The sequence below is a fragment of the Macrobrachium rosenbergii genome, chromosome 32 (assembly GCF_040412425.1).
Source record: "Macrobrachium rosenbergii isolate ZJJX-2024 chromosome 32, ASM4041242v1, whole genome shotgun sequence".
NCBI classification, from domain to species: Eukaryota; Metazoa; Arthropoda; class Malacostraca; order Decapoda; family Palaemonidae; genus Macrobrachium; species Macrobrachium rosenbergii.
Genome location: NC_089772.1, coordinates 936,961 through 991,960, shown reverse-complemented (window position 1 = coordinate 991,960; position 55,000 = coordinate 936,961). Strand labels below are relative to the sequence as shown.

The window sequence follows — 55,000 nt, the reverse complement described above, 5'->3', positions numbered from 1 at the left end:
TCTGAAATGAGAGATACACAAATTATGCGCCAGTAATGAAAACAGACAAAAGAATAATGAATTTCAAGCTGCACTGAGGGTGCCAAGGGGCTTCGATAAATTAATAATGGCTTAGCACTGCTGATACTCGAGTAGCACGGACATTTGACAAGAGATTCGGTGATTACTGGCACTCAAATTAAGCAAATTTTACGAGGATAAGCGTGACTGATTGGACGTCTTTACAGAGCACTTTACCGTAAGGCAGGTTTGGTTCCAACGCAGAAGGCGGTCCTTGGATGACTTGCGATTTCCGAGTGCGAGTGCAATCTTCCACGTGGTAGGATGCAGGGGCTTCAACGTAAAGGGCAAGACGTGGGAACTTCACGAAACACCACGCAAATGGAGTGGGTCACCGGTCAGGCCAGCATCAAAGGGAACACATGGTTGGCGGTTGGAGTGCACGAAGGAAAAGTATACTTTGAAAGGCCACGTGGTTAGGAGCTAAGGGCATCGTTGGGCCAGGGCATGGCGGTGGTTTGGGGTGTCGTCTCTACACCCGGTCGTCTAACGTGCGTCTGAGAGCGAGCCTTGGTCTGTTTGTCGCTTTTATCCCCTCTCCTCTGGGGCAGGGGGCACGTCCAGCACATAGGGAGTTGATCATGTTCAGCTGATGCTCGCAGGGGGGGTTTGCCTGTAAAGGACAGCCAGACAGATTCACTTTTGCCTCGAAGAAAGGCCCTACTTAAAGGGAGTGGCCTACAATCGGTTGTAATGCCCTGTATTCTGACCGTGCGAAGTCGATAGACAGATATGTCTATCGATCGATCGGCAGGCAAGAAACAAAAGAAAAGGGAGCAATTTTCTTTTAACTGTGTACAACAGTATAATATGCAGATAAAAAAGGCCCATAAAACACTATTTGAACGTTTCAACCATATATATCGAACACTTCCTTCTGTGCCCCTATCCACCAGTAAAATATGGACACATGATGTGTTACAAGTGTATATATGCAAAGCATATGTAGGCATGGCAGTATACATACACTTGTAACGTATCATTCTCCCCATATTTTACCAGTGGACAGGGGCACAGAAGGAAGTGTTCGATATAAATGGTTGCAACGTTCAAATAATGTTTACCGGGCCTTTTTTATCTTCATATTATACTGTTGTATACAGTCAAAGATATTCACATATATAGGCTATATCATATATATATATATATATATATATATATATATATATATATATATATATATATATATATATATATAATATATATATACACAATATATATACACATATATATATACACAATATATATATATATATATATATATATATATATATATATATATATATATATATATATATATATATATATATATATATATATAATATATATATATATATATATATATATATATATATATATATATATATATATATATATATATATATATATATATATATATATATATATATATATATATATATATATATATATATATATACAATATATATATATATATATATATATATATACACACAATATATATATATATATATATATATATATATATTTATCATTGCAAAGTTTTTCATAACAAAAATTCATTGATATATGCTATCAATATAATGTTTTCTCTATAACCTATAAAAAATAGTAGGCTATATGCTGTCACAGCGAATTTTTTTCGTAATAAATAAATTATAAAAATAAATGCCCTAATGAGGTAGGTTAGGCCAGGACATGGTATTCTAGGAAAGGTTTGTTCTCATCGTTTCACACTCACCCTAAAGTTTTCCTCATAACCTATAAAAGTATAAGCTATCAATATAAATTTTCTATATACCTACATACGCTACCACTGTTGTACATGTTTTCCGTTCAGATATTGGAGACGCAAATAAACAAACAACTGAGAGGTTAAAGTAAACAAACGCTGGACAACCAAGCCTACATAACTCACGAGTCAGACGACAACTCACTGCAATAAAATCAAGCCTTGTTTTCTTATATGATTATTAATATTATGAAAAATAGTAATCACTAACTAGAATATCACTAATAAAAGAAAACAAATCCCTTACTTACATATGGGCGTTCTGGTGTCGTTGCTTTCCCAGCAGGCTTCGTGACAATTCTCGTTCGCTTCGTCACTCTCTTGTAACAAACTTACGAGACGCAATCGTTCAAATTTCTTCCTAACAAGAGTGGTACTTCTCTTGCTTATGGCAATGGAATTGCGTGTATGCACTGCACGGTACGAAAATCCGAAAAGGAAATGCGTCACAAAGCACTAGGATATCACTTCCCTTGAACCACAAACATTTACTACACACAAATCGGCATGGTTTATTGTTTGGAACTGTTACCTACTTATATAATTTCGTATTTCCCAAAATACGCAGTAAAAATATGTCAAGAAGCATAAAATATTATATGTATACTAGTTGGCAGGGTACACCCGTGATAACGAGTTCAAAATATCGAGATACATAGATATATATTTACTTTTTTATATTTCTTTTAAAGAACGAACAAGCTCTTATCGTAGAAAAAGGGTAGTTTTAATAGGATACTGAAGTACGTTTCTTTCTGTCTACTATCCAGAATTGGCAAATCATACAAACATTGTACAACAATTTGTCGCACAATGTCGCTCACAGGGCGATATCGAGATACATAGATACATATTTACTCAGATATTATTTTTTTTGAGAGAGAGCTAGTTTTTAAAGTAGATAATGTGTATTTTAGTAGGAAAGTAAAGTACATTTCTCACTTCCACCTAAAAAGTCATACAGAATGTTTACGAAAAATTTTTCGCTCAATGAACAAAAATGTAAAAAAAAAACATTAAAAAAAATTTTTTTTTAGCAATGATATTTTAGGACATGTTTATTTAGACACATACCAGTCCAAAACTGTAAAAAACTAAAAATCGATAATTCCTCGAAATTCGGCGATCGCACCGATCGCCCCTTAGAATAGTCCGAAATACCATAACGGCACATAAAACCATCATGTACATGGGCGCCTACTTGTGCAGTATTACTCTTCAGAGGAAATATCTCTGCAGACTTTATTGCCACAAACTTATTTTTATTATTTCTCCTCTTTATATCAGTATTAGTCAATTAATTATTTGTACTTCTGCAGAGTGATTCCGAAGCTCACATGTCCCCTTATTCTGACGAACGCCCTCACAAATTGAATATCAATAAATATGGCCAACTTATGAAATGTACTTTAGCCTATACTTTTTATACATATAGCAGGAAGACCTGTATAACTGTTCAACTTGTTAATAAGCAACCACGCAAAACATTTCCTATAAAACCTCTATGTATGAGAGCTTATTCATCTTCTATGTATAATAACTACATATATATAAGTACTCATAGTATACCTACAGTATATCTACGAGGAAGATTCCTACAAAAACTTCACCATCAGCAAAGTAATATTCATCCAAAAGACTTGTAGGTGAGAACTGAATCCTTAGACTCAGAGACTAGCGAGGCATTTCGACCCTCTCACAGGATGAGAATATTTTCCGTGTTCAAGAACTAAGATATTGTCATGACGCTTGGTCACCTACGGATTCAAAATAAATGCGATCTCATGTCACCCCAGATCATTAGCAAAGACGGAATGAGAGCAGCCACCAAAAATCATATGCAATATAAAAACCATAAATCAGACTTCGAGCTTCAGACTACAAACTTCAGACTGTGCAGTCAAAATATTATCCAGACATTGAGGAGTAAAAACCATCACCTAATAAAGAAAACCCTACCTGTCATATATATATAGGATGCCAAGATATCGCGTCGGCAAAAGTATTAACGTCACTTGAACACAGATGATCTGAGCGTCAGACTCTCATAAAACCATAATATGGCATCGTGCCCGTTTAGGACTGAACTGAAGACCTTTAAAAAATCACTAAATGGTTTATGACCTATTAGAAGAAATACTTCACAGCTATTTAAAATTTAGTATTTCACAAAACGTTATTATAACCTTGACTTCTGCATCAATTACAGCAAAAATGCACCAAGTTGACCATTGTTTACGTGGATGCGCCTAACAGTGTTACTTGTAACAAAACAGATGCAGAAGTAGTCAGGAAAATGGTTTCTGATAAGGTGGTAAATATTTGACTAGAGGAACAAATTCCTTTTAAGTGTATCAGAACTCTCTTGTGGTTGAAACCTTTTCTAAAAAAAAGAGATTGAACACCATCCTTTGTTAATTCTATGTAATGGTTTTCTACGAATGAGAAAAATCCTTCAGTAATAAAAAGTTATCCCCAAGTACTATTGAACACCATTAACTGTGGCTGGGTCAGGGAAAACCACAATGACTTACTTTAACTACTCAAACCAACTATTGAGACAACATGTCTTACATTTAGAGAGCCTAAATGCTAACTGGACTTCCTGAAACTTCGTAAAAACAATACTAACTTAAAAATCAGATGTTACTTCTTAGCACTGGGAGGGGGAACTAAATCATTCATTTTAACATAAGATCTGGGCAAAACGAGATATCATGCTAGCGAACGTGAAATGTGTATATCTCAACACCGCCCTGGTATTCATAAAGAGGAATAGTGATACTAATCCGATATGCATGTAAAGGTCCCTCCGCTTGCTCAACTATATTTTAATATTCATCTATTCCTCACACCGCCGGACTGTGGCGCAATGTATTACTGCCCTAAACAATTCTCTTGGTGTTTTGATACTACCGCAGCATTTTTGCATTTATTTATTTATTAGCTGTTAATTTACTTTTTCTTTTCTAATAGCAAATCTCCTTTTATTTCCTGAGCATGTCTCTCTTCAGTGAACATCAAATTTTTGGAATCCCACCCTCGTTGTGGTCCCTGTGGGCTTGTTTCATGTGAATAGGGTTCATGTTCTGAATAATAATGATAATAACGTCCTCATAATGGAACAAGAAAAAATGTCTTACAGTTTTCCGCAGAATAGGCTCGCCACAAGGGAAATAATGAAAAATGATAAGGTTTACAAGAATTTTATATTCCCACTGAAATAAATATTAGGCCAATGAAACCCAAAAGGGAAGGAAGTAAGTGAAGTCGTTCACAGTACAGGCCAGACAACCTCATCTTCCAGGTCATTCAGGCTTCGTGCGATGATATGATCAAGGCAGATTTTTAACAGATATTTGTTCAAACTTTTTTTTTTTTTTTGCTGATTACATAATGAAACCTTCAGGATGTTGAACACATGTCAGAGAAAAAGTGGCAGTTATCGAAATTTATTCAGAGGATGAGAAATTTTGAACGCCAAAGCAGCACTCTCATCATTTTGCCAAAGAAATTTCAGGACCTCGTTCGCTATGCTGCAACGACAGTCCATGTCGCAGAGAACAGGTTTGCATCTCCTTTGCTGAAGAAGAGCAAGTTCATCTTATTGGCCGCAGATGTTGTTGACGGGGGAAGGCTCGTTCCACAGTACCTGTCGCTGCTGTCTGAAGGATAAGTGACGTCACCTGCTCCATTTACAACGACGATGTTCACTGCGCAGTCCACCGACATAGCCATTGAGGTGAAGTCGAGCTGAATCCGGGTGTCGATTGGAGACTGCCATAAAGGAAGATATATGTGTGCATATATATGTATATATAATGCATGTATATAATATATAGACACACATGTATATGTGTGTGTATACATAGATACACACACATATATATATATGTGCGTGTATGTATACTTAATATAAAATAGTAAAATCTACCTACACTGCAAGTCACCTTTTTAGACTTTCACATGCTAAGCAAATGATTGTTTGAACTGAGAAGTGAAGGAATCTTACGGAACAATTCCATTGAAGTGGCTCCATAAATGAAAGAGGGTTAATATGGAGTCCAGGGAGATGAGAGGTAAAATTTCACGAATATTTGGTGGCTTGACACCCAACGTTGCCATCACACCCGGCTGGAACTCACCCTTATCCAGAATTCACAAGCTTTCCTCTGCCAGGTATAATTGGGCAGTGCTGGAGCAGCTATTGTGCCATTGGCTCCGACGGCAGTTGCATTGATCAGCTGTAAACATTTCAAGGAATGAAAACTGTCGTGAGTCCTTCATGAATGAGTTCTCTCAGTCAAATCAAAAAGTCTTATTTTAACTGGAGTACTTGAAAAGTTGTCTGCCCCAAAACTACGCAATATATATTTTAAATAATGATCCAACTGAGAGTTACTAACTGCATCGTTATTATAGTTATTTTTTTAATGTACTTCGAGGAACCAATTCGCTAAATTCTTAAAGAAGAAAACATGTATCCAAGTCTTTCTATCTAAAAAATTATAGCACAAATCAATTGAAAATACAGTACTGAAGAAAAAGCTAAGACAATATTATTCTAAATGTGAAAAACGAAAACTGCAAGACAGCCATAAGTCGTACCTAGGCTATAGCTGGTTCGCTTAAGGTAGATTCTTGAGCCTACGAGACGTTTGTTTGGCGGGCTCTGATTGGCTGGTACCGGAGGTAGGCGTCTGGCTCACTGTCTCATTTTTACGTCTGTAGCTCAGAAAACTAGCAATATGTTTATATTTCTTTATTTGTGTCACGTTTTGCACAAGATAGGAAAGTTTTGGTCATACCATAGGATTCGGTTTTAATCATGTTTTCCTGAAATTAATAAGATAAAACACAAAGGAATTACAACACGTAATAGTGAAGAGAGAAGCATTTAATCCTTTATACCTGTTTTACTTATCGGATTTTACATCATTCATGCAATCAAGATAAAATAAAGCTTGTGTTTTCATACAATAAATCCACCCTGAATACACCAGCCAGATTTTTAGATGCGTGTCATATGTGAAGAGTAGTGTACTGAAGAATATGTCTTATTATGTTGCATCCGTCTTGACTCAGTTTGGCAGTAGTGCCAACAAACGTGGTCTGCAAACAGCGAGAACTTTGAGGCACTGTTTAAAGTTGTCAATTAGTGATACGAGAAGTTTGCAGTTTCGACAACATTTACTGTATTATTATGTCATTACATTTTCTGTAATTAAATGCACAGAATTCCCATTATGACTGTCGAACATTTTCACTCAAGTATCATATATGTCTGTATGTCTGGACATATCTGATAAGAAAAAAAATAATCAGATGGATGCATTCAATTTAGTCTAGGTGAGAAATTTTCGTAGAAACTGTAGGCTACATGATAAATAACAGGCCTACATAATGATGAGTGCATTTATTATGGCCGCTTGTTTCTCTGGTCAATAACATCAAAAGCTTATGGTTTTCATAAGTTCATTCAATGAACGAAAGCACATTTTTTATTTCTTACCATAAAATCTGTTGGCGGTCTAAATTGAAGCCAGCACATCCAGATGCATCCATCAGATTATTTTTTTTTTATCAGATATGTCCAGACATACAGGCATATATGATATTGGAGTGAAAGTGTTCGAGAGTCATAATGGGAATTCTATGCATTTATTTATGGAAATTGTAATGACATAATAATGCGGCAAATATTGTCGAAACTGCAATCTTCTCATATCGCTAATTGGCAACTGTCAACGGCTTGGCAAACTGAGTCAAGAACGGATGCAACATAATAAGACATATTCTTCATTTTCTCTTCATATATGACACCCATCTAAAATCTGAAAGCACCAGCGTATTCAGGGTGAATTTATTGTATGAAAACACAAGTTTTGTTTTATCTTGATTGCATGAGTGATGCAAAATCCGATGATAAGTAAAAACAGGTATAAAGAATTAAATGCCTTCTTCACTTTACCGCGAATTCCTTTGTGTTTTATCTTATTGATTTCAGGAAATCATGATTTAGTTGTGTGTCAATTAATGGAATCCCATGACCAAAACTTTCCTATCTTGTTCAAAACGTGAGATAAATGAAGAAATATAAACATGTTGCTAGTTTTCTGAGCGGCAGACGTAAAAATGAGACAGTGAGCGAGCCGCCAACCTCCAGGTACCAGCCAATCAGAGCCCACCAAACAAACGTCTCGTAGGCGTAAGAATCTACCTTAAGTGAACCAGTTATAGTATGAGGAGGGAGAGAGAGAGAGAGAGAAATGACTAATTCACTATGAAAAACAGATCGGTGATACTAAAATAAGAATCACTATACTTTATCATTCCGCTGTACCAGAGAGAAAAAGTGAGAGAGACGAAAATTATATGCCTTGGAAGGCTAACTATAATTCTGCAAAGTTGTAGATGAACCAAGAGACACTACGAGCAGCAGTTCATAATGCATCACCATCTTGACTGTGAGGTCAGTCCTGAATAATGTGCTTCGTCAGTAACTGCTGTTTCCTTTTAAAACGAGGAAAGACTGCGTCTCATGAGCGAGTTTTCTGAGATCTTGTAGCAACTGACCACCAAAGTTTATGTTAACGCAGCTACAAGAGCGCTTTTTAAGCAGGTATTCTTAATTTTCTCATTTGCTAAACCTGCGTCAGTGTAGTGTAATAGGTTAGCAGGGGGTTGCTGCGTTTCCTAGTTCATGTTTGAATCCTGATGTGGATTCAGAGGTTTCCAGGGCGCAACGCACCCAAAAAGAAGGCAGGTATTCCAGAAGTATACTTGTTAAATTTGGCAGCATGATGCAACTAGTGGCCAGAACCGTTTAAGTGCTCGTGGGAAACCGCCTGAAACTCACCTTATGACAGTTGCTCGCTTTGCTGACGATTGTGATGTTGAATCCGATGCTGTTTTCTTCGGGCGTTGGTCACGAACTCGGCGTCGAAATTCGCGGACGGAAGCTTCCTCGTCCCGTACTTTAGGCCTGTCAGACTGCGGCGAGAGCAAGCGTGGTAACGGTTTGGATGGATTTGAATGACTGCACATGAAGCCTTAACTGGCGTTCCAAAACAATGGTTATCAATGGCAAAAAGTACATTACGTTATTTATTAAAGTACCATGCAATGAAAAAGAAAACAAGTAAAAAATGCGCCGAAGTTTCCTTCGGCGCAATCGAGTTTTCTGTACAGCATATAATGCTGTATGAGCTGCGGCCCATGAAACTTTCAGCCACGGCCCGGTGGTGGCCTGTCCTATAGCGTTGCCAGAAGCACGGTCATGTCTACATAAAATAAGATAAAAACTATCGAGGCTAGACGGCTGCTGTTTGGTGCGTTGGATGATTGGAGGGTGGATGATCAACAGACTAATTTGCAGCCCTCTAGCCCTAGAAGTTTTTAAGATCTGAGGGCGGGCCAAAAAAGTGCGGACGGACGTACAAAGCCATCTCAATAGTTTTCTTTTACAGAACACTAACAATGATCTAGATGTTACAGTCATTTAAATAAATAAAAAAAACAGGAAATTTCGATTGAAATGTAGAGACGGCTTAGGAGGATCTAGCTATAAGGCTCTATGCAATGGGTGTTCCGAAGTATTTAGAAGAAGAAGCCACTCTGGCAGCAAGATTGAGGAAATTCCTGTCTCATCAATCCTAACTCATCTTTTAAATATGCAAAAAACAAAAAAAAAAAACTCCATTTCACTTAGGAAAAGAAAGGAATTAATATGTCAGTTTAAATCGTCTGCTTTAAGTTGAAGGTCAGAGAGGCTGGTGAAACTTCCACATTTTCCACAACGTAGTTCTGATTGCCGTGAAGATTTTTAAGTTTTTTTTTTAACTATTACAGTTCCCTATGCGTTTGACATTTAAACAGGTAATCAATTTTCAATAGTATTGTTGATATTTTTCGAAGGTGTGCAATGTCATATCTGTAGGGACTTTTCCTTTTCCATATTATAACATGCACATGTCAGTTCTCCTCCTACTGACTTCTCTCACCACTGCATGCATAGGAATGTTACACGGAAATTACATACCTAACGTGCAATGTTGTCGCCATAAAAACTTTCAACCACTCTTCACAAATCATCATCTGGTTGCACATTCCCTACACAATGATCACAAACTGTCTATCACAAGCTCTCTTTAGGCCCATGCTCACCAACCATATCTTCACTCTCAAACTGCGCGCGCAGCAGATTCACAATTTTACTCTTTCTCGACAGGCCCCAAACTTTCCTCCTCAGTTATTCTCTTTCTATCTCTTCCCCAGTCAGAAACCTGAATATCCTCATGCCAGTTATATTAAGCGATCGCCTTCCTCTGAAAATCTTAGTCATACTCCTCCCCATACAAAGGAATAAGCGTAAGCGTACACACAAACACAATTACACACAAAATACCAACATTAGGCCTATATATATTTCCACTTATAAGCCTTCTGTACTCAGAATGGTAACCTCCGTCTTCACCTGTGACCTCAACTCAGAGCAATCCTTTTGATACAATGTAAAATTATGTATTATATATAATATATATATAGTATATATATATATATATATATATATATATATATATATATATATATATATATATATATATATATATATACATAAATACACAAATATACACAATACATATACAGTATGTTGCATCGTGCTTACCCCATACAAATGGAAAAAACAAGCAGGTTAAAAGAAGAAGAGGATATATATGATATTAAATGAGACAACTGAGAAACAGAAAATAAATTTAGCATATGGCAACAGCAATGGAGGACGGCCCTCCGTAACTAGACCAAGGAAAAGTACGTACGTCATGCAGATAAGAGGGGGCCACAACGAAACACGATCCATTCTGTCTAGGCTGAATGTATTCAGGGTTATTTGCGCCCATTTTGGAGACGTCTGTGGGGATAACCATTTGTTTACTAAATGATGCATTTGGTTGGATGATTAGGCTGTGAAAACTGGCATCAAACAACCACACTAGAAATGTGTATAAGGATTGGCAAGTAAATTATATAGAAAATGTGTACGATTTATCTTATGAATTTTTTTTAGAGAGTAAGAAATATTTTAAATGCAACATTTGCTTTTCCTGCAACATTTCTTGCAAATACTTTATAATGCTGATATACTGTCGTGAATAGCGCTCTATATTTCACTAGTAGATTTGTTGATCCTTTTCTGTTGTTTTGTAAGTGTAAGAATTCAATGATAAATTTTTGCAAACATTAAATGAATGTCATCTATTTCGTTTTCTTATGGAAAAATCTTGTCATTTTTGCCAGTTCACTGACCATCTATGGCCTGCTGAGTGACGACTTACCGATGAGACTGAAAGTGCGCAGGATTCACCGTTGGGGTATTTACCCAGACCAAAGTTTGGAGAAGTCCATTCGATTGCACCAGGTCCCAACTCTGCAACGCTGCAAGCGTCGCCCGTGCCCGTCGCAGTTGATGTCGTGCTGGCACTGGTGGAAGTACTGGTGCTGGTTGTTGTGCTGACTGAAGCACTTGTCGACGTTGTTTCTGGCCTGTTGAAATTACGAGAGATCAGTCCTTTGAGTAATATATGAAGCACATTTCGCTGTAACTTCCCTCTTGCTACACTCTCTGAGAAGTGATGCTATCCTGGTTTCCCAAAAGAAATTCTGGGATGAGGCACTGTTGTTCAAAGGGCATATTTGCTTATAACCTCCAACAGCTTTTGGTAGTAACCCATCTAGTGGAGAGAGAAGATACAACACACCCTTCTCAATCATGAACTCACGTCCACCAGAGGTTGAGAGATTCCCAGGCACCCATCCAGCAATAATTTTGACTCAACCCTTGGACAGATTACCGCAACAGTCAGTCCATGTATACCCTCTGTTCAGTAAAGTGACAACTGTTAGCATCTGCCAAATCACCAGAAAGAAAAACCCTGTAGCAGACACTGCATCCAGGATAGAAATGAACAGGGTTCTCAACTGCAGTTGAACATCGAAGAACTCGCTGATGCCAGGCAAAATCTAAAACAAGGTCTAAAACAAGAGACTGTGGTACCATCACAGCAAGTCTGAAATAGGAAGACATCTTTGGTGACACGGGGCGAACCTTCCTCTGCAATACCAGTATGAGCTGCCTGCAGCCCCTTGTGCCAAGATCTCTAAACAAGGAAAGTGTTCAGCCTCATCCCAGCCACTTGGCAAAGGAGTGAACATAGATTACAAGCCACACCACGACGCATGCATCCGTCAGTTCACGAGAACAAAATATTGTAAGTTGCCAGTGAACCTTGTTGGCCCCGGCAGTGCTCTTAGAGCAAATGTCAAGGATTCCCAATATCTCTGTGAGGCTGTGTGGCTGATGTACATCAACCACACATGACATTACACGCACAGCCCAAGAGCGAGAGCCTATGCCAGCTGAAGGCTAGCTTAATTTAAAGCAAATGACAAATATCATGCTATTTTCACCTATATCCACATTTAAAGGGCCATATCCAAGAAACGTCTTTCATTAATGATGTATTCTATTGACACTAAGGAAGGGTTAAGATAATAAAACAACTTCTTGTATCTAAGCAACATAAAAAACAGCTTAAGAGTATTAAAACAAGCATCTAGATGAATCAAGGTAACGGTTGAACTCTGAAGTCAAATATGATTTAATCTTGTTTTTCATTTTCTCCATGCATAAAATTTCAGATTAATCCTCATAACACACACACACACACATATATACACTATATATATATATATATATATATATATATATTTATATATATATATTGAAAAGAAGTAGAAAATTTCACAAGTAGGCATTTCATCAACTTTTTACTGTCACTAGACGAAAGGAAAAGGAAGGAAATTAGCAAACTTTTTCATGACGGAAACCAAAATTGTTATTAAAAGTTCAAATGATGATCAGTCACCTAAAAATCCAAGAGCTTATCGGGTGGAAGAAATGGAAAATGAATAAGATTTTAGTAACTGGGAGCTGAGAAACGAAGAATTTCGAACAAAAATCCTGGAAGAGTAGTCTGCAGACTTCAGTGTGGGAAGCATCAATTGAGGTTTTCCTCAGGAACTTAATTTAAATAATAAAAATAAAAAATCTTACTGGCACGAAGGAACGGGTTCGAAGGTCACATTAGCAGACCATCCAGAATAGAAGTTTGTTCCTGTTCGGAAGAAGAGGATCATCTGATTGCTCGGGGAAGTGAATACTGTACCGGCAGCAATGTCTTGATCACAGTAGCTGCAAATATTAGACAAAAGCAGATATATCAGTTTATTATCTACCAAAATAATGTAAGTAAATTATCTTTCCAAAGGTCGGTGAAGTTCTAGTGCGCGCTAGTGCATTATCCACTTCCAAATAAATAGAGATATTTAAGCACCAAGGCCAAGGATACTTGATCATTTGAAATTATCTTCATCGTTGGCACAATCATTATAAGAACATAAATAATTTTTCAAAGTGTCGGTTAGACCCAATAATGCGGCCAAAATGCTCAAGAATCGTTTACAGCAAACTTTTGAGTCCTTACACTTCTCCGACAGTAAGACTACCGGTCCTTATTTCAAGGGAATCGAAATAGCAGCAGCTGTTTCCAGCACAATAATCGTCTCTTCCGTAAAGTCTAAAGGAATTGAACTTTATCTTCACAGTGGTACACACAGGCGCCTGGATCCATTTCACACACTTTATACCTGTAAATTCAAAACAGAAAAGATAATAAAAGGAGGAGAGAATACTTCGTACTGCTAATGCTAACATTACTTCTGCAGTTCTTGAATTGATTTTTATTTCAAGATTCGTGAACCAAAGCAGAAAATAATGTGCTTATAAATAGTATGCATTTTCAGGCCTCTCTCTTTCATCCTGTTTTATGTTATGGTGGATGTATGTGCTCATTCTCCTTTCATGAAGGCGGTTCTTTGGGGTCTGAGTGACTAGAGGCTCTAGGCAGAAAATCCAAGCACCGTAGACAACTCAATTAGTGGAAGAAGCATAGTGCATTTCTGACTAGCGATGCCCAAAGGAAAGGCAGTGGACAGCTACATGTACTGTAAGCTTTCATTTCTTTGCCCAGGAGAGAGACAGGAATTCTTAGTCCTTTTATGAATGCCAGTGGTAGTAGTAGTCACTTTCCGTGGTGTTCTTGTCAGAAAAGGTTTTACACCAGGAATGCTTTTCTTAACGATGACTTGTTAGAAAATAAAAAGAATCGCCTTGAGCTGAAGTAAGTCATAAAACTAGTCATTGCTCACTTTTACTGAAGTACAATGGGAATGGCAAGGCAGTCAGTCTATGTTTCAGCTTACGACACTGCATCCTTGGACTTCTAGTAATTGGGAAAGAGGGAGGACTGAAGAGAAGGTCCACTCTTTTATAACTGAGAAGGAGGAATCAAGTCATCTTCTGTCAGACTGCCTTCTGGGCATATAATTCAATGGTTACCCAGTTTAAAAGTAATCATAGTCTTTAGCCTATTTGAATTTATTGATTTGCATGATATCAGCAATGGTGGTCACCAGGCATACTTATCGTCAACATTTCCAGTGGAAAGACAGAACTGCCCAAGAGAAGGAAGGGAAGGGTAAAGTTGAGCAACGGGCAACCAGGCCACTGCATGCCAAACATTCTCTGACCTTCGGATCCGACAGTAGGAAATAGCCGGCCATAGCAGTCCTCAGAAAGCGTGTACAGATTTCAGTCTCTCCGATGAACATATATAATTCTGTAACTGAAGAGCCTTGGCCATCAACTGCTAAACAGTCAAACATTAATACAAAACATCCAAGGTATCGGACAATTATTTGTGAAATGATCAAACTTCGTGAGAGGGACTCAGAATGAAAGGCTGAGGGGAACGAGCTCTCATGCCGAACCCGAAGGCAATTAACGTTAGGTTCAAAAGGTTCCTGTTTCAGGAAATGGTAAAGACAAGGACTACCGATCCTGAGTTCGAGGGAAAGCGCAGATGATACATCGGACATGAGACCACCTGATGCCGCGTTGGAGGTGCCTGAGAAACAGCATGCTGCCGTATAATGTAAACTTACCTGATGAGTAATGATTGGGGTAGTTGGGAGATGTTACTGTCCCCGGTGCAGTGACATTTGCTGAGCAACCTGAGAGAAGACTATCTGCAACGCAAAAGAAAATAACTAGGATCAAGGACAAAGCTCTCGTCCAAAACTGTAGTTTGAGCAAGTATGAGTTCTAGCCATTCTTCCAGTCAGTGAATCACCTAGAGAATGCACGTTTTTCCTTCATATAATCCACTATTCTTACATCCTGAAGTCTGTTATCCAGAATGCATTGATTTTAAATAAATAAAGCTACTCTCTCAGAATGACTGGATATATTACATTTAATAATGTGCTTGGTATGGGCTATGTTTTCAATAAGCCCTTTGTTTTTGTCATATTAAGGCCAATCAATTCAAGGATGAAACATACTTACAAAATAACTTTATATAAGATTTACCATAATAAAAACTGATATTTTGGGATGTGGTATTTCAGATCTAGAAGAAAATTCTATTAACCCCAAGAACTGCAGAATCTCATTCGTTTCTGTCAAAGGAGCTATCAAGTATTCTCTACCAAAGACCAGAAATCACCCTCTTACCGTAGTAGCCTTGAATGACGGTCTCACAGTGAGTGCCACTTGTTCCGCTGCGACAAACACAGGAACAGTTCTTTCCTACATAGCCATCGTTCTGGCAGGTTCGTGGTTATGCCGCAGTTTTTGCATCCATTTTGCTGATTGGTAAAGTGGAAAGGACAAGGAAGGATAGCACTAGATTATTGAATCTCCTCACTATTGTTTTGTCCAATGTCTCAGTTATAAAGCACCTTGTATATACTGAATGTGACGCCAATTGTAACCACCTTCACTATTCGTACTGCAACAGGTAAATCATACTAGCTTCAACTTACTAATGCAAGGATACATCGTGTTGGCCAGTAGCTTGTCATAGTGGCTCAGCCCATATCTGTTGCCAATGAGTTCTTGCGCCAACGGATTCTTAGTTACTATTGTGTTTTTGCCGTTCACAGAAAAGTACTGTTCCAACGGCAAGACAAAGCCGACGGTACTGCGAATTATACGGACTCAAAAAAATGTATTGCATAAATTCTTGTGACAAGTAGATTGACTGGAGCAGAAACATTCAGATTTCTTTTTAAAGCTTCCAGGGTTGGTTCCAGCGACTGCGACCACCAGAAAAGACAGAGCAGAAAAATGCCGAAATTCGGAGAATGATTTTGTTTACTAGAACATTCTATGCCCTAAATACTGCACGAACACTGAAAGTTCAGTTAGTGACCGAAGGCAAGGATATGAAGTGTAATGCATATGCATTTGTTTCCAGCATAATCTAATTCACAAAACTGTTACGCAACCTTATTTCGTAATTGCAGGTAAATTATTGGTGTTTGTACTATAAGAATTCCCTTGGGTATAACAAAGAAATGATAAAAGGCGTGTAATTTAGACCTACTGTACGCCAGACATAGAATGTATATAAATATTCATATCATTTTATATTCTTCAGAATTTTTCATCTATACATGTAAACTATATAAATACCGATTAAGCATCAGTTTCCGCGTAACTACATGGACTCAATAATGAAGGCACAGATCACAAATAAAAATGAAAACGCGAAGATTATATTTTCAAAAGTCCAACTCATTTTTCACCATCTGAAAAGAAGTACAGGCTCCTGGACCTGGTGAAATGTTCTCTGACTTCAAAGTTAGCCTTTCGTGCATAGACAGCTATTAAGTGTACGGAGAAGTTTTTATGCATTGGAATTTATCACTAACAAAAAAAAGTCTGTAACAATTCCCTTTCAACTCGCTCCTTCTGATTCTTCTATTCAGTTTGATGATAAGGAAATCCAGCTTCGAATATCGGCCATAAGAGAGGTTGCATAATTACATTAGACGGGCCTCGATCCTCTTATTCTGAACTATACAAATAAATGAACTCAATAGTTGCGGTTGTCTCTGAGTGAAAAACGTCGAGATAAAAGGAATAAAAATTAAAGATTACCTTAAGACGTTAACAAACCCGAAGAGAAAGGAATCAGATGAAAATCTATAAACTGGGGCTCTGTAGTAAGCTTTAAGAAAGGTGTCAGTCAACTTACATTCGAACCATAGTGCATATCTGATGAGAAATCGTATGGCAGAGAGTAGTTGTCAACACTTTTCAGGAAGTTTCCCTCCTTGCCGGGTTGTACGTTTGCGAGAATGATGGTCACGTAGCCATCCCTGTCGGAACGTGACTGTTCGTGGAGAAATCCCATGGCGTGGCCCACCTCGTGAGCAAACAGTCCCCAGCTGAAAGTAAATGAGAGATGACAATAACATTAGGGACCCATAGAGCAACTGTTGAAGGAACAGACAGCATGATTTGTGGATACATAACAAAGAAATACCAATTGAAAAAAAAAGCTCAAGTATATTCTTCAAGTTCAAACAACTTAAATTAAAATGTAATACGTAATGTTCTGAGAACGAGGTTCTCATGTTAAAACAGCGTATCATTGTTCAATGGATATGCAAATGAAGGGTTGCATGTCCCGTTGGTATTTTGCACAGGGAACCCTTCTGCTGGGTACCAAAGACTCACCGAAGAGCATCCAGTTCCGATGGACAAATCCTGGGGTGATGGCTGCATCCCGACGTATGACCAGCACCCAGAGCCTTTGATAAAGTTCAAGTAACTGCTTGGAGGAGTCCCTGTGATCAACTGGAAGTCAATACAAGTATGCTCCTTCCAGTGAGCCAGACCAGCCTCTACTGCTGTGGTACTCACAGCCGCTGGAACAATGTAGAAGAAAAATAGCAAATGATTCTCATTATTTTGTTGAGGCGAGAAGGTAAACGAATCCTGTGATATTCTGGACGAAGAGAGGGTTTCAAGGATCGTTTCTTTGTAAAAGGACAAATATGAAATGAATGACTTCAAGTGTTATAAGGACTATAGCATTACTTAATACTGTATATCTGGGAAGGTGTTGAGTAAGGATAGAATAGAATATAGGAGTTAGGCCGAAGGCCAAGTGCTGGGGCCTATGACGTCATTCAGGCCTGAAACAGAAATTGTCAGTAAAAAGGTTTGAAAAAGGTACAGAAAAATAAATGAAGGGGGTTGTTCCTAGGAGTCGAAGGGACGCTGCAAAGAACCTTAAGGAATGCTTACAGGGAGTAAAGTTTTAACTAAGAGAGTAACAGCTAAAGAAGTTGCAATGCGAGAGCTGTGCGGCACTAGACGAAGGAAAGGGTGTGGATCAAGAGTTTGTAATAAAACAGAAGTTAGAGAGGTTTCTGAGCAAAAGGGAAATGGAAAAATATTACAGTAGACTTGACAGAAATGCCGAGGCATATGTTGACTTGCTGTGCAGAATACGACTTCGCAAAAGCAGTCAGCATCTGTCATGAATCAAGGGACGATAGATCTCGTAGACGGGCTGGTCTCAGACGAGGAAATTTTGTTTCCATGGCTGCTTGGTACTTTTAAGGATATTTTTACCAGTCTGAAAACGATATATTTTCATCTGATTCCTATATCTTAGGGTTTTTGGAAGATAAAAAAAGAAAAGAGAGTTGTAGAAGCAAACCTGGAAGGGGAATTTGAGCGAGAGTGAGGTTTTGAGGGTCAGTGGAAACAAGAATGTTAGGCCAGCAACTGTTGAGATGGACAGTGAAGGAATAGCAGCTGATTCATTCTCAAGCTGATTCATTCTGGGATTTAAGGTGAAAGCACCAGATGACAACTATGTCAAAGAAGACCGCCAGAGTTCTCCAGAAAGTCTGGAATGTAGCTGGAAATATGAAATGGTAGTAAGGGCAGCCCTCTTTTACAGAAATTAATTGTTTATACTGAAAGCCATTGGGTGACATATATTGAATCTTGATGATATTAATTTATAGTGTCTGAGGGGTAGGAGGAAGGGTGAGAAATGAATCAGTTCGAGGAAGATGAGGTCAAATGGTGAAAAACAGCATCTGAGTATTTGAAGGGGGTGACAATGTGCAAAGAGGGGAAGGCGGTAGGGTTGGTAAAAAGAGTGTTTCAAGGAAGTCCTGGCCGGAGGAGCAGAAGACTGCTGGAAAGTGGCTGCATGAACAGGATTAAGCACTGCCAAGTAAGGAGCTTAATTAATTTCTAGGAAGCATAAGAATGTATGAAATAGGGATCAGCATTAATAAATGTATGGTGTAGGATCACTGTAAGACTGATTAATGCACAGGATTTGGCTATACACATTATTTTTAATCCTTTCTTCTTCTTTGCTCTTTGCTTACCTTTTTTTCACTTATTCTATTTTGTGAACATATACTAGGTTGGCATTCGAATGCCTTTCAGCTTGTTCTACTAAGAAAAATGTACATTGATAAAGATAATAATAACAGTAAAAATATAATAATAATATTGATTTGCGAATGATCGATGCATTATTAGCACTAATAAGAGAGGCATTCTTGTTCATGTGGTTATCCTGTCGTTGCAGATCTCTGAACATTCGATAAAATGCAAGTGGTCATTCACTCACTGTCTCCAAACTGGTACGGCACAACTGGAGTTCCGTTTGGTCCATTTGGCCACCTCGAGGAAAGGGATGGTATGGCCTTCCTCTCCAGAAACTGCCTTCTCTGCTCAGGAGACAGCAAGATGTCGCTTTCAAACAGCTCTTCGCCGTTGACGTGAGTGGGGTTGACGTTCTCAAATCCACCGAGCTGTTGGGGTGGGTTCATAAAGTATATCGCGTTCCTTTCTCCAAACAAAAGACTGCAGCATTAGAGTAAAAATACTTAAACAGATGGCAATAGGTTACCAAAACTCCAAACATAAGAAAATGTAAGTTCTTGGTATTTGAAATGAAAACTAAACAAAGGTTTTGGTTTCTCTAAAATAACAGTACAAACATTTACGAAAAAGCTGGATGTTTATCATGATATGAAACCTTAATCTTGACTAATATTGATCCTATTAATCTTGACTGTTTAGCATCACAGAGTCGTCAACTTAACGAACGGAAAGAGAAAAGTCACCGGAGGGCACTTACGTCTTCTTTCATCGGGATGGGAACAGCATCGGCGTTGCTTGGAGGGGTGAACATAGGAGGGTCTTTTGCCTGGGGATGAAATCAGTTCCTGAGAACATGACATTGGAGAAAGGAGGCAGCGATTGAGACGTATATATAGAAAACAGTTACACTGAAGTGAAAGCCAGAGGAGTAGTAAGCTCGTTGTTACGAAAGCTAGTCAGAACTCAGAGGTATTTCTATGATAACCCGACATTCACAGCACCCATTGAGGGGTGGTGCTCTCTTGGCATTACTAACTTAGGCTGTTTGCAGCGTACCTTCGGCCCCTAGCTGCACCAACGTTTTAGCATTTTACTTTGCCTCCATCCCCACTTCCTTTCGTCCAACTTGCTGTCCAACCACGCCAACTCCATCTTTTCACTCTCTTAATCACTGAATGGCTGAAAGTGCTTCAATTCTTTCTTGGCTTTATGGCCACATTTTTGTAAATCAACTAATCATTCATGTCAACTCAAGATGCTGGATTCTAAACCTGAGCAATAGAGGGCCCTGTGACACATAACTAAGCGTTCAAAAACTTCGTCACAGTAATGTTTGAATGATATATGGTTTATGAATGTTCCCCCGTCAAGCCAGGCACTGAAGCGGTCCTTTCGGCCAAACAGCGCTCAAGACAGTGAAAAGAGCGGGTTGGAACGGTGGGACAGCATGGTCAGGAGGACCAGGAAACGACGAAAATGAGGCCCAAGGACCTAGAGGTGGAACTGGGAGAAAACTCCTGCACAATTGCATTAAGAATACCAGTCAGAGAGGGTTGGACAGCAACATTGGGGAAAGTCACACTAATGTTGAAAGGCTGAAGGATATAAAAAAGCTGGTGACACGTTGTCTTTTCAGCTCCTCGGCCCTACAAAGTCAGGAACTGTCTGCTGAGCCATGTAAGGGATGCTGGTTTCTTAAATTCATGGCAAGACATTTTTCTTAAATTTTCTTCTCTTATTTTTTGCCTTTCAAATCTAAAATGTGTTCCGCTGAAAAGCGACCACAGAATGCATGACCTTTCAGCCCTGGTCCCTTGAAGATTTCGGCAATGGAGAATGAGCGAGAATCAAAGGAGCAAAATCATTTGCATGAACACTCACCGGAAACTGACGCTTCCCTGGATGGTCATCCTGTTGGTGAAACAAGTCAGTTCAGTGAATTTCTCTCGTTATTGTACTCTAAGTTCTCTGATATTTGCATAAATGATCAACGTTTGAATCTTAAATCTGAATAATTAGCATAAGTGTTTTCACCTTTAGTGTGAGATTAAGAAATAACTACTGTAAATACATGAACGTTAATACAATCAATGGTTATTTCTTCAGTGGTTCTATCGCATTTGAGTAAATTAGCAGCTTGAGACTTTAGTAACAGTATATTCCGAGTGACATCACCGAATTTTGACTGAGCAACGTTTCCTTTCATTTTTACTACCAGAATGATAGGTTTCTCTGTCGTTGTCTCCTGAAATTAAAGGCAGTTATTGAGATTTACAGTTGTCTTCAATATATATATATATATATATATAGAGTATATATATATATATATATATATATATATATATATACATATATATATATATATATATGTATATAAATGTATATATATATATTCATATACATATCTATACATGTATGTGTGTGTGTGTGTGAGTGTGTACCTCATCAAACTTTTCCTCTGCTGACAGGGGATGGCTCCAAGAAATGATAAGACATCCACTGCCACATTCATGTTCTAACTGCTGAACTGTAGGTGAACCCTTTTTGCTGGGATCTTTCACAGCATAAGCTACTCCATACACCTACCCAGAATTGCTATCAGCAGCGCATCAGACCCCTAGGCACACTGCACCATTCACCTGTATCTTGCATACACCATCTCGGTCACTGGAAATAGAAACCCTTTCTTTCCAGTGCCTCGGTCACTTCGTCTGCCTAGATTTCCTTTGGTCTACCTCTACTCCTTCCTCTTAACACTTCCAAGTAACTCATTCCTTTCACCAGTCTATGTCTCCCCATTCTTCCCATGTGATACAATAAGATATTAATTCACATCAACTGTTTCAACATTTGTCTTTTTAATTGTATTCAGCATCCACACTTCACTCCTATAAAGTACAGTCGGCTCAACAAAGCTCAATACGTATACTGTATTATTAATGGCAGCTGGAGTTGAAAATGATCCAAGTTGGGAAGCAAGGACATGGGCACATCCTGCTGAAAACCACAGCATCTCAGTTGACCTAATCAAGGAAATATAAGCCTAATACTCTGTAGACTGTTGTGGGTCACACACAAGGTGGATACAGACATGACTATCACCCTCATCACAGTAATTTGACCTGCGCTATTGGTGTAATTGCAACCTCAACACCATTTCAAGACGAACTTATAAATAAAAACAGTATTAGTCTAGAACAATGACATTTTTATGGAACACTCACCTATTAATGCGCTAATATTTGGTATGTCCTCGCCTCCATGATTCTTTTTACACAATTTGCTACGCTTTGGTATCAATTCTATCAGTTATTACGAATCAACCCTTCATCAAAGGGACTGCTAATTTTTTCTCGTCACACTTTCAAAGGGCTGCCAGAACTCAAGTGGAAGACGGATTCATCAGTGAACAACACACTTTTCCACTCATTTAAATGCCATTCTTTATGCATATTAACATACGCAAAATTAAACCCAGCTGTTTTTCACAGTCTAGAGCCTCGATGGCCAGGTCGGTTAAAGCAGCAGCTCGGACTTCTTAGAGGTCTGTGTCGCGGGTTCAAATCTGCAGCTGACCGGTCAGAGAGGCGGGCACATTGCTGTCCGTATAGACACCTCGGGATTATGTATGTAATCAACGGATAGGTTTGCTTAAAGCAAATGGGTGTTACAGACTAATACACATACAAACAAAGCCACTCCAACATCTTCTAAAACCATAACAGACACCTCACATGTCTCGACTGTCGACCTAACTGCGCAACGACTCCTCGCTGCTGGGAGAAAGGGCACTGGTGGCTGGTACAATACTTGTACATACGCTACCAAAGTCTAAGCAATGACAGGCAGGGCAGCCGATCGAGACTACAGTCTACCCCAAAAGCCAAATCAAAGTCCTTCAAAAAGAAGGCATCGTGCTTACCCCATACAAATGGGAAAACAAGCATTTTAAAAGAAGAAGTTTTTCACAGTCTCTTAAATCCAACCTGCTTTTTCAAATAATACTAAATGGTATGAACTGAGGGTCTACGATGGAGATGAGGATTTTCCTCCTTAAGCTGCTTGAATGTAATGGGTAAATTTGCTTCAACCTCTCTTTTCTAGGGGTTGGGGGGACTTGCCTTCCCCACTGTGTCTGCACCTTGATGCCTCTATAGTGTGTCGAGTATGTCTCCGCCCTCCCGGTCAGTGTTGCCAGATCTACAGATTAATCTGAAATTACAGGTTTTGTAGCATGTTTCAGATTTTCAGATTTTCCCTCTTGAATAGGCAAAATCTACAGATTTGTACCATTCTCATCTCTAATTCCTAAAACTGACCTGCGAAACCGTAGAATCTTTTTTAAATAATTGAAAATTATGGTACCCTATGGTCTCATGCATACATAATTCCAGACTTACACGTAAACATCTTAGGAGGGCAGTTGGCATTTCAGGAGGAGTAGCAAGCAATTTTGCTGTTTATGCCTTGGTGCTGCTTATGGTAGTGGCCAGAATGAACAATACAATGCATTAACACTTTATATTACGAATGTTGCCCTGGGTGCCATGCTTACAAATCTGGAATCTATTTTACAGAGACTAACCAACCATATAACCAAATTATATCTGTTATCTATAGACTTTGTTTTGCCGGCTTTCAGAAACTTAAACAGACAAAATTTAATGCAATCTGAGTCATCACAGATAAGCATTTCACAAATTTCTGTTGTTTCAGCTGGTAAAACAGTTTTGGAATGCCATCTCAGTAAGACATGTTGATTAGACACCACTACAGAAAATAAGAATCACGGAAACTGAGAGCTTCAAACTTTTGGAGGAAATGTATCTTGGTATCGAAGTGAGGACTGAACAAAAATTAAAACATCTTAGCTAAACATTTTGGATTTCTTTTATGAAAGCAGCCCTCAGATTTACAAAAGCCTTCTTTTTGACTTAGGTGTAATTGGATTAAGAATTACCTTCCTTGATTTATCTGGTGTCTTCTTTTAGCTATTAAGTAAAGTCTGATCTTCAGATTATTGGCAAAGAGTCAAGGTTGCTTAGTAATTTCCTTCAAAGGTATGACGTTAACCCTGGTATGACACCATAACTACTCTGGAGTAAAGTAACATCACTTAGGCAAATCTTTGTTACGTTTACCCCACTGAAAATATAAAGTTGACAGAATTTTTTCTGCTACATATAGTATTAAAATAAATAAGGAAGTAGGTTATCTACTGAAACACGATGAAAAATAAGTAAAAAGGTTATCTACTGAAACACTTACAAGTTTGTTCCATTACTTGTAGTGACTTGGAGAAATACCATAAATTATTTGGATGTGTCCAGAATATAAAAATAATGTTGAATGAATGTTCTTTAATTTGTCCGAAATTTCTTCCTAATTATGTGCAAATGCACAAAAATAGCATTTTATGAGTAAACACCGGATCGTGTGGTTTATTGAAAGATTTTATTTTGTAACTAAAGATTTCTATAGATTTTTTTAAAGAAGACGTTCAGATTTAAGAAAAAAAAATTGTCTGTCAACACTGATCACAGTACTTGCTCTTGAGAAGGTTAATGCTGGCGTCACACTTTGGTGATTCAAGACCGCGACTGTTGTAATTTGCTCATTACGACGCGATTATACTCTAGGTACGACCAAATCAGCATGATTCGTAACTGCGTCTCCGAGTTTGGCGACGTCCATCTAGTGATGGCGTATGTGCAAGGCTGCACAAAACCTACGCGGTCGAGCCACAACGACTGTCAATAGTCGCCATGTCATGCCGCATGACGCAACTGTAATGTCATCACAAGTGACGAGACGGCATTGGCATTGGATTATGTCAGACGTAACTAGCAATGTCAACATGAGCCATCCAGTACGACGTACGCCACGTACTTGGCAACCCCACAGCATGTGCAGTAGGGATGTACAGTAGTGTATTTTGGCTCCTCCTTTGGCGGGGATGTGCAGTAGTGTATTTTGGCTCCCTTTTTTTTCCTTTTTATTATTGTTCACACAATGGTAAAAAGAAAAAAGTTCTTCTTGCAACTGTTCTCTAATAATGCTACTGTAAATTCGTTTTGTACATTTTCAAGGTTATTGTGAAAAGGCATTTTCACGACACATGACGCTGCTGTTGTGTGTGTTGGCACGGGATGTAACTAAGTTGGGCATAAATCGTCATGAATCGTCGTGCCTTCATGGATGTCGCCATCATGTAAAAACTGTTAAATGTGGGCCTGGCCTGAATCATCAGTGATGGGTGTGTACGACTACACACGCTCGTAATCTCATCTCAATGTGCGCACTGCTGTCGTAAATGTTCATTATGTATGACGTCGTGGTGTTGTAATCAGCTGATTTTTCTTTTTTTTGAGGCCCGAGGCCTGTGGCTGATGCCGATCAGTGGCCAACAGTGTTGTAACGAGCAAATTACGACGGTCGTGGTCTGGAATCGCCAATGTGTGATGTTGGCATAAGTGTTGCTCAAGGCTTTTCACATCTGTTTGTCGTTAAATTTCACCGCATTTTATACCTAATACCTGGATCACACATTGGCGATTCAAGACGGGGACCATCGTAATGGCTGGGTTTGGCAACCAATCGGCATCAGTCACGGGCCTTGGGACACAAACAAGAAAAAATAAATAAGTAAATAAATAAATAAATAAAATCAGCTGATTAGGACACCACGACGTCATATGCAATGAACCATTTATGACAGCACTTCGCAGATCGAGATGTGATTATGTAAGTCCGCAGTTGTACGAGTAAGTCGCCGATGATTTAGGCCATGCCCACATTTAACGGTTCTTACAGGACGGCGACTTCCATGAAGGCATGATGATTCATGAAGATTTAATCATGGTGTGCTTACGTCACACGCCGACATACACAAGGGCCCCGTCATGTGTCGTGATCATGGATGCCACCATATATAAAGTGCCAGGTGAACTAGGCACTCATCATTCTCGTTGCAGCCACAGACAGAGGAAGAAGAAGATGGGGGACATGGATTTGCAGAACCTCATACCTGACAACATGCATGGTCCAGAATTAGTAGAATGTATTTTGGATGATTATGATGCAATGTTGCAGTTAAGAGTTATTAAGTGCCTGGAAGAACGAAAACGCAAGAAGCAAAGAAAACCAAGAAGATGCTGGGTCTGGCCCTACTTGCAAAGAAGACAAGAGAAAGGATACCATGACAACCTGATGAAAGAATTGACAACTGAAACTCCAGGGCTGTACTAGAATTTACAGGATTACAGATGAGCTTTCCAATCAAATTGTGGAACGGGTCACGCCCTACATAAAGAATATTCTCACATTCTGGAGAAGACCCACTTAGCCAGGCCTGCATGTTCCAACTACCCTATGTTTCCTTGCAACTGGAGAATCCTACAAGAGTCTGTCCTACCAATTCCGAGTAGCTCCCAACACGATCAGCAGTATTGTTGCCTGAGACTTGTAGGGCCATTGTGGCTGCTTATGGAGATGAGGTCATTGCAGATATGCAGCACCCAAGAGCAATGGAAGGGGGTAGCCCGTGGATTTGAGCAATGGTGGAATTTCCCACACACCCTTGGAGCAATAGACGGGAAACATCTGCCTCCGGAAACAGCCCGTGCCGGAACTCATTATTTTAATTATAAGAAGTTTAACTCTGTAATTCTATTACCAGTTGTTGACGCTTAGTACAACTTCGTGTGGATGTAGGTGCCATAGGGTCCGAGTCTGATGGTGATGTCTTTGCCAAGACACAGCTCACCCAAATGCTTGATCGACTTGAAGCCAACCTGTCTGTCTCTGAAAGATTGCCAAACGAAGCTGAGGATAAACCCCCAGTCGACTATTTCTTCACTGGAAATGACGCCTTCACTCTTAAGAAGTATATGATGAAACCCTGCACGAAATCTGACAATACCTGAACGCATCTACAATTATCGACTAAGCAGGGCAAGACGTGCAGTGGGGAATGCCTTTGGGATCCTACCAAGCAGGTAGATATTGTTCACAATTATTATTACTGTTTCTATTTGGTCTGCTTGTTTAAATACGCATTTAATATGAAATGAAATACCTTTTGTATACCAACTAATTCTGATAACTAAATCAATATTTTTCATTTGTCTCGCACAGATTCAGCGTTTCACGCCCCCCTTCTTTGTCATGATGGCGTCGAGTCCAAGGTTTTGGCCGCTTGTATGTTGCACAACTTAAATTTGACAGGAAACCCTCATGCCAGAAGTGAGGGAGATCAAGAGGACTCGTGACACTTGAGGTCGTGCCTGGTAACTGGGGTGTCTGAACAGCGTTTATTAAGCCTGACTCTCCCAAACCGGCAGACAGCAACCATGACTGGCAAGGGTTCCGTTCATTGGCAGGATTCAGTGGTATAAGAAGACAATAGAAAATGCCTTTTCATACTTCAGAAAAACATGTTGAAACATTTTGTAACTTTCCTAAATAAAAGTTAAAATTCAAAAGTATCTATATCATTACCAAATATATTTTCTTTTAAGTTGTATTCAGTGTCATATTTATCTATATGAGAAATACTCAATGTATATCAAGAATACTGAGTGAAATATATATTTTACTCAAAATAGAAAATCCCTTTTCATTTCTTATATACTTCAGAACATTCTAACAAACTGTATTTGATTGCAGTCAACTCACTGACTCATTTGTATAGAAAATCATGCTTAAAAACTATGTAATAGTTAAAATTCAGAAATATTTATATTATTACAAAATATATTTTATTGTATGTTGTATTCTGTGTCATATTTTAACGCTATGGAGAGACATAAGTCACTGGCATACACATTAGTAGTTGTGGAAGTTGCAATACCTTCAGCAGACTTGGTTATATTCTACTTCAGGCAGGCACACACACGAATGAGAACTGTCAAATCACTGTTGAGAAGCACACTACTGCGCATCAGTTCTCCACTGCGCAGGCTGTGGGTTGCCAAGTATATGGTGTTCGTCGTACTGGATGGTGAATGTTGACATTGCTAGTTACGTCTACCGTAATCAAAATGCCGACCTTCTTTCGACAGTCGAGACACCATTATGACTTAGTTGTGTCATGACATGGAGTCCACTAGTGGACCCAGGGCGGGGTGTGGGGAGCACCTGGGCACGTGCCCCCCATGAAAAATAATGACAAAATAATAATATTGAAGATTTAGATAACAACATGGATAAGAAATATAAAAATGGAAAAATAAAAAATCGAATATATATATATATATATATATATATATATATATATATATATATATATATATATATATATATATATATATATATATATATATATATATATATTGTCAAGGGTTTACGATTCCCCATCCTATTTAGCTGTGATCTAGTTAGCTTAGGGATAAATTTTTGTCTTAGCGTTGTCGGGCGCCAATATGGCGGGTTGTAGCCATGAGAATATTTGAACCAGAAAAAGCCGTTAGCCCCAGTAGTTAGCGTAGGCTTTCCTTCACTCCCCCCCGCCCCTTCCACTCCCCTAAAATAGCCTGATCCTGGGAAACAATAGACACTCCCTTTTTCACCCCCATCACGTGATGGGGGAGCATTTAGGTGTGGGGAAAGTCAAATAGGCTTATTAGGCTAAGGGTCAGACAGGACTTTTAACCTGTAAGGACTTAGTCTTAAGGCCCTTTTTCCTCTGCTTTTTGCTGGCGTATGACTCCTTGCAGGACGGATCTAGCTACCCATCGAAAACAAGATTCCTCCCCAGCTTCAGCGAGGAGAAACTCCGGTGCCCTCGTCAGGAATGCACGTGCTGGCTCCATCTTTCCCTCACGCTGGTGGGACGATCTTCGACGGACAACCACAACGATCGTTTGGGCGCCCACAGTGGTCATACAAGGTTCGTGCGTTGCAAGTAGTCAATAGCCACCCCTTTTCCCTTCTACTTAAAAACCCCTAAAATTTCCCATTTCTTTGAACTTTAACTCCTTCCTCCACAAAGCAACCCTTCTTTGTTAAGAGTCCTGCCCAGCCTCCCATATCTCGCCATTAATGTGCCTTGAATTTCAGTAAAGATCCCGTGCTAAGTATCCAATTATCCCTCTCCCAGTGCAATTTAAGGGCAATTTAGGCTAAGAAATACAAGTGTTAATTTTCTCTTTGTGCGAGTGTGTGCTTGTGTTAAAAGCCCAATCCATTACGATTCCCATACTGTGCTTACGTGATCTCCTTATAATTATCTGCTGGGCTATGTAGTGGTTAATATTTAATTGTGTAAAGTATCCCCATTTATAAGGGGGATTCCATTTCCTTCTGTGTGCCTCTGTTGTTAATCCGGGACCTCTCTTTCAGGAGAGACAAGCTGCCCTATCGCACTCCGTGCCCCATTATTTAGCCTGCCACCCCACAATCCTGAATATTCCTGGTCGCAGTCGATACCAAGTCCGTTGTGGCCCGAAAATGTTTATATGAATTATTTTCCCATCCTGGAGTTCCATCATTTGCATCATCTAACTGAGACTATTTCGTGTAATCGGGGCATGACTAACTATTATTATTATCATTGGACTGATTGTATCGAAATTGGGTCCCCTTATTACTCAGCTTGTGAGCTGCCAATCATTACATTATTGTTCCATGTATCTAATTAATGAGTCTGCCCATCAGTTATCATGTTGTTTTGTTGTCTCCTTGTTTCCTTGCTAAATCTATGTAAATAAACTCCTGTAAATTGTAAAAGAATTCTAATTTCCAAATGGCGACCTTCTCATTCACTTGTAATCCAGGGAAAATCTGAGGTAAGTTTTCAAATAACTTTTCCTTTTGCTCATAAGCTGGGCTTTCTTGGTTTCGTGGCAGCATCAATATAAACCTTGTTTCAATTTCTCCCCAACCAAGACGTCCAGTTTATGACAATATATATATATATATATATATATATATATATATATATATATATATATATATATATATATATATATATATTATAAATATTCTGCTGTTCGACCTCTCTGCAGTATTTTAGTAGAAATATAATAAAAAAAAAGCCAAAAGAAAGACAAAGCCAGGGAAAAGCTTTCTCTGTGGAAAGTAGAGAGGGAAGCAGGGTAGCTGTTGTGTTCAAAATTAACCGTTCCTAACAGCTTATAAGTTAGTATTAGAGACCTATCCAACAGGAATGTTTTCACCAGGCCACCTTTAGTGAGGGTGTCCTGTGCTGTGTATCGGCGAGTTTTTGTCATTTTTTCAGACCGCCCCCAGGCTACGAACAAACGGCTGTTTACAACAACAAAGCCAGGGCCCATGTCCTCGACCCAAGGTCAGTCAGACAGAGAGAAACCGGCAGTCCTAGAGAGCACACTTGTTTGTGCCCCTGCTCACTCTGCCCTTTGTCCTTTCATCTTTTTTAATACTCAATGGAACGATGTTATGTGTATTCACAGACCCCGGGTGTCAGTAGCCTACGTGAAAGGTAAGTCTGGACTTGGCAAGTATTCGCCGACCTGCTGGTATTTCTCCCACTGTGCTTCCATTTTCATTTCCCCCTTCCTTAGCCACTGACAAGAGATCCTGGTGGAACCATATTTCCTGTATTATGAAGTCGAGTATACAAAGTATAACTAGAGTTGCCTAGTGAGATTGAATAAGAGATTACCCTTGCAGTAAGTAGGAATTAGGGAGAGGTCAATTATAAGTAATCCTTAGGCAAGCCTTGAGACCTGATCATGCCACTGTTTGGAAGAGGAATAGCCTTTAATAATCTAGGAAACTGCGTATGAGCTCGATACTAGGGCTATTAGTTGTTGCATCATAGAAGTTAACGTAAAGGAGATTTTACTGTGTCCAAAGGGGACTAACTGGCGCATGTAGATTCCCTCACTGTAACGATTCATTTTCCCTTTGTTGGACTGGGTGGGTAATCAATGGGTTTCATGTAATCCTTTTTGTCCCAGAATAAATCAAATACTCAGTACCCTAGCTCCAACTGGCGACTTAATCCAATTAAGTTAATTGTCTGTCTTTTGGGGTAATTTCCAGCTTTATTGACAGGATTACGTGGGTTGTAGGTAAAGCAGGGCTATATATATTACAGTAATTAATATTAACTCATCCACCAAATGACCATTATAACAATACATATGTGTGTGTGTGTGTATAATATGAAAATTGGTGGCCCCCATGAAATTTTTCTGGATCCGCTAGTGATGGAGACTTTTGACAGTTGTCCCGACTTGACTGCGTAGGTGCTGGGCAGGCTTGCACATCCGTCATCACTAGGCAGATGTCGTCAAACTCGGTGACTCGGTTAGGAATCATGCCGACTGAGGCAGACTTTGGTCGTACCTAGAGGGTAAGGGGGTCGTAATTCAGCCATTACGACGGTCGAGGGCTTGAATCGCCGATGTGTGACCCAGGAATAATTTGAAGCACTCAATAATACACACCATGTTATCATGTGATGTATAAGACCTTGACACGTTGTACTGATTTATGAGAAATATTTCTAACCGACGGCTCTCAGGTTCAAACAGGCACAATTTCGGAGCGAGCGCCATTCATGCCCTCTGCAATGACACACTGTTCTCCCACTTGGATTCCCTCCCCAGCCGCTACATTCCCCCTATTGCATGTGAAGAAAGGGACTCGGTTACCAGTTAGTTATTTTATCTTGGTGAGTTTTTGTCTCCCCATGGATTTTCGAACTTTGGAAGAGGGATAACATCCATCTCGGACCCTGCCGAAATTTGAAAGAATCGGGCCCAAAGCGTGTCAAACGGTGAGAGTCATGGAGAACATACCAAGTATTAGTGTTCCATAAAAATTTCATTGTTCTAGTACTAATACTTTTTTTTTTTTACACATTTGTTTTTCTATGGTTTGGTGTTGGTCTTGCAATTACATCCATAGCGCAAAATCAAATTGAGGGGACGTTATGACAGAAATTAAATATGGAATGAAACATACTGGCTTTTATAATTTCTGTCGCCACAATTTCATATTCACTCATGACATCTGTCTTGTACCTCCGTGGGGGGATAGAGTCGTCAGTGCACCTCACGCGATGCGCTTTAGTCATTACTTAAGGTTTTCGCAGCGTCCATTCGGCTCCTAGCTGTAACCCCTTTCATTCCTTTTACTATACCTCCGTTCATCGTCTCTTTCTTCCATCTCCCAATCCATCCTCCTAAAAATTGTTTCGATATTATTATCGGCGCTGAAGATTCCATAGGTCCCAACGCTTGGACCTTGGCCTGGGTTTTATACTCCATTCCATCTGTCTTTGTCTTACATAAAGCCGTGGAACCGTCTACAGACAATGTTATGGGCGCTGTTGCTTCTAAAGTTATTGGCTGAGATTTTTCTTCAATGCTCTGAAAGCACTAATTAATTTCTTACGAGTATTTACCTACTGTTTTCTTCTCACGTATCTTCAAAATCTTTCCAAATGTAATTTATAATGTCTGTTCTGTGGAGGCTGGCTTAGGAAGTGAGTAATCTTAATTCCTGTCCCCTTTTAACTCTCGAGTGACGAATAACAAAGTAAAAATGAATCGACCAAAATGAAATCTATGCAGCAGACTCACCGGAAACTGACGCATTCCTAGATGATCATCCTGTTGATGAAATAAGCCAGTTCAGTGAGTTTCATTCATTATCTCATCATAAGTGTTATGGTATTTAAATGGAAAATGATCAGTTTCAGAAATTCCGAATCTTTAAATTCAAACTTTTTACCTTTTACACGAAAAGGAGAAAAAAATCGTAAATACAGGAACCTTTACACAATCAACGGTTACAACGGTTAGCAACTACCCTGAGGCTATAAAAGCATTATATTTCGAGTGTTGTCAAAGGAATTTTGAATTTCTCCCATTGTTACTTACCAGAATGATTGGTTCATCGGTCGCTGACTCCTGAAAACGAAAGATTGAGATTTTAGAATAATTTTTCATGAATATTTTCGTCTCGTAATTATGTATGTTAGAAGAAACTACTATACAACATATTTTGAATACTGCGGAAGTAGTTACGAATGTTTTCAAACGGCTTTGCGAAGAAAACTGCCGCAAGCATGAAAGCAAAACCTCTGGTATCTTGACTAAAACTGAATTGATAGTCAACAGCAGATAACAATCACTCCTTTCCTAATTGTGGTGTTGTTCCTTAGGATTCTCTCCTTACCCTGCTTTCTCTCTTGAACATATGCAAATGAGTCTATTCTTCATGTTATATGTTCTTGTCTATCAGAACCTTCTCGAGAACCTATTATCAATCTTGCATAAGGTTATGCAATTCTAGTGATGTTAATGCGAATCTCTGTTGTGGCGCCAGTCTTAATAGCCACAAATCAATAAATTAATGCGAATCTGGATACGGGCTGTGGTATCTAGCTGGAATGGGACGTTTCGGCGTAGCTTATTTGGCGTGGCCCATTCAGCGTAGCCCTTTCAACGGAGAGTTTTTTCGGCGGAGGGTCGTTTTGGCGTCAAATTAGTAACTCGTCGTTGTAGTGGGAGAAAATTTATCAAAACAAGGCAGTCCCCCTCGTTTGCTTGTTGTCATTAACGCTCTCTCTCTCTCTCTCTCGCGCGCGCTCTCATTCGTCACAGTCAAGTTAAGTCGTAATAGTTTTAATTGCCAAATAGCCCAATTAGCCTAAGCTAGAAACTCACAGAACTCGAAGCTCGGTTCAGCTTCAAATTTCCCAGTCGTCTAAACCCTACCATTCGAAACGGCATCAAATATTGTATCAAAACTTAGGAGAAACAAGTGATACACGATGGATAACCTTTTTATTTTTGACGCAATGAGCAAAAGTGATCCTGAAATAAAGTTTTGGAGATGTGAACATAAAGATTGATGTAAAGTGAGATTGCATATGAAGGATGGAAAAGTTATTTGCCAGTTGAATAAACACAACCACGAAGCATCTACTGCAGAAATAGAGGTTGAAAAGATAAAAACAAGTGTTAAAAAAGGAAGTGCTGAAACTCTCAAGCCACCAACTGTTGTGGTAAATAAATTTTTGGCTGGCGCATCTCAGGCTAGTTTAGCCTTAGCTCCAGACTTGCCTGCAATGCGAAAACTTATGGCAAGGAACAGAAAATTATTAAACAAGGCACTAGCTAACCTAACTTATTTGGAGCATTTAGTTTTACCTGAGTCCTATACATTATGTGTTCCCCAGGTGGGTGTGGAAGAGAAATTCCTACTGGGAGACAAATTCCTACTGGGAGACAGAGGAGAAAGCAATAATAGGATATTAGTATTTGGAGGAATTAGCTGGATGCAACATTGAGTCTACTCAGAAATTTGGTTTGCTGACGGGACTTTCACTATCGTCTCTAGTCTTTTTCATCAGGTGTACGTTATATCGGCTAAGACGCGTGAAGGAGTCACTCCTATAGTTTATGCTCTGCTTTCTAACAAAGAGTAACATTTTCGTTTATTTGAGTTACTTAAAACCGTCGAACCTAATTTGAGACCGACTTCAATAATTTGTGACTTTGAACAAGGTGCCATTCGTGCTTTGCAAGATGCATTTCCCACCGTTTGCATTAAGGGTGCTTTTTCCATCTACCCCAAAACGTGCACAGACATCTTGTTTCATTGGGTTTGTCAAATCGTTATAAAACTGATTCTGACTTTGCTTTATGGGCTAATATGATCATAGCACGCTTTCGTTCCATTGGAAAAGATGGATGAATACAAGGATATATGAGCAGCAGTTCTTCCTGATGAACTAACAGCCTTGTTTCATTGGTTTCAGGATACTCATGTTTGGCAACTGAGTAGGTGTGGAAACGCAAGGATGAACCCAATTTTCACTCCCGAGACATGGGACCTTTATGAACGAACTCTAAACAATGAAGATTGGACCATTTAACGCGCCGAAGCAGCCAATCGATGTTTGCAATATGAGCCTGGAATGTACCACCCCACAATCTGGAAATTTATTGATGTCCTACGGAAAGTGCAGAAAGTACGTGACGCATATCTCGAAAAGTTGACAGCTGGATATCAGGCCCCAAAAAGCTAAACAAGTATAGAGATGCTGATGAGCGAATAAAAATGTCATTTTGGAAGTTGAATCATTAGACGCTATTGAATTCCTTAAGGGTGTTACTCGTAATTACGAAATGAAAAAAATAATTTCTAAGATTAAATAGACTGACTAGGTTTTTGAACAATTTTTTGTAATACAGTTTTTGCAATTCAAGTTTTTAGTTTATGTTATTTCATCTGTTTATAAAATGGTGTAATACAGTATTTGATTCCAAGAATAAATGACGAAAAAGTCATATTAGAAGTTGGGTGTTTTCATTGTTTCTACCCTTTTTCATCCTGTTTTGGATCTCTGGCCTGTTCTGGATTCCCCTGCATGAAAAATTTATCCTAATGGAGTTTTAAAGACATTGACATTGCAATGTTCTGACGCCTCAACGGTTACGCCGAATAGTCAAATTATTTCTCTGACGTCGAATCGGCCACGCCGAATCAACTACGCCAAATGGGCTACGCCGAGACGTGCCAAACCTTATCTAGCTTTGTAATAATGAATGAAAATCGGAGAAGAAATTCCCTGTGAACTATGAGCAGTTGGGCTGAAAAATGATTCACAGCATGAGCTAAAGGAGCGCAGCATGTCCCTGAATACTTCGTTTGATTCTCTATTTTCATGCGGGGACTTATTCATTCTTCAGTGTATAAGTCATATGAGTGTCAATAGAGTTTATGTGAGAAGAGTCACAGACAGAATGAGGTTGCAAAATCATGAAAAATACGAACAACTTTTGCCCTGAAAGTGGTGGCACGTAGGGGGCAGTCCCTTTGAACTTCTGGGACAGCAGGTCAAGTGTTAAAGCACTGGTCTACAAACCGAAATTTCTGATTCATGAAGCTACCAACTCATATATGGATTTGTATGTGGTATTCACAGTATACATGTATTGTGTGTTAGTTTTGTTTGGGCAAATGTAAGCAATGGGTTACAGGTAAGGAAAGCAGGTGAGAGGAGAAGGTCACCTTGATCATTCCCAAAGCGTCATGACTGATGTACTTGATATAGAATTACACTTGATACAATTAACACCAACTCCTGCACACTTGAGGCCACACCAAGACAAGGCAGATAGATAGATAGATAGATAAGGTGATGGACTGATATGGGAAGAGCAGTGTTATAAAGCAACTTTGCAAGATGTTTTAGAGTTCAGGGAATAGATGTATTTGGTGTAAGTTGAACGAGAAGCATTTAAGGGTGTAATGTGGTGGATTTTGAGGATGCATGATAAAAAATAAAGCTAATTAAGGGCTGTGGAAAGGATTTTCAATGAAAGCAAAACTAGTATTAGACTGTGTTGGTGGGAAAGATTTTATTTGTGTGTTGGTGTAAAAATTCCAAGTAAACTTACTTACGTTTCACGTTCTAAACTTTCGGCTGGATTAATTTTTTTGTATACTGTTCTTCTTAGCCTTATTTCGAATGTAAGCACTTGACATTTCCTTTGTACGGAAAGTTATGCCTCATTTAGTTGAAATCTAAAGGACCACAGCTTCCACCTGGAGTCATCTATGAAATATCTCTTAACGGGAATTCAAGATTTTGTCGACAAGACTTACCTGTCCAGCAGCGAGCCCGAGGATGAACACCAAGGAACAAGTAGACAGACACAGAATGAAACCCATCCTGACTGGTACCGAAGAGCAGACACGGGGTAAGTGGTATGGATGTAATGCCTCGTGCGAGTTTTATAGTTCCTGCTCCGTTGGTATTTTGAAGCGTGGCTTATCCGCGGTATGTTTTCGATGCATGTCATTATCTCTTGATCACACCGTTCGGGTTATACAAGTGTGCTTAGTTACAGACTTTACGAGATTTATGGTTATTTCTCTCTCTTGGCGTAATGGAATTGACCTGAAAATCGACCGTGTAACAGCCAAGAGTCATTTGAATATTAATGAAACGGGTTTGAAAAGATGGCCGTTCCGCTGAGTCATTTAATAAGCATCATCACACGAACTATTTGGCCTCGATGGATGGACAACGATCCAGAATCATCCCATCCTTCCACCATCATAATTCAGCGATTTCACATCACCTTCAGTATTCGTGAGTTCACTTCATCTCTAGATCATTCTTGAGTAATATCATTTTCAAGGTAGCAAAGACAGTTAATCTGCATTTTCTGTAGTTCTCCGAGAGTCTTCGACTGTAAACAACCGAATTGCTTTCTCCTCCCGACCCCTTGCTTCCAAATGAGAAATGTCATACTACTTTTTAAACCCCAGGACTCCGACTTGCCGCGGCTGTTTTGGCAAATGATAATTCATTTGTTTGTGAATTTGTCTGTTTCTTCAGAAAATCCATTTCTACTTTCTCTTCACACAAATGGATCATATAGATTATGGGGTGTTGTTCAGTAAGTAAATGGCTCGTGAGAGTTTTCCAGTTTGAATGGATTTCCTTGCAAACCATCTGGCTGGCAAGTCATCGCTTTACTGTCCTGTTTAAATATTATTCTTTGCTTTCAATGAAAGATCGTGTGAAAAGATATCTATTTGTCAAAAGACACCTTGACCTTGACATTCTAAATTTTGATGTCCTTTGACTCAAATTTACTGTGCTAAAACTGTATATATATATATATATATATATATATATATATATATATATATATATATATATATATATATATATACTGTATATATATATATGAAACGCTGAAGGTTATTGATATATTATACTGTTGGTTTTTTTGGGGTTAAGCAGTTTGCTTGGAGACTTTCTGGCAAAGGTAAATGGAAACATCTCCTAGGTATTCAGCAAGTCAGTGCTGACGAAGACCTAGTGTCAGTATGGCTTCCCACGGAGACAAGGGGGCATCGTACCCTGGGCGAGGTGCTGGTTATGCCGCAAGAAGTCGCCAAGATCCGGCAAGTGCGTTCGTTCGTGCTCTCTGAAGGGCATGCCATGTGAATGTGAATATTCCATTTCGAAAACAGGCTAAACATTGAGGGTCTAGATGGCTTTGTGTCAGGATCCGCCTGGTTGGAGGACTTTTGAGTAGCCTACTGCCTGTGAGGTGAGCTGGAACTTTATTTCCAAGAAAACCTCTTTAATTTGACTGATTTATTTTTATCTGCTGTCTCGACTTCGGTCATATTGTCTTATTTTAACTTATATGTTGAGATTTACTTAGTGGAAGTTAATAGTACCATGATATCTTACTTGGTTATTTTGAGGGTACCAATTCTGGGGCGCTGATATTTCCATTTCATTTTTACTTCATTTCAAACCACTTGCCATGTTAGATTACTGAATAAATGATATTTTTTGGTAGTCAAGTGTTTGCTGTTCTTACTTAGATCAGATAGTGACCTGGATGACGAGAGAGAGAGAGAGAGAGAGAGAGAGAAAATGTACTGATCCATTACTTAAAATCGATGTAGAAGGAGGTTATGACCCTATCTGAAATTGTTAATAGGGCATAATATATATATATATATATATATATATATATATATATATATATATATATATATATATATATATATATATATATATATATATATATGCCCATAAAGAGGTAATTTCATTGCTTACCTGTTACTACAAGGTCGAGAGATCCCATCTATTGGTAACCTTGGTAGCAGCCGTTCGAAAGCTACTGGTATCACATCTCAGTACCCGCTCACTCTGCATTCTCTCTCTCTCTCTCTCTCTCTCTCTCTCTCTGTCAGGTCTACAGCGAAACAAGCTTTACCCAAAATGATTTATTTGACAAAATCTAACATAACTAGATGGCAAGAAATAAGAAATGGATTAGAATGTTTGACAAAATCTAACATAACTAGATGGCAAGAAATAAGAAATGGATTAGAATGTTTGACAAAATCTAACATAACTAGATTGGAAGAAATAAGAAAATGGATTAAAATGTAATTTTAAAGTTCCCAAAGACCATTTACATTATACAGTAGTCTGATAATGTAACTTGCAAAGGTCAAAATAAGTCAAAGTCCAGTACATTTCCAATAAGTACATCTTCATCCTCTTTCTCAGCGAAACATCTGAAGAAGTCAAATGAATTCCTCATTAATTCCCAAAGCATAAAAATAAAGATATGGGAATTCCTCCCATGTTACTCATAAAATATGTATACAGCATAAACATTATGAAAATGGAGAAAAACAATCTACAGTTTGGGAAATTGAATGTGATTCCTACATCCAAACAACAATGTTCACAGTCTTGAATGATAAATCATGAACCACAAGTCTTCACTGAAGGCTTTTAATAATGTTCAATGTTGGTCTTCCAATGGTTCCCTTTTCCCATATCTAATCCCTTCACACCCTGGAACTCCGCGCAAAAGGAACACACGTTCCCCACTGGAACCTGGATACTTCCGGCGAACGCACATAGGAAGTCACGTCACCTGATCCCATGTTTCGAGAATCCTGACGCCACCATTTTACTTGGTGAGGAAATGCCTCCAGTGATAGCTACACATTTTCTCCAAGATTTTGGGAGAGTTTTTCTCCCCACTTGTTAATTCAACATTCACTGTGTATTGTAATTTATAACATACTTGTGACCTATAGGCTTTTCAGATGCTCGGCCACCCAAAGAAGTGCTGCCCCCAGCACTAGGGAAATAGCACTTTTTAATTTCCAGATTCGTGCACAAAATGGACAGCCACACCCCTGGCAGATTGATCTTCCCTTAAGGGTTTACCCACACACTGTTTTTGTGCAAAAGACACACCCCACTTTACGCAGAGTATGACAACAAAGGCCCCGATCACTGATAAAACAGCGATGAGGAGGTATTGATTCGGGATAGGGAAAAGTTCGTCTTCCGGCACTGGAGGAAATGGTGGAATTGTAGCGATCCTCATAGCAGAAACATATCCGACGAATTATGGCACCGGATGGAGACTTCACAGCTCCGACGAAACACTGTGCTGAGAGTCTTTGTAGAGGCCACCTATCACTCATGTTGGAACGTTCGAAAGTCACAGTCAGAAGGAGTCTGGTTATGTACTAACTAACATCTTCTCACATGCTAACAGTCAGCATTTATAAGCATAAAGATACTACTGTTGCAAATATATCTATCATGAAATAAAACACATTCTGACTTATAGCTGACAGCCGAGGATTGAAACTGGTCCCCCCCCTCACTATCCCATACTGTTACTGAACCATTAAACCCACTTGGGAAAGGTCGTATGATAAAACTATGAAACGATATCAAGTTACTAACTGGCATTTCCACAAGCAGCCCCTATCAGACACTCACTTTTAAACTCCCATAATAGCGATACAAATTCTTCCCAGTAAAAATTACCTGAGAGCCACACAGATATGCTGCATGCATTAAAGTCGATTCTAAAGGCCTGAGAGGTAGAATATCTCCAAAATTCACCCCTTAGAAGCAGCAACCACTGACTTAATGTGTGTTTGAATCTCCGATGACATGGATTCCGCTTCTTTCTCAATATTCAACAAGGTATATCTAAGTCTCCCCTAATCCTATCAACTGTGACCAATAACCCATTTACAGAAGGCCTCAAAGTCTCAAAGCCCTCCCTTAATTTCTTATTACTATCTCGTAAAGTTATCAGAGTTTTACCCTGGTTAACTAATTCTGCCGATACCTGTTCAATTCTCACCAAATTAGAAACTAACATAATAGCAATCGCTCCTATGAGCACAAAGACTCCAATTTCCAATGGCGCAGCCCTCTTACTCCTTCTAGAAGAGACCTGAGAAGTCGAAGCACCTAAATTTGGAAGCCATGTTCAAGTCTTCTTAATCCTATCCTGAACCCTAACAGCTGTAGCATTAAATTCGGTTAGCCAACCCCGTAACGGATCAGACAGATCCCATCTGATATCCATCTCACCCAAAAAATTCCTAAGCAACTGAACTTATTCTGGGGTGCTTCAAGCTCAAACCTTGCCGAACATAGCCTATATCCTCAAACTCTATACTCAAAGACATTGCGTCAGACGACAACCGCACATCATAATCCTCTTCTATAATAATACCTGGGCTTAACCTCACTACAGAATTAGCCCATGCCACGACCCCCAAAGTCATGAGCATACGAAACTTCAGTATCTAAAAAACAAAACAAAAGAAAGTACCTATAAGTTACCAGACCTCCGAACAGGAAAGAAAAAAGCAGGCAAATAAAAAAAAAGGAAACCCATATATCAATAAAACCCTATGGTATGGTATTTTATACCTAATTTTAACTAAATACTGCAAAACACAAAAACAAACACTAAACTCAGACCATTAAAGATTTGTTTAACTCTATGAACCGACGTCCTCCTCAGTTAAAAAAAAAAAGACTTTCCGAATGCCCATTACATTCACAAAACACTCTTACATCTTGTTCACAAATTCTCTCCCATTATCTGTAATCAGCACCTCAGGAACCCAATAACGACAAATATATCCATTAATGAATGCGACTGCCACCTCCTCTACAAACCTAGTTAATTCGTCAACAACCACCAACAGGTGCCTATGGCCATAACTAGATTCACAGAAATTGGATAACAGGTCCATATGGACCCTAGCATAAGGTCTACTGGGAATAGGAAATAAACCCAATTTACAATAAACAACCCTCGATGGCTTACACGCATTGGAAACTGAACAACCTCTCACAAAGACTTCCACTGACGTGAGCATATTCTTCCAAAAAGAATTGTCCCCATATATTCTGATACGTCTTCTCAATACCCAAATGTGGACTTCCAGACCTACAGTGAACAATATCCAGAACCATAGGCACTAAACTCCTAGGAACAACTATTTGCGTCGTATCACCCTTATCCTCACTATTTCTCAGTCTGTATCTAATCTTCCTAACTAACAAATTACCTTCTAATTCAAGCCCTGCAAAAGGCAACTTATAACCCTTCCTCAGGTGCGGATTTACATTGAGGGTAATGAGGCTGCAGCCTCAGGCCCCGGGTACCGAGGGGGCCTCCGATGAGGCAATGATTAAAAAATAAATCAATAAATTAACTGGCAACAATACTCGTATATTCACGAGACTTGGCAACCCTGGCCTGTGTACGAGTTCAATTCATGTCAGCTGGGTGCAGCGACAGGGTTGACGCCGTTGAGCCTTAAGGTAGTGGTGTGGTGTACGTAGTATGATGCATGGTGTAAGGCAGTCCTGTGCAACCTTCGGTCCAAAGGCCGCATGCGGCCCTCAAAGGCTTTCATTGCGGCCCTTTCTCCTAAAAATATATAAGCTATATAGTGAGGCCCTCAGAGAGAGAGAGAGAGAGAGAGTTACCAACTAGAGCCCACAGAAAGTTTGACTGAATTCATATTCTTGTGTACCAATTTCACCATATTTTTTCTATTTCGTTCACTAAGGTACATATTTTAATTATATTAGAACAGAAAATGACAATCGCTTCAATATAAATTAAATGCAGAACCTGCCTAAACATGACACTAACTACTACTGTTCATATTGAAACATGTACTAAAACAAAATATGATAAATGTGTACGTGTCTGTTAGAAAGGCCCCTGACCTGAAGTAGCCTCGGGCCCCAAGTACTGCTAGTCTGCGCCTGCCTTTCCTAACTAATTCCCCTCTCAGAAATGCTTTTGCGTCTGCCAAAATCTCATCCTCATCCTGTTTAGCTTCTACTAAGCTAACATCCCAGTCAATGCAATCTCCAGATACATAACATGAAGCTTGACATCAAAATCCCTGATTGTCAGATACCACCTAGCCCTTTTAGGGGAAAGATCCGGCTTATTGAAAAGATCCAACAATGGCTTATGATCCGTAAGAACCTCTACTTGATTGCCCGTCAATAACATCTTAAAATGAACCAAACTAGACACTTCGGCAAAGGCCTCTTTGTTCACTACCGACCATAGCCGTTCATTACTACCCCACGTCTTAAACTTCCTACTGTAAAATGCAGTCGGATGGAGTCTTCATCAAACTTCTGCATAAGGCAGGCCCCTATACCATCATGACTGGCATCTATCACCAACGTGAAAGGACGTTCCAAATCAGGAAACTTCAACACTGGAGGATTCCTAAGGCATCCTCAATATTCTTAAAAGCTGATTGCTGCCCGTCACCCCATACAAACTGCACGTCATCCTCAAGACATCTCTTAAAGGAGATGCTAGAGTGGAAAAACCTTTCACAAACCTACGAAAAAATCCAGCCATGCCTAAGAAATACCAAATCTGTTTCTTATTCTTGGGAGTAGCAAAATCTACAATTGCCCTAACTTTATCCTCATTCACTTTAACACCTTCCTTAGAAATGACACGACCCGAATATGCTATCTGATTCTTCAGAAAATTACACTTAGCTAATTTTATCTTCAAACCCACTAACCTAAGCCTCCTAAAAACCTCCCTAAGAGCTTCTAAATGTTCCTTTACTGAATCAGTGGCAACTAATATGTCATCCATATATATATATATAAATGGATTTCCCTAACAAGCCGTGCAAAACTGTATTCACTAGCGTAGTAAACGTCACAGGACTACCTAATAAACCAAACGGCATCCGCTTGAACACATTACTCCCTCTCAGCCTTCAGCATTCCTAAGTGAACTTGAAAGAGTTTTCTCAGCATCAAGGTGACAGTAAGTTTGTCTTGCAGAATGGGCGTTTGCTGCTGTGTCCACCTGCTTCACCCACGGTGCCAATTCCTTAATTCCCGACGTGGAAGATCACTTCAAGATCCATTCCTGAAGACTTACAGGCCTACGTGGCAGAATCTGTGTTTCCATGTAATCGAGAGGTTTCCCCACAGTGATTTTGTTGCTAGAGATCATTCATTCTGTATTTAAGAATTTTACCATAGATCGTAAATCTTTGAGAGTGGCACTTTGTTATGTGAGTAACATAATATCAGTGCCAAGGAGCAAGTGAGAACCTCCCTTTGCAATATCCTTCTGATCCTTGTAATAAAACCTAAGTTGTGAAGTCTTGCATTCCTTTTGGATACCATTTAATTTACTGTTAACTTACTTCTTTTCATGAATTTAACTGAGCAGCCAGGTGAGTTTCAGAGTGTGTTTATGGCCAGATAAATCAACCCCAGGTTAGGCTCGTGAAAAAAAAAAAAAAAAAAAAAAAAATATATATATATATATATATATATATATATATATATATATATATGTATGTATGTATATATACACTTTTGTTCCTAAGAATAAGACTGCTTATATATGTCATTTATGTATATATCCTTTATACATATAAAGATATATAAACATATATATATATATATATATATATATATATATATATATATATATATATATATATATATATATATATATATATATATATATATATATGTGTGTGTGTGTGTGTGTGTGTGTGTGTGTGTGCGTGTGTGTGTGTGTGTGTGTATAAATGCAATTCTGTTCCTACGGAGAAGACCGCTTGTTCGTACTCGGACACCAATGTCATTTATGTGGAGATAGCTTTTAAGCGCCCACGTGCTATGTACGAACATGCTCATTAACATTTTGAAAATTGGTCTCATTTCTTGCTGACATGGAATTCATCTCTGCTCAAAAGAGGTCATTAATGATCGCTAAAAATTGATTACATGATTAGTCTGCATAACCGGTCACAGAATCAAGACTAATGTATGCTTGTATACCTGTATATATGTATATGTATATATATATATATATATATATATATATATATATATATATATATATATATATATATATATATATATATATATATATATATATATATATATAAATGGGAAAAAGCACGTTAAAAAGAAGAAGATATATATATATATATATATATATATATATATATATATATATATATATATATATATATATATATATATATATATATATATATATATATATATATGTAGAGAGAGAGAGAGAGAGAGAGAGAGGGAGAGAGATATGCAAGTATATTCTTCTAGTCACGAAGGTGAAATTTGAAGATGTACTCTATTATGGAAAGGAAGGAACACGGAGGAAGAAACGAAACCTGAGTGCTATTTCGCCTTTCACACACACACACATAATAAATTTCTGACTCACACCACGATCAAACCCAGGTCTTTCAATTGAAAGGCAAGGGTGCTGCCCACTAGGCCATAGTGGGCAGCGCCCTTGCCTTTCAATTGAAAGACCTGGGTTCGATCCTGATGTGAGTCAGAAATTTATTTCTGTTCCACACGTGATTGTGTGCTGATTATTTCTATCATATTCACTCAGAAGGGATAATTCGAATGAAATGTTGTCAATTGGGTCATTGCAGAGTCGGGAAGTTGGGGAAAACACGCTGGTATGCTAGCAGTTAGCTTGCCCGGGTAATTCCCTGCGTGCAATGGTGCTCAGGTTCCAACTTCTATTATGACTTGTATGGCCTAGCGGGCAGCGCCCTTGCCTTTCAATTGAAAAACCTGGGTTCGATCCTGATGTGAGTCAGAGGTTTATTTCTGTTCCACACGTGAATGTGTGTTGATTATTTCTAATATATATATATATATATATATATATATATATATATATATATATATATATATATATATATATATATATAAACTGAAGCTAATCGTAGGTCGTTTTTTTTTATTATTTCCTCATGCTGTCGAAATGATGTTTTTCATGGGTTGTACCTGAGATATCAAAACCCCAACCTCTCAAAACCAAACTTTGGAGATTTTGTAGCTCACTAGTCGTTTCAGAACATGCAGATTTCTAACCTCAACAGTGAATGAACGCAAAGGTGCCAGGTATTTATGCAAGATCCCCTGGACAAAATGCCGAGGTTGAACAATCATTGTGAGGGAACGAGGAATAGTGGGAATGACTGGCATGTCCTGAAACGTCCAGTAATTCGAAAACGCTCCAAGTAATGGTTCTCTCGTCGTCAGTAAGTGGACCTTAGATATTCTAACTGTAACCGGTTGATAAATGGTCTTTTGGATTGAGACACAAGCAGAAAAGAAAGGAGACTAAATTTGCAATTGTTATCTGATGGTTCAGGCAAGTAGCTGGGTCTGAGATCTTTCACTGTCCACTGTGTGTTCTGTAAATATCTTGAAACTTACCAATAAATATATGCCTGGTTACTTGCTATGTGCACTAAAATGTAGCACAGTCCCGGAGAACTGCTTATTTTAGTTTTCAGAGTCTATTTCATGTCCCTTTGTTGACTTTCACAATTTACAAATAACTGATATCATGACTGGTGCTTCCGTGGCTGATTCTCCCCGTCTTTCTTCCTCTGCTCCTTCCTGTCAGTTCTTCGCTCGGGGTCAGGTTCAGTATTTCAGGGCATCTTTAGATGGTTGGCCCAACAAAGGCCTTTGCCATAAGCTGACCCTTAAATGTACTAAGATGTGAAAGGGGGTGGGAAGCCTGCTGTGAACCTCTAGATTCGGCTCAGTCCAACCAACAGAGATGATTGTCGAGTGAAGTCGAGCTGAATCTGAGAGGTTAAGTATACCTTAGTTTAACCAGACCACTGAGGAGCTGATTAACAACCCTCCTCGAGAGGGCTGGCCCAAAGGATTAGATTTATTTTACGTGACTAAGAACTAATTGGTTACCTAGCAACTGGACCCACAGCTTATTGTGGAATCCGAACCACATTATAGCGAGAAATGAATTTCTATCACAGATAAATTCCTCTAATTCTTCATTGGCCGGTCGGAGAATCGAACACGGGACTAGCAGAGTGCTAGCTGAGAACGGTACCCGTCCAATGAAGAACTAATCTGAGAGGTTGTCGGTGACATACGAAAAGATGGGAAGACAAAAAAAAATTAAATAGAAAGGAGAAGAGGAAGAGGACACAAGGGGATTAATACGCATTTGCCTTCACTTTATTGGAGGAGAAAGCCAACGGGACAAGCCCTTTTCTGCGCTAATTTTGGATGAGAAAGAAAATGAATATGAGAGGAAGAAGAGTCATGTCAGGCCTTGAAAGTCGCAAAAAACTTGTAAATGCTTTTATAATGATTTAGTTGACTTTGCAAGAGACGTTCTGTGGGACAGACTACCCAGTAATCCCTTTCCAGGCAAGTCCTCAGTAGAAATGGATGGGACAGAAGAGGAAAAAGAATAACTGGTAACTTTAAAAGACGAAAAAGAAGTTCATATGCGTTAGCTTTACTTGGTTCTAACAAGAAAAAAATACGGGCAACTTCTGCCCTTTTCATTACATGAATATGATTCTAAATTACAAAGTTCACAAGTGCACTTTAATGACTGCTATTGAAGGATACTGCTGCCCTTGTCATTGCTTGCAGCCGTCCACACATCGCATAAATGATGCTTATCAAACAACGGACCACGTGGCAATAAAGCGCATAAAGATTCTGGTGCTGAAGAAGAAGACATTCATTTCGTTCGCTGAAGAAGTGATTGGCGGCGGAAGGGAGGTTCCACAGAACGTGCTGCTGCTGCCCGAGGGATAAGTGACGTCACCATCTGGATTCACAATGACGCTGTTCTGGGCACAATTCGTGGTCATGGCCATCGAGTTGAAGGTGAGCTGAATTCTGGTGTTATTTGGAGACTGTCGGAAAGAAAAAGAGTGTTGAAGGGCTGATCAATATCTGTTTAATAAAAGAAATTGGTTGGGGGAGGTTGAAGAAGAAGTTCACACATCCCACTCCCCACCCACCTTTTTTACCTCAGACCAGAAAAACCAAAAAGGAATTTAATAATGAAAATGTACTGCCTACATCTGGGGGAATAGAAATATTAAATAGAGAGAAACTAAATTTGGAGGAAGCCGGGAGCCTTTTCTTGAAAGAAAGAAAGAAAAAAGTTTATAGAACTAGGGGCAACGACGTAAGAGACTCTGACGACAAACGCTCTAGTTAAATGATTCATGTCAGGCCGAATATTTCGTGACTTTGTATGGAGTCTCGACTTCTTCACTCTTCATGTTGTTATCAAGCTGGAAACGCCTCAATTAACGGACCTCAGCTTCACACACTCACGTAGCCGTATACTTATCAGCTGCATAATTATTAGTATTATAATCTTTGTCATCTTGGGGGCAGGTTGTGTGTTCTCAACCTGGCCCCCAAGATGACATAAAGATCTTTATAAGGCCCGGATGCATCCCCAGTACCGTGAGGACGAGAACTCCATGAAGAAAATCGTCATGGAAAACGTCACCGACCGAAGACAGTAAGAGAATAAATCTTGTAATTTATTATAAGAACCGCCGCACCCGTGATCTGGTGATGAAGAATAACCCTCTCCGCCAGCAAGAGAACCCTCAAGCAGAAGAACGTGGTCTACCAATTTGTATGTCCTGTCCGAGGATGCCCCGGCGCTTATATTGGAATGACCACGATGCGTCTGTCAAAAGGATCTCCTGCCACGCCCAGGAGGGTGCCATCATAAACCACGCCCGTGCTACTCACAATATTTCCATCTCCCGCGACAGTATTATACAAAATATAAGTATAATCGGGAGAGCCGCCGACCCCTCGACGTCTGCGCCTGCTAGAGGCGCTCCTCATTGCCGAGAGAAAACCAACAATGAATACGACGCAGGAGGCATCGCTCCTACCCACGAATTTAAGAAGAATAATGCAGAACACCCACCAAATCCAACGAATACCTGAAAACGACAACCCTGAAAATGGAGGTGCCCTGATGAGCGAGGCGCCCTTCGAGACAATCCCCGACTACGACAGAAAGAGTAGATAATGACATCATTCATCCGCAGCCCAATAGCAGCCAAACTACCGATGATGTCAGCCGGCATGACATCACGCAACGGCAGGCCAATGGGAACGCTGGAATGAATGACATTCCCAGGTTGCGAAGATCTGTCAGGATCGAGCTTCGCCGCAGAAATTTGGCTTGAAGTTCGCTGACTGCAACCAATCAGAATTCGCCATCCATGACCCCCGCTGAAGCCCGTGTATAAATTCAGAAGGACCTATGCAATCTGCCAGTCCTCTACTAGCTCCCGCTGGAGAATGACAGAAGAGTCTGTCGAAACGCGTCGCGGCAACAATTGTATATAACTAACTGTATAGAATATATAAAGAAGCAGAATCCAGATTTTGACTTTTCCCCATGAAATGACAAATATAGGCGAGCTGTTAGCACGCACCTCCACTGAAGAGAAGTCCGCAATAAGGAAAATAGAAAAAGTCTTCTACAAAATAAAATGCAGCTGAAGCAGCAATAATATTCAATAGAACCTATTATTATTATTATTATTATTATTATTATTATTATTATTTATACTGTGTATACCTTCCTATGGATCCACAGAGCAAAAGGACTGACTATGCGCTATCAGGCTTCCACTGGAAGGATTTTTTCCCTCATATTTGAAAGGTAACATAAGAATGAAAGTGCACAAGGGGAATAAACAAACAGCAAATGAAAAGTCAAGAAATATATGAAAAAAATTTTGATGTAAATCTAATACTTCGATAGAAGCCTTTCTCAGTGAGATAATATATATATATATATATATATATATATATATATATATATATATATATATATATATATATATACTCAATATAATAATTCTCACCCTTATCCAGAATTCACAGCCTTTCATCACCCAGACGAAGTTGGGCAGCAGGGGTGCAGCTATCGTGCCTGTGCTTCCGAGGCCACCTGTAGTGATGAGCTGCAACCATTTTGGAAAAGAAAAACCAGTTATTGATGAGGCGAGAAGAATGTTTCGAAATGAAAGCAAGCGCTACTGAAATGAGAGAACTAAAGAAATAGACACTTATAAAATGACGCTGTCAAACTTCACTGTACTGGGGAAGGGGATAAAGAAAAAGGGAATCATACTCTTGAATAACAAAATCTCCGAACAAATAAACAAATATTGAAGGTAAGCATTGAGAATAATGGCATGACTGTTACTATGAGTAATGTTACTAACTAATACTGATTATGCTGCAACAGGAAAGACAGAACAAGTATGATGTAACAGCACGCTTCCTGGCCTGTAAGCATATTGCCACCAAAGTTTGTACCAGTTGACGGTGGTTCCCAGAAGGCGACGTCTGTTCGTTTTCATGTGACATTATGTGATAAAGTGACTCTATAATTCATAACTATACAGGAAAGGTACAATTCTACTTGTGGCAAAGTGCATCACCAAGAAGCGTGCTTTTGTAATACAGCTCAAGGTGGACCTGGTGACAGTTGGATGTCCTGCTGGTGATTATCATTTTGAATCCGACGCCGCTTCTGGTCGGGCTGCTGAAGAATTCGGCGACAGTATTCATGGACGGAAGGATCCTGACACCACTCTGATAATTTGTTAGGCTGTAAGAATATTAAGATGATAATTTTTTTATGCATGAAACAGAATAATTACGAAGAGTTTTTGAAGCAAATTATGCTACTAAAGAAAACTGTCTTTTACAGTTTGTTCTTTCTGTACACTCCAGGTTTTGTAAAAACCTTCCGCGGTGGTCCTATACATCGGTGTCGTCCTCCTCATATCCACTTTCGTGCCTGAACTTTTACATGGAATCTTTTCCAGTAATTAGAAGCTTTCTATTATTTTTTTTCCTCATACTGGTTTCCATTTTCCTCTTTCCGTTCCATTCCACACCTCATAAATGTTCCAGTGTCCTTTTTGTCTGATTCTGTCGTTAACACCAGGTCATCTGTACATAAAAGCTCCTGGATTCTCCTTTTATGCACTCCTTTGTAGACTCCTTCATTGAAATCATAAACAAAAAAGGAGTTCTGTTTTTCTTTTTGCATGGTGCTTCTCCTACAGTGCATATATCGCTTAAATGAGGCAACTGAAAAATCATCTGACTGTATCCCATTTTTCTTAACCGCTCCTTTAACAGCATTTCCGATATTTTTTTTAACATTTCACACTTTATACAAGTCTTCTTTTGAAAGTTTTCAAATATTCTGGTCAGGTCATCATTGCCTGGCTCTTCAGTAAGTTTTTGCAAATTGCTTAACCTCTTCAGATCTCATATTTTCTATTCAGCTCTCTGGCAGGTCATCAGCCCACATTCTGTACCAGTTTCCTTCCTTCATTCAGCAGGCTTAAAAGATGTTGCCTTCAGCATTTCGCCTTTTCCTTTTCTTTAATTTCTCCATTTCCATCTTTGTTATACTTTGCCCCTTTCGTATCTTTTCCTAGAGAACCAGGAACTGACATCTAACTGTCCAGGCTGTCCTAAAGGGTCATAGTCCTAAGTGATAGTATCTCAGTGGATGGTTGATGCTACCTTTTACTGTGAATGCACTTGTTTATACACAGCAACTGCCCTAAAGTCTAAGTGCAGCATTATAATGTAAAGCGTAGGACAAGAATCAAGTATGGTAAAATGGAGCATTCATAAGCAAAATAAACTTATACATTAGCAAGAAGTGACCAAGTCTCAATACGTACAAAAGAGGTGGCCCGACTTCGCTGGGGAACAAAACGTAATCCGTTATGTGCAAACTGAAAAAGAGAAGTTGTACCACGGCCCAAGCCGGAGACGGCTGAAAATGAAAGATTTTTCATTAGAGGAACTAAATTACATCCTGGGATATTTTACTACTTGATTTAATATTATAACTGGCGTCACAGGAACCATGGATATAATAATAGAAATATGTAATCTGTTTTGATTTGCAATAATTAACGAAACGAATTCACACCATTCAAATATTCCCATACCTTAGAACTGCATGATCAAATGGAAAAGATGAACATTTCAAATGAGAAGTAACCTTAACAAAATTGGGTGAGCTCATCCACTGGGGTGAATATCTGTCAAGCTCTCTCAGGAGGACTTCGTCACATCCACAGTGGTCAATCACAAAGAGGGGGTCACAACGTGAATGTTTCCATCGAATGGAAACATTTACAGTTTCATCAGAGTTTAATTATCAGTTTTTCTGGTAATCATGCTAACAGCGAAAGAGATGGACAGACAGGCATAAAAAAGTCAAACTAATCTAAACCCAGAACTTCACTGGAGGTAATAAATAAAACCCACACTCCAAAATATTGTTCTTTGGTCAGGAACAAACACCTATGAGCGGGTTCGTAGTCGAGATATGAAAGTGATATATATTGCAAGAAGAGGTCTAGATGCAACGCGTAGCGAATGACAAGACTTACCGATGATAACTGAAGCCAGCAGGATTTATTGTTAGGGTAGTTACCCAGGCCAAAGTTGGGAGAAGTCCATTGTATCTGAGTTGGACTCAGCTGTACAATGCCGCAATCATCACCAGGAGAGGCCGTGCTTGTGCTTCCTGTTGTAGTGCTTGTTGATGTACTAGTTGAAGCACTTGTGGTGGTTGGAGTACTTGTACTAGTTGAAGTACTTGTGGTGGTCGGAGTACTTGTACGGGTTGAAGTGCTTGTGGTGGTTGGAGTACTTGTGGTGGTTGGCGTACTTGTCCTAGTTGAAGTGCTTGTGGTGGTCGGAGTACTTGTCCCAGTTGAAGTGCTTGTGGTGGTCGGAGTACTTGTCCTAGTTGAAGTGCTTGTGGTGGTCGGAGATACTTGTCCTAGTTGAAGTGCTTGTGGTGGTCGAAGTACTTGTGGTGGTCAGAGTACTTGTCCTAGTTGAAGTGCTTGTCGTGGTGGGAGTACTTGTTGTGGTCGGAGTACTTGTCCTAGTTGAAGTACTTGTTGTGGTCGGAGTACTTGTCCTAGTTGAAGTGCTTGTGGTGGTCGAAGTTCTTGTGGTGGTGGGAGTACTTGTTGTGGTCGGAGCACTTGTCCTAGTTGAAGTGCTTGTGGTGGTTGAAGTACTTGTTGTGGTCGGAGTACTTGTCCTAGTTGAAGTGCTTGTGGTGGTCAGAAGTGCTTGTTGTGGTCGGAGTACTTGTCCTAGTTGAAGTGCTTGTGGTGGTCGGAGTACTTGTCCTAGTTGAAGTGCTTGTGGTGGTGGGAGTACTTGTCCTAGTTGAAGTGCTTGTGGTGGTGGGAGTACTTGTTGTGGTCGGAGTACTTGTCCTAGTTGAAGTGCTTGTTGTGGTCGGAGTACTTGTCCTAGTTGAAGTGCTTGTGGTGGTGGGAGTACTTGTTGTGGTCAGATACTTGTCCTAGTTGAAGTGCTTGTGGTGGTGAGTACTTGTCCTAGTTGAAGTGCTTGTGGTGGTCGAAGTACTTGTGGTGGTCGGAGTACTTGTCCTAGTTGAAGTGCTTGTGGTGGTCGGAGTACTTGTCCTAGTTGAAGTGCTTGTGGTGGTTGAAGTACTTGTGGTGGTCGGAGTACTTGTCCTAGTTGAAGTGCTTGTACTGGTAGAAGTGCTGGTACTGGTTGAAGTACTTGTACTCGACGTACTTGTTAAAGTCGTATTAGGCCTGTAAAAATTGTTGGTCATCAATTTTAGGCATAAAGATTTGTCTAAATTACCTTTTGCTATAGTTTGCTTAGTAAAACCACTCTGGAAAGTCATGGCAATATTTATTTAGTGCCTTTCGGACAAGAGTTTACAAAATAGTTACTAGCTCGTGATATGAAGTAATCATAGACAAACAGCTGAACTTCAATGAGGAAATTGGCAATTTAAAGGAAAATCAAAATGCAAGGCTTGCAGCCATGAGATATATGTCTTCTCTAAGGGAAGGAGCAAATGAACATATACAGAAGTCGTACTACCTAGCCTGCACTAGAGCGCTGGTAGACTATGGTGCTCCTGCCCTAACAAAGCTAACCGAGGCCCAGAAAGCTACCCTAGAGGTAGTTCAAAATAATGCCATGAGACTCATGCTAGGTGCACCCATGTAGACTGTTAGCACCAGGCTGAGACCAACTTGCTAGCCTTGGAAGGAAGGATTGCACTGAGAAATGCTGCATTATAGCGAAAATGTTTCTCTCAGATAGAGATTCAATAACAAAGGAGAGGATGAAAGCAGAGCTAGCTAAACACCCTGAAATTCACAGCCCAAGCTCCTATGGCAAAGATCATAGTGAGAACCTAAAGAGCCTAGGAATAGCTTTTTGAAGTTGAGCTAAGAGACTTAGTCTAGACACAAACCAGGGTACACAGCCTATCCCACCCTGGAAATGAAACTGCACACTTTACATACACTCAACTTCCAAGAGCAAAAGAAGATTGCACATTGGCGGAATCCGAGAGCAGCGGCCCACAGGCAATTAGAAGTACAGAAATGGCTGATCACAGACCACTACACAGATGGCACTGTAGATCCAGCAACGCAAACTGTTGAGCCGCAGCACACTCCAACAACTTTACAGCATGCTGGAGAGTTTCCAACAATGCCTCTACCATGCAGACAGAGCTTGTTGCAATAAAGCAAGCACTGGCTTACTCACTTGAGAATGAGGAAGGACCAGTGATCATCCACACCGACTCAAAATCCTCGATGCAAGCCTTGCAACAACCAAAAAACAAGGAAAACAAGGCACTGATAGCTGATATCAAAGCAATGCTATATCAGCACACAGAAAGAGGCAGACCTGTAACTCTCAACTGGATTCCTAGTCATATAGGAATAGCAGGGAATGAGAAGGCAGACAACTACTAAAAGCACCAGACACATAATTAGTGCACAGGTGCACATACAGCCTGCGCTTCCAGCAGATAAACCAAATAAAGCTACAGCTCAAGGAAATCATGAACGAGGAACTACGCAGCTGGATAGGAAGCAACTCACCCTCTGCCAAATGGTGCAGGCCACAGATCTGGTACCACCCCACTGACAGGTTCACACCAAGACATCTAGCGGTATGTATCCACAGACTCAGACTGGGATACAAAGCCTGCTGGGAGATCATAGAAGACGGGCGCAAGACCACATGGACATTGCGAAGAGACACTAACAGGCTCTCC

At 39.5% G+C, this 55,000-nt stretch overlaps 2 protein-coding genes across 2 annotated transcripts; both read right to left on the bottom strand.

The window, feature by feature from the left end:
* Window positions 1-5,021: 5,021 nt before the first annotated feature.
* Window positions 5,022-36,899, bottom strand: LOC136855604 (zinc metalloproteinase nas-34-like). Its single transcript, XM_067132698.1, has 19 exons — window positions 36,774-36,899; window positions 33,035-33,064; window positions 32,735-32,764; window positions 21,376-21,405; window positions 21,042-21,071; window positions 19,918-19,986; window positions 19,405-19,588; window positions 17,478-17,668; window positions 16,993-17,185; window positions 15,776-15,902; window positions 15,465-15,598; window positions 14,894-14,977; window positions 13,375-13,537; window positions 12,945-13,082; window positions 11,167-11,374; window positions 10,651-10,742; window positions 8,691-8,824; window positions 5,977-6,075; window positions 5,022-5,608 (listed from the first exon to the last, which is right to left on the bottom strand). Exons 1-9 carry the CDS (start codon window positions 36,837-36,839, stop codon window positions 17,045-17,047), a joined length of 771 nt encoding a protein of 256 aa, XP_066988799.1. The 5' UTR covers window positions 36,840-36,899; the 3' UTR covers window positions 5,022-5,608; window positions 5,977-6,075; window positions 8,691-8,824; window positions 10,651-10,742; window positions 11,167-11,374; window positions 12,945-13,082; window positions 13,375-13,537; window positions 14,894-14,977; window positions 15,465-15,598; window positions 15,776-15,902; window positions 16,993-17,044.
* A 10,435-nt stretch (window positions 36,900-47,334) lies between these two features.
* On the bottom strand, window positions 47,335-52,745 carry LOC136855582 (uncharacterized; the record flags this gene model as incomplete). Its single annotated transcript, XM_067132676.1, has 5 exons — window positions 47,335-47,744; window positions 49,743-49,841; window positions 50,362-50,494; window positions 51,591-51,685; window positions 52,311-52,745. Coding segments are annotated over 5 exons (1,002 nt in total), but the record flags the coding sequence as incomplete, so codon positions are not given.
* Between the last annotated feature and the right edge of the window lie 2,255 nt (window positions 52,746-55,000).

Coding starts and splice junctions, on each gene's coding strand:
- LOC136855604 (XM_067132698.1), bottom strand. CDS start 36,839: ATGGGTTTCATTCTGTGTCTGTCTACTTGTTCCTTGGTGTTCATCCTC. Junction 33,065..36,773: donor TCGGGCTCGCTGCTGGACAG/GTAAGTCTTGTC, acceptor TTTCGTTTTCAG/GAGTCAGCGACCGATGAACC. Junction 19,987..21,041: donor CAGGGAAGCGTCAGTTTCCG/GTGAGTGTTCAT, acceptor TTTCATCCCCAG/GCAAAAGACCCTCCTATGTT.